Source organism: Meriones unguiculatus, chromosome 12 (assembly GCF_030254825.1).
Source record: "Meriones unguiculatus strain TT.TT164.6M chromosome 12, Bangor_MerUng_6.1, whole genome shotgun sequence".
NCBI lineage: Eukaryota > Metazoa > Chordata > Mammalia > Rodentia > Muridae > Meriones > Meriones unguiculatus.
In genome coordinates, this window is record NC_083360.1 from 12,452,936 (window position 1) to 12,524,198 (window position 71,263).

At 44.6% G+C, this 71,263-nt stretch overlaps 1 protein-coding gene across 3 annotated transcripts; it reads left to right on the forward strand.

Moving 5' to 3' along the window:
• Positions 1-3,835: 3,835 nt before the first annotated feature.
• Sepsecs (Sep (O-phosphoserine) tRNA:Sec (selenocysteine) tRNA synthase) lies at positions 3,836-34,735 on the forward strand. Of its 3 annotated transcripts, none has more exons than XM_060365317.1 (11): positions 3,836-4,005; positions 4,568-4,722; positions 7,253-7,371; positions 7,991-8,149; positions 8,825-8,978; positions 12,482-12,584; positions 17,962-18,091; positions 18,230-18,321; positions 25,921-26,014; positions 27,514-27,604; positions 27,825-29,681. In XM_060365317.1, the coding sequence occupies exons 1-11, from the start codon at positions 3,892-3,894 to the stop codon at positions 27,880-27,882; spliced, it is 1,269 nt and encodes a 422-aa protein (XP_060221300.1). In that variant the 5' UTR covers positions 3,836-3,891; the 3' UTR covers positions 27,883-29,681. The 3 variants fall into 3 exon arrangements, with proteins under 3 accessions (XP_060221300.1, XP_021513420.1, XP_021513421.1); XM_021657745.2 differs by lacking the exon at positions 27,825-29,681 and adding an exon at positions 30,435-34,735 and having other exon boundaries at positions 3,840-4,005; XM_021657746.2 differs by lacking the exons at positions 3,836-4,005; positions 27,825-29,681 and adding exons at positions 4,127-4,441; positions 30,435-34,735.
• Positions 34,736-71,263: the final 36,528 nt, after the last annotated feature.

Sequence of the window (71,263 nt, forward strand, 5' to 3'; positions counted from 1 at the left end):
TTTTCTTCCTCAGCTGACTGGAGAAAGCTGGGAAGAACTTTTGCCATTGTCCATTGTGTACTTTTAGTTTTAGTAAATGCCTCAAGGACCTAAAGACTCAAGGTGGTTCATTCTTAGTTCTTCTCCTGGTTCACCAGCTTATCCTTTCTAGCATGGTGAACTATCTTTCCTCCCAACTCTGGTTTTATTAGAAGCTTCCTTAATCTTTCTTCTAGTTTCCCTGGTACTATGGGATGTTGCTCTGTGGCAGGCAACCCTAATCTTAGGCTGCTTCACACAAGGACTGAAGTGATTCTCCAGTTGTCAGGGAACAGATACCCAAGTTTTCCTTGGGTCCTTTAGCGGTCTGCAGGCTCGGTTGAATTGAATCTCTACAACCGGCACTTCAAAGGGCTCAAAAAGAAAAGAGAGGGTTAGAAATAAGTATAAGAAACAAAACAGAAACAGTCCTATTTCCAGTACCAAAGACGCCCTAATAGAGACATGGCTTCCCAGTGGAGAGTGCTCATGGCTCTTGCAGAGAGACCTATTTTGGTTCCCAGCACCCAGCATACACCGCTAGCAACTCCTGTAAGTCCACGAATTTGATGACTTCTTATGACCTCTGGGGGCATATGCACGCGTGCCATACAACCCACACAGACATTCACATTCACGTAAAGGTAAATCTTAAAAAACCCAGAGAAATTCAGCCTGTTTTGTGACTGAGCCCATGTGTCAGAGAGATGAGGAGAAAATCTCAAGCCCCAGGAGGATGAGGAATTTGGGGTAGGGGCACACTATTGCTGGAAAAGTATCTAGCCAATGGGAAAGAGAGCAGCTATGTGTGGATAGGACTATAAAAAATACTGTTCAGGCCAATCAGAATACCAGCAATTTTTTTTTGGTCTTCATTTGGGCTGGTGCCCAATTTCTGTAGAAATGTAGTTAGGGGATGGGAAAATGTAATAGAAGAAATGTTTTAGGTGTGCCAGGATTGGGACTGATGATGGCCTTGGGAAGCTGAAGGCAGCTAATTAGGAATGGGGCTAATAGGATTGGTTTGGGAATAGGTGATTCTGAGTTGGAGCAGGGGCGAAATATGTATAGACATATCTTGGAATAACAAAACTAAAGTGCAAGAAGTATTAGCATGAAGCAAACAGGGTTTGTGTTCTCTTCAAGCTGAAGTTGGATTCAGTGGGGGACACAGGGAGATCTGTGGTGGGGTGTATGTGTGACTCATGACACAAAGTAGAAACCAAGGCTTTACATTACCTGGGATACATATTTGAACCTCAACTACTCATTTCCAGGTGACAAGGATTTGGCCCATTTCCCTTGAAATTCGGAAACACCGTTGGTCTGATCAATATTGTAATAATAATCTTTTTTTTTCCAGGGGGGATGGACATAAGTGAAGTGATTTCTACTGAATCATTTATGATCACTTATTCATATAACTGCAAGTGGGAGCACCAGTGGTTGAGATTTCCTCTAGTCTTGTTTAATGAGGTTGAAATTGCTTAGGTGTTTTAATGATGAGGCCTAGTGAGAGATGGTCCATGTAGCAGTCACTGTGACTGAGGGAAGTGGATGGCATTAGAATAAGCATGGCCTGGCATACCAACACAAGAATAAAAAGAAGAGAGGCTAACAGCCAGGGTCTATCTAAACTGAGAAGGATGTGAGCAGATTTTATACTTTAAAAAAGTAGATGGGACCTCGGTTTACTACCTAGAAAGGAAGCCATCTACTTTGAGGCCATTGGCTTGTTCTGAAGGTCCCATGTACCTATACCTTTAGAAGATGAGCTATTTCTGAAGGATCTCTTCAAAACCCTCAGTTTGAAGTATCTTGTTAGGTTAACTTTTCATTCTGAAGCTTTCTAATCTGCTTTTTTTTTTCTGTTAAAAAATTACTATACAAAGAAGTGAGTTTCTTTCTGGTATTTCCATACATGGTTCTTGACTCCTCTCTCCTTCTCCCTGCTTCCATGCCCTGCCTCCCTCTCAGTGTTCCTTTCCTTTTTCCAAAAGCCCCGTTTTCAAGCATGTTACATGCATTCTGTCACCCTCTTTCCCACTTCAGGGACAGGGAAAGACAGTGCAGAGGTTCTGCCATCTCCTATTCTTCCTGAAGCCATTTTAGGTTTGACTAGAATTTGACTTCCTTGATAGAAGTATGTGCCTTGGTCACTGTTAGAATTTTTTTTTTTTTAACCAAGTTTAAAATAAAGTCAGATAGCTTTCAGAGACTGTAAAGGCTATATCTTTTGGCAAGGAAATACTGTATATGACCCTGAAAATAGACATACAGTAACTAAAAGGTATTTTAAAAATCAATCTAAAAATGGTGAAAAATGATCATAGTTCAGTCCATTTTTGTAGATTTTTTTTCTAGACTACGTTGTAGGCAGGTTACAGTGTTCTTCAGTTAAGCTCAGTGATCTTTGTAAAGCTTCACAACTAATGTTGCCTTGGGAGAGTAGCCACCTTGTCTATGTTACAGTGAGTGGCTCCACAGAGACACGTGACATCCCTTTCAACACATCTGATAGCCCCAAGCAAATGTCCTGGGAGGCTCAGAGATTAGCTGAGTAAAAGCTCCAAGAACATTTCCCCTATTCTTTCTTTTCAAAGGTAGGGACTAAACCCTGATGTTGTACAGTGATGTCTTTGAATAGTGGAAGAGTTGTGGCCTTTATATGGCCAACGATTAATAATGGCCAACGATGCTGGTCTGGCAGTGATCCCTCAGAGCATTTTCGTTATTTTCCACATCCTCTTTCTTCCCTTGAGCCTTTATTTTTTGTTTTTTTTGAGACGGGGTTTCTCTGTGTAGTCTTGGCTGTCCCAGACTCACGTTGTAGATCAGGCTGTCTACAGATATCTGCCTGCCTCTGCCTCCCTGAATGCTGGGGTTACAGGCATGTGAGACCATGTCTGAGTGTGACTTTATTTTTATATGGCTACCAACCTAAGAAATAGGAGTGCATCGCAGAGTCCCTTAACTTCTTGTCCATTTTTGTTGTGACGTTCAACAGAGATGAGTTCTTCTCCCCTCAAACATTTCGAAGTCATATAGAATTTGCATACCATGCTTTTTCTCTTGCTGACACACAACTACGTAATTTCTGCCATCAGTGAATTCTTATATCAGGTCGACTACTGCATTCTAAAGATACAGTAATATCTGTGTTACCGTACGGACAAGTAATATCAGTACAAAGTGCTCTGAGGAATTCTGTATGGAGTACAGAAAACTCCAGATCTCAGCTAAGACACTCAGCTAAACTCCTCTTCCAATAGCAGGGTGATGGATTCAGTTATTGCATACTATTGCATAATTTGAAATGAAAAGAGTAACTCTCACGAGATAAATTCGCCATAGGAGTAGGGCTCTATCATTTCATAAGGTGGTCAGGCAGTAGGAAAACGTTGCAGTGTATGGAGGTATGGATGTAAGGTTCTGGAATCTGACACAGTCTGAGGAAGCCTGAAACAACGTAACTGGGGAAGATCAGAAACCTGCATTTCTTAAGCCCACACAATGGCACTTCTGCCTTCTCAACTCTCTCTTGAAGTACTACCGTTGCTCGCATAGGTCCTGACTATAAGAGGGTTTACCTAGCCCATGTCAACGGCCCTTTCCTCGCTCCTGAAACCCTCTCAACTTGCCAATTCCGTCATGAATGCTCAAGGCCTCCAACTTCTTCTGCGGTGGTGGTGCTGCTGGGTGGCGGTGGTGAAGGTATTCTGTGGGGCGCGAGCCAGGCGGGCACAAACCGGCTCTGCGCGTGCGCGGAAGCCGAAGGCGGTGGCCGGGAGTGTTTTGGGTCCGCGGCCGCCCCGTACCGTCCGGGCGGCGCGCTGCATCCTGGGCCTTGGCTTGTGTTTGGTGGCCGCCGTCATGAACCCCGAGAGCTTCACGGCTGGGGAGAGGCTGGTTTCTTCGTCTTATGTGAGGCAGGGCTGCGAGGCTCGGCGCGCGCACGAGCAACACATCCGGCAGCTTCTAGATCAGGTATTCTCCTGCCTCGGCGCCCGGGTTCTGCGTCTTCGGGGAGGGAGGGGCGGCGCGCTCCTCGGCAGTGCGGAACTGCCAAAGTCCAGGTGTTGGGCCAGCCTGGGCCTCCCGGGGAAGCCGTGCTGCCTGTACTGCTCCAGCAGGCAGCTTTTCGCCAGACCCCCAGGCCTCGCTCCTGACAGTGCCCCCAAAGCTCGACAGACCCTGGTTTGAAAACTTCCCCTTGAGGGCATTGTCTTTTCAGCTATACTCACTTACCAGAGATTTAAGAATCCTAGCCAACTTCAGGGTCTGTATTACATCCGTTCTCAATCTCTAGTTTGTAGTCGAATAGAGGAAATGGCCAATTGGCATTTTCTTCATAGTTGCCAAGTTTTTCTGATTGAGGAATGAAGAGACATTACATGTACAAAACACATTAAAAAGAATTCAGGTACATTGATGCGGCGTTTTAGGACCGTTAGTTTTCCTGAATATACTTGTCATTTTATTTATTTATCTATCTATCTATCTATCTATCTATCTATCTATCTATCTATCTATCTATTTATTTATTTAGGGCAAGTGTCCAGAGGATGGCTGGGATGAAAGTACACTGGAACTGTTTCTGAATGAGCTTGCGATCATGGATAGCAACAATTTCTTGGGTAATTGTGGTGTGGGAGAAAGGGAAGGGAGAGTGGCCTCTGCTTTGGTTGCTCGTCGTCATTACAGGTATGTTTCTTAAACTAGTTGTGACCCCCCCCCAGGGAGAGTAGTGGGAGGGGCTTAAAATAATAGTGATGGTATTCTTAGTGAATCATAAAGTTTCCACTCACGAATAATTTTCTTCACCTCATCAAATGGGCGTGCGAGTCAGGTGGAACTGAGAGACGGAAACACGTGGAGCAGATGCTTTTCTTGACAGTAGAGTTGAAGTTCTAATATATGGTGTTTTCCCTTTCAGATGCAACACGGTCAACACCACAAGCACTGTTTTCTGATGATATTTAAACTAGTAAATCAGTTCTAAAAGCTTAACACAAAAAACGGTTCACTTAAAAGGAATGAATTACATATAGGGAATAGAGATACGTTTAAGTGACAGATGACACCAAATATCGTGTTCTGCTGTGGTAACAGTTTCATGAAATTTTTATATTAAAAAGGTCACAGAACAAAAAAATTATAGACCAAGATGCTTTTAAAATACATTACTAGAAATATAGAGGTAGGCAGGGAACAAAGCAAGGAAGTCCTGTTGCAGGCCTCTGATGTTGTCTGATGACATTCTTAGCCTTTGAACAGGTGAAACTAGGGTCTCTGTCCTTTCCAGAAGGATTTACCGAATAGTCACAGAGGTGATGGGTCACACACAGGGAAGATATTTTGGTTCTGGACCTGCAACTTGTTAACTTGCCACAATCATAGAATTTCAGCCAGCCTTGTTGAATGTTTAATGTGGATGTGGGTTTTTTTTTTTTTTTTTCAGTTGACATACTCATAGTTATTTTTTTTTCCTTCCTTCCTTTTTCCTTTTTCTTAGTTTTTAAGACAGTCTCAGTGTGTAACTATGGCTCGACCACTATGTAGATTCTTCTTTGATCCTCTTGCCTCTCGAATAGCAGGATTAAAGGCATTCACCACTTAGCCACCACACCCAGCCATATTTCCTTTTTAACCTACAGGTTTTATTGAAGAGTAAAGAACTTGAAAGCATGGTTTTTCAATATCAGAATCCCATTTTATCAAGTGCCTCTTTTTGTAGCAGTAGACAGAGGAACAGGTATATGAGATGATTACATTATTTGTATTACTTTTGAAAATTTTTTATCCATTCTGACAAGTATTTTTTTTTTCTTCATTTCTTGAGTCAGAGACTCACCTGCCTCTGCCTCCTGAGTGCTGGTACTAAAGGGCATGTGCCACCACTGCCTGGCAAAAATGATTTAATCATTAATTGATCGTGCTTTTTATTATCACTGTTTGTTTTTGTCTTCCACCCTTTCTGTGAGAAATATGAACTCTTAAAAGCTCTATTTTTAAAATCAAGGTGAAGTTCTTGAGGCATCCTAAAATTTTATTTTAATAAAAACAGCTGCAGTCAGAACTGATGATAATGAATATGGATGCAGGTTTCCTTTCTAGCAATGCCCCGGTTGATAGGTAATGTGTATAGAATGTTTATACATTAGGTGTGCCTGTCAGGAAGTACAGTACTGGTGCTCTGTGATTCTGTCCTCATCACAGTTTCTGTTCTAATTGAATGTAAGTGATCCAGCTTACAGAAGGATTTTTTTAACGTTAGTATTCAGAGATTTCTCTAAGTATGTAGGATCATATAAGGCAAGTGGATTTGTACATTCATTTCAAAAAATAGTTTAAAAAATTGGGAAAGTTTTTGCTTGGGGTGGTGCTATTGCCTATAATCCCAGCTCTTAGCAGAAAAAGTGGGGAGAGTCCAAAGCTTAGGGTCAGCCGGGGCTACTTAGTGAGATCCCATCTCAGAAGACTGCTGTCAGCACCACCAATGAATTAGGACAGTTTCTGAAGCATCACCCCTTTCTGGTTGGACTCTGTCCCACTGCTCTGGTGGGGAAGGAAGGAGGGAATAGAATGTTACTTGTACCATGGGTTTAAGCTGATCACTCCAAAGGCTAATGGCTTAAAGTGATCATTAGTCCTCCTCATTTTGTGTGTGTTAACTGAGCTTAGTAGCTTAGTGTTTTGAATTGGTATAGTCTTGAAGGTTAGAGTGGGCAGTCTATTAAAAAATGACTTGGGTACATGGCTGAGGGCTCAGATTGCCTCTTCCTGTGATGTGAGCTCCTCTGAACATGGCAGCTGGATTTAGGAAGACAGTGTATATCAGCAAAGCCTTCAAGAAGCCAAGAAGACTTTAGTGCTTCTTAGGACCTTTTAGAACTCAGAGGTTCTTCCCAGTCAAGCAAGTCAATAGGACAACGCCTTCCCCCAATCTGGATTTAGATATGGAGGAGATTTAAACTGTATCTCTTGGTGTGGACCAACATGAGAAAAGAAATTGATAATGGTGGTCTTTGGAGATTATCTGCTACAGCATAGTGAAACTATTTCAACTTAAGGTATTTCCACATTAGTGGTTTATAAAGTGTAGCTACAACAGCAGAAAACTGCCTCTTCTAGTTTTTGATTATATATTTGGAAGCCTGCGTATAGATTACTTTAACACTGAATGTATTTGTACTTTTTTTTTTTTTTTTTTTTTTTGCCTGTTTTTGTTTAGGTTCATCCATGGAATTGGACGATCTGGTGATATTTCTGCTGTGCAACCAAAAGCTGCAGGCTCTAGCCTCTTGAACAAAATTACCAATTCTATGATGCTTAATATCATAAAGCTGGCTGGTATGTATCATGTCAATCATAATGTGATTGCTGAGTAGACAGCACACTAGTTTCTTGCACCTATATCTGTTCAAAAACAATATGAGTAGCTTTTAAAAGGACACATATATAAACCTGTTTCAGAATAAGGCAGAAAATGAGAAATGACCCCAGAAATGACAGTTTTTTTCCTTTGGTTTTCTGAGGCAGAGTGTCTCTGTGAATCCCTGGCTGTCCTGGAACTTACTCTGTAGACCAGGCTGGCTTCAAACTCAAAGATCCGCCTGCGTCTGCTTCCTGACTGCTGGGATTAAAGACTACCTTCACCCTGAAAATTACAATGTTTCTGTCCTTTTTTTTTTTTTCCTTTCCTAAAACAGAGTCTCTCTGTGTAACCTGGAACTCACTATGTAAACAACAAGGCTGACCTCAAACTCACAGAGATCTTCCTGCTTCTCTGCCTCCCAAGTGCTGGGATTAAAGCCTTCAACAATGAGTTAGTTTCATGAAAGTAAATAAGAAAAACCAGGGTTACAGTTAGTGTTATTTCATAAAGGAAATATATCTTTTTTTTTCCAGAAGGATGTTGGCCTCTTTTTAAATTAATGGGATAATAAATTGTTTTATTTTTTATTTGCAGGTGTTCATTCAGTGGCCAGTTGCTTTGTAGTTCCTATGGCAACTGGGATGAGTCTAACCTTGTGTTTCCTAACATTACGACACAAAAGACCAAAGGCCAAGTATATTATATGGCCACGGATAGACCAGAAGTCCTGCTTTAAGTCCATGGTCACTGCAGGTAAAGAAGATATGCAGCATATGTAATATTTTAAACCTCCAATGGGAAAAGTCCGATCTTTATATGGAGATAAGCAAATGAAAAATTAAATATACTTCATGCTTTAAAGAAATTGTAGTATTCATAAAACTTAGCGCATACTTTGTTTTATGCAACTTTAAAGCTTGTGGATACTTAACTTTACCATTAAAGTTTGTATCATTATTTATGGGGTGATTTTTAATAATATGCCAGTAAAGTGCAATATTTCAGTTAAAAGTCTGAAGAACTCTTGGTCCATGAGATGGGTCAGTAATCTCCAGGCTACTGAAACTAATTGTAGTTTTGTGTGTGTGTGTTTGTGTGTGTGTGTGTTGAAACATAAGTTTATGGGTGTGAATTATTTTAGTACTTAAGTTTTATCCACATCTATCTCTGAAATAAATGAAATTGAAATGTTCTTAGAGAATGAGCAGGTTTCTTTTTCTTTTTTTCTTCGTTTTTTTTTTGGCGGTGAAGATCCAATTCTAGTTGTGTAGTTGTTCTTCATACGTTTTGCCTGGTTTCAGACTAATGCAAGTTCTGAGCTAGAATCTTCATTCCCGGAGGAAAAGCTTGTCAGTTGCTTCTTAGACTTCTAGGATCCTCTCGTATTTAGTTGACACTAATGCGTAGATTTCTGGTTGACTTGGTTAGGTTTTGAACCTGTGGTGATAGAAAATGTGTTGGAAGGCGACGAGCTGCGCACAAACCTGGCTGCAGTGGAGGCTAAGATCCAGGAGCTCGGCCGTGACTCTGTTCTGTGCATTCATTCTACTACATCCTGCTTTGCTCCAAGGGTACCTGATAGGTAACTGACCAGTCTTTACCTGTTCATTCACGAGTTGTTTGAATAAAATGCTGTCCGCTAATTCTCAAGCATAACATTTGGTAGTAAATAGTAAATATACTGGCCTAAGATCCTAGGTCAATCCCAGGGAGAATTATTGTAGTGAGTTGGAGAAGTTGATGCTGAAGGAAAAACACCTGATAATGGAGGTGAACATTATTTATCTAAACCTTAGTCCTCTCATTTGTCTGCTGTCCTGTTCTTGCTGTTTCAGATCTTTCAATGTTGTTTTCCTCATCGCTTAAGTTTTTCCAGTGAAATACTGGCTTTAGTGGTTTTCCCCAGCTCTGTTCTTTGGCCTTGCAATTCATTTGCTAAGTAGTAACTATGGTCATTAACAGATTATAAATACTTTTGGATTATTTACATTTCTTTGCCTGGGAGATTAAAACTAAGTGTGTTCAGTGCTTGTCCATATTTTGAAGATAATGTAAATTAGGGAAATTAAAGCCCTGGAGGTGGCAGGGCTTTTTACTTTTCTAAAAGATAGCTACACACTTTTTATTATGAAAATGTCATTGGGGTTAAGTTTATTAACAGAAATGTCTGTTTTTGCTAGAATCTCTGGTTTGGTCTCATTTCAATACTTTTAACAGAAGTGTTAATAATTAATACAAATTGTGTTGACTTTGAACTCTGGTTGCTAAGCTCTGGTGTTTGTAGACTCACATTGTTTGGCAGTGATGACCACATGTTATCTTACAGGCAAATTTTAAAAGATCATTTTGAAGCCATGCTCTTGAAAATTTGTCTTGTGTCATTCACGAACCTATGAATTCTGTTTAAAAATTACGTTATTACTAAGTATGCTTTAGTAGTTTATTAATGACCATTTAAATTTTCCATCAAAATTTTAAAAAATGGTATTCTTTAATAATTTTGATATCAAGAAATCTTTAATGGAATAGAAATAAACCTCATTTCCCAGAACAGCTTGTGGGTGTTTGTATTAGTTGAATTATTTCTCTCTGAGGAGTTTGCTTCATTTTGAGCCATGTTTTCAGTGTGTATGATACCACATCACAGACCTGCTGGAAAAAGAGTCAGGACCATTTATCAGGCAGCAAATTGTCATTTGTTGCTTTTTAGTTGTATGATGTAATGTTTTTTATGAGTGAGGCTTATGAAAATGGAGATGTAACGTTAGTAGTATATTTGAATTTCTGATTTTATATTCTTTAATTTTAGTGGTGTAGTATTTATTTTGTTTTTAATTAGTCAATTATTGGGGAGTATTGATGAGGAAATATATAAAGGAAATGTTAAAAGAATGTCACTTCTGATGGCTATTAAAACTAGCTTCTGATTTAAAATATAGTGGGACTCATGAAAAATCTGTTTTCTGCTTTTTTTGCCTTTTATTTAGTATATTTTTATGTCCTATTAAAACATCTGATTCATTTAGATCATTTACAGCTACTTACAAGTCTTGTTTATTTAAATAAGTTTAATATTATGATATCTTATTTTCAAGAAAGTTATTAAAGCATTCTTTCACTAGAGCACACACGTGAAAACGGGTTTTATCTTCTGAAGAATGTATGTGTGTGTATTCCAAGTCTATTTTGTTAGTAGCAGAAGCAATTTTGGTATTGCTTGAGTCAGGCGTAGTGTGTGCTTGTGTACCTGTGCCCCAGTGGTTGATTTTGGATGTCTTCCTCTATAATTTTTCACTTTATTTTTTTGAGACAGGGTCTCTCACTGGAGCCCCTGTTTCAGGTAGACTGGCTGGTCCTCAAGCCCCAGAGATTGTCCTGTCTTTGCCTTCATAGTGATGGGATTACTGGCATGTGCTGCTGGGTTCTGAGACACTGAACTCAGGTCCTTATGCTTGCAAGGCAAGCACTTTACCAATCCATCTCTCCAGCCCTAAAAATTAGGTTTTATTTATGTTCTAGTCAGTGTTCTGTTGCTGTGAAGAAATAGCATGATCATGGCAACTCTTATAAAGGAAAGCAGTTAATTGGGGCTTGTTTATAGTTTCAGAGGTTTAGTCCATTATATTCGTGGAAGGAAGCATGAAAGCACGCAGCTAGACATGGTGCTGGAGCAGGAACTGTACATCTGTACAGGAGCTGGAGTTGTACATCCAGATCTGCAGGCAGCAGGAAGAGACACTCCGCCTGGCTCGAGCTTTTGAAACCTCAGAGGCTGCCTCTATGACACGCATCTAACAATGCCACACCTCCCGTTCCTTCTTAAGTAGTGCCACTCCCTGATGACTAAGCATTCAAGTATTTGAGCCTATGTGGACCATTATTATCTAAACCACCACAATTCATAACACTTGAAGGAAGCAAATTAAAAGTTTCTATCGATGAACTTGATCTAATTCCCATTTATTGTTTTAAAACATACCTGCTCATATCTAGAAAAAAAAAGTTAGGTCATGCATAGCTTAGTAATAAAACCATACCAATCATTACTTACTTGAGAACAAAGTGTTGCTGTGTGTCTCTGACTGACCTGGAATTTACTGTGTAGAACAGTTGGCCTTGAACTCACAGATATCCTCTTGCCTCTCCCTCCCCATGCCATGTATTTTAAATCCTTCTTTTGGAAAGAAATATTAAAATGCTTTGCTTTCAAAACAGAATATTTTTAAAAATCAGTCTAATTGAATCACAGGATTTAGTTATAGTTTTGCAGTGTGCTGACATTTTTCAATAGGTGGTTTTAGTCATTAGTATTGTGTTTTCAGAAGGAACCTCCACTGTATTGTGGTTCCTTACTGTACTTAACATAAGTGAGATCTCAAATTGCCTTCATATGAGAGGTGTAAGTGAAAAGAATGAAGAAGTATAGAGCTTAAACCCAGATATTTTTTAAAAAGGATGTTTCTAAGTTGTTAGGCACTGTCAGTGGTCAGTGACTTTTGGTACAGGACTGTTGTAATTTTCTTTTTTTAAGTTAAGGTCTATTTGAAAGTGTATTCTTTTTAATTTGTGAGACTTCTTAAGGTTTCCAGATATGCTTACTATTTTGTCAGTACTTGCTCTTATATGGTGATCAATCAAAGCAGTAAGAACAGAATCAATCATAGCACATTGTGAAGTCTCATGTAGACTTTCTCTTATATGTAAAAAGCTTGGAAATTATTTAAAAGTTACCATCATAAACTTTTCTGCTGTTTTTTTTTTTCTCCTTTGAGACAGGGTCTCACTATGAAGCCTGGCTGGCCTGGAACTCACAGAGATCCTCTTGCCTCTGCCTCCCAAGTCATTAGCTTTTATAAATATGTTTTTCTCATTTATATTAAAAGTATTGCTATGTTTTCCAAAAGTGCTTGCTATATATTTCCAGGCTGGTGAATTACATGTAAAAATGCTACAGAGGGAATTCAGTTTGTCATCCCTTCTCCCTTTCCCTGATATACCTTAAGATTGACTATTGATAAAGACTTTCCGTAATTATTTATAAAGCACAGTATGAGTATATCTTTCTGTAAATGTTTATGTTTGTAGATTAGAAGAACTGGCTGTGATTTGTGCTAATTATGACATTCCGCATGTAGTCAACAACGCTTATGGATTACAGTCTTCAAAGTGCATGCATCTCATTCAGCAGGTGAATTATTATATTAATATTATATACTATAGGATTATGACTTTTTTCCTGATACAGTATAGTGTACCCAAATACAGTGTTACCTATCACAGTACAATTTATTTAGCTCTCCCTACTGCAGGGAGCATTAGAAACTTTGTATCCAGTATCCTCTTAGTAAAGGTTGTTATTCCTAGGTAATATGATGGTAATTGGATAGTAGCTTTTAAAGGTCTACTTGCTTATGCATGCATTTTATGTAAGTGTATGCACACCTATACTCTGTACATGTGCTTGTGTGTGCAGTTGGGGGACAGAAGAGGGTGCTGAGTGTCCTTTCATTGTTCTCCTATTCTACTGAGGCAGCGTCTCTCCTGAACCCGTGAGTTGAATTTTCTCAGCTAGGCTGAAAGGCAGCAAGCCACGACAATCCTCATTTCTTCACCCTCCTTGGAGCTTGGGTTTTAGGTGTGTGTAAAACGTCTGAATTGTTGTGTGTGTTCTGGAATCGAAACTCTGGTTTCTTCATGGTTGCATAAGTATTCTTAATGGATGAACCATTTTTCCAGCACCTGTGAAGTAGCTTTGATGGTCCTGAGTCAACATAGATGATATTCTCAACTTCCTGAGAGTTCCTCCCTACTCCCAGGATGTTCATTCTTCTAATGTATTGAATTACAGCATTTAAAAACTACATTGACAATTATATTTTATATGGAGGTAAAAAAACAGGAAGAGTAAGAATGAACCATGTTAAATAAAAAAAAAAAGTTTCAAATCTTAAAAAAAAACATTTAAACGTTTTCTAGGATCTGAAAAATCTTTTAGTAGCTGCTGCTCTTGGATCTTTACTTATTCACTCTTATGTTTTCTTTGGTGCCTTTTCGTTATTCCTTAGCTTTTGAAGGCTCCCGTACAGGTCTAGATTGGATCATGTATGATGCGTATGGAGTAGAAAAAAGGCATACAGTGTTCTGTGATGTAGCTTCTGAAAACACTTTACACAGATGACTCACTTTTATGCCTCTCCATTTCTCATGTTTTCTTTAATTTTTAATACTTAAAAAATACTACATTTATTTGTGTGTGTGTGTTCATGTAAACACATGTGTGCTATAGCATATATATGGAAGTCAGAGGACAACTTGCAGCTATCAGCATTGGTGGCAAGTGCTTTTAACCATGGGGACATCTCTCTGTACCCTAATTCCCCACCCTGTATCTTTAATGCTTTTAAAATTCAAATGCATTAGCATCTCTAAAAGTTTATGAAAGGAAGCAGCAGATGGTCATAGCTATCTTATAAGCACCTTTAATTGGTTTATAATGCAGTTTCTGTTCCTGTGAATGTACTATTTTCACATAGTTGTAGTCATTGTGTACAATTAACAAAATACTTCAAGCCTTGTTCGTTATGTGCTTATACTTGCCACATGCCTATATTGTTTTCACCACGTCATTTTAAAGGTTTATTTTGACTTATTCATTTAATGTGTGTGTGAGAGAGCTAGTGGGAGACGGATGGCCTGTGAAGGCCACAGGAGGCATTGCCTGCCTACCTTGGAGCTGGACTTGCAGGTGTTTTGTGAGCTGCTCTAGGGTGCTGGGATTGGAATCTGGTCCTTGGGCTGGAGCAGCCCAGACTAGTCATTACTCAGAGCTTGTTCCCTGATGGAGACATGTTCAGTGCTATGGGGCTCGCGGCAAATTTTTGAATACTAGAAAATGGGATGGTATGCTTGCGGAGAGCAAGACTGAGGGAGCTGTGCAGCTGAGGTGAAAGATGTTCTTGGGATCCTTCTTCCTGGTGCCTTACTTTGTCGTCATCCATCTGTGTGTGTATGAGGTGTTTCTCAAATGTGGATGCTGTCTTGTAGGTATTATTTGCCTTCTAAAATCAACTCATCTTTAAATAGCAAATAAACATTTCTGCAAATTGGCCTATATAAGGAGAGGTCATGGCACTGTTGGTTTAAACTACATAATTACATGAATCTTGTTGAGTTCTGACTGCTATGTAATGGCATTCTAAATAAAGTTAACTTTCAGTCATAGCTGTAATAAGCAGTTTACCAAGGAACCACCGTGCATGTTAGGTATCCAATCAGGCTATGAATATTTTTAACCCAATCCTGACAGGTTAAGGTATACTTTTCATCATTCCTGTTCATGTATGAGGAAACAAGCTCAGTAGTTGAAGTGACTGGCCTGAGGTCTCATAGCTGCAGAACAACAGCAGCGTCTGTCACCAGGGCCCAGATTTCCCCTTAACTGCAGCACACTGAAACCACAGTGTTTAGAAACCAGTATTACAGTAACTGTGATCACTGAAGAAAACAGTCATATCTAAAATGGAGCATTTTCAAAAGATGCTCCAGAATGACTTCGTTCTGAGTAGATAGGATATTCTGTTATGTATAAGAAGACTGAAGAAGTACATTTCTTGTATTTACTGAAATGCTTAATTTGAGCTGTGAGGACAGATTAATAGAGAGCCATGTGGGAGAGCTATAAAGACATGTGTGTGGAATTGTCTGCTTAGAATGGGATGTGATGTTCCAAAGTGTGGAAAGCAGTGACTTCACTTGTTAAGAACTCGAGCAAAGAGTGTTACTGTTACTTTGGCCCTTGCCTGATTGTCATTTCATTCAGCAGATTCTCTGTGTTCCCATTAGTGTGTGAGCTACCAAAATCTGTGCTGAGAACACAGCAATGCAGCTTATTCCCCACAGCCTCTACCCTACTGCTTTTTTCTTTTTCTTTCTTTTTTTTTTTTTTTCTTAGTGGCAGCGTTTTGTTATTGTGGGGAGTATTAAACATTCCTGAGATCTAGCGTGGGCTACTTGTTTTTTTTTTTTTTTTCTTTCCCTCTCTCTCTTTTGTTTTTTCAAAACAGGGTTTCTCTGTGTAGACTTAGCTGTTCTGGACTTGCTTTGTGGACCAGGCTGGCCTTGAACTCACAGCGATGTACCTGCTTCTGCCTCTCTGAGTATTTGGCTTAAAGGCGAGTGCCACCATGTCTGGTGGCTACTTATTTTCTTGTAATGGAGTGTGCAGTCTTCATGGTGAGGGTGGTGTGGCCTGGAACACTGATTCTCCTCCTGTTAGGCTTCCTACTCCCAGTTCAGGTTCAGGTTTCTCTCAGAAAGCCTAGACAGTCTTCCCAGCCACTTTTCACCTGGTGCCCTCTGCTGTGCTTCCCCGATTTGTTTTGTTAGTTTTGTTGTGCTGCTCCCTCTTCCTGAGGAAGGTGGGTTTTTCTCTGTTCATAGTTTGTTAGAAAATAAGAGTCACCACAAAGTTTGGCCTTGAGTCTCAGAATCTGCTTTGATATCTTGCTTGGTAGAGTCTTTCAGAGGCCCTCTATAGTAGGCTCCTGACCTGTTCCCTGTTTTCTCCCTCTTCCCATATACATACCATTTGTCTTTCTGAGTGAGGATTGATCATCTTACCCGGGATCCTCCTTCTTGCTTAGCTTCTTTAGGTGTACAGATTTTAGTATGTTTATCCTATATTATATGTCTAATATCCACTTATAAGTGAGTATATACCATATGTGTCTTTCTGCTTCTGGGGCAAACTTTGGGCAGAGTGCAGGGAATCTTATGAAAGAAGGGGGAGATAGAAAGACCTGGAGGGGACAGGAGCTCCACAAGGAGAACAACAGAACCAAAAAATCTGGGCACAGGGGTCTTTTCTGAGACTGATACTTCATCCAAGGACCATGCATGGAGGTAACCTAGAACCCCTAGAACCCCTGCACAGATGTAGCCCAGGGCAGCTCAGTCTCCAATTGGGTTCCCTAGCAATGGGAACAGGGACTGTCTCTGACTTGAACTCAGTCGCTGGCTCTTTGATTACCTCCCCCTGAGGGGGGTGCAGCCCTACCAGGCCACAGAAGAAGACAATGCAGCCAGTCCTGATGCGACCTGATAGGCTAAGGTCAGATAGGGGAGGTCCTCCTCCCCTATCAGTGGATTTGGGAAGGAGATGAGGAAGGAAGGGTGAGGTTGGGAGGGAATGAGGGAGGGGGCTACAACTGGGATACAAAGTGAATAAACTGTAATTAATAAAAATAAACGAATAAAAGAAAAAATAAGAGTCACAGCAAGAATAAGGCTGAAACAGTCAGGTGATGTCTCTGAGAAGTCTGCTCCCCTTCCGGGCTTCTGCCACCTCCACCTGTTGTCCACGTCTGGTCTGTCAGATTAGACCAGCTATCTGTGATTTCCATTCTCCCTGAGATACAGAGGTGGGCAGGAAGTGTGAGAATGAAGGTCAAATGCGGTTATAATATTAATAGGAATGTAGATTGTGACTACAGATTGAAAATCTGTGGCTGCAGATAAAGAAAAAGCTATGTGAGTTGAAATTTAGATAGTATCTCCATTTTTAAGAGGAGAAAATTGCAGCACATTAGACAGAAGGTCATAGCTGTGTCGGATGGGAAGAACTTGGTTCCACATTTCCCATAGGTCCATGCTCAGCTCTGTGCCAGGGTATTAGACTTCTTTTGGAGTTTATTTGCACTGGAATGAGACCATCTAAGATCACGATGTTAAGGATCACAAGTTATGGAGAAGCATCACTTTTTAACTGCCAGGAATATACATATACAGATGAAATTGCCATTGGTGAATGAAAAGCGCAAAATTTGGCTTCTCTTCTGTCATCAGAGCCATTATGGAAGCAGACTTTATTGTTTAAAGGCTGGTCTTGCAGTTCACTGCTTGCCTGGCCCTGGGGTCATTGTCCAGCCCTGAGACACAAACAAACAAATCTCAAAAAGAAAAAAAAAATAGTAGATTGTCTCAAGTATCAGAGAGCTGCTTATTTTTTGAGCTGCTTAGCACTTTGATGGCTGTAGTTCATTAGGTTGTAATGCCAGTATTTAAATTAATCACTGTAGACCTTAGTGTCAAATAAAAGGACACAGGTGCAGGGCATGGAGAAATGCTTTGTCTCTCTCTCAGTTTTAAGGTAAAAATCTGCTACACAGAGATTCCCACTTCACTGGTAATGAAATCCCACCTGCTTCACAGAGCTTACAAGTTGGTGATTAATCTGTGAAAGCATCCTTACTGTTGAGTGCGGGTGTTCCACTTCTAATGAGCACCGCCCAGAGCTGTGCTTTACTTCTGGAAACCCTGGACTCACAGTGCTGCAGAGCCAACTACAGTCCTTCACAAATGTCTACACACTGTTTTAGGGGCACACTTTTTACTTTTTAATTAAGGTAAAATTAGTAGCAGCCTTTGCAAATGTGGGAATGAAAATGAGCTTGTATGTATCATTTCGTACACTGTGATTTGTTGTTGTTGCTGTGGCCTATGTTGGTAATAGCAGTTGTCTGTCCTCCTAGTGATTAACATGTGACTCACATGTTATTTGATTCTAGGGGGCTCGGGTTGGTAGAATCGACGTTTTCGTTCAGAGCTTGGACAAAAATTTTATGGTTCCAGTAGGTGGTGCTGTAATTGCTGGCTTTAATGATGTCTTCATTCAGGAAATCAGCAAGATGTATCCAGGTAAATAGATAACTTTTTAAAGTAACCACTGGACAAAAGTGATAAAAATGCATGTGCACATAGCCTTCTGTACTGACTCATGTTTTCCCGAGCCGCCCCTGCCAGCCTCCCTCACGCACCTTGTCCGTGTGTTTGCAGGGAGAGCTTCAGCTTCGCCATCCTTAGATGTCCTTATTACCTTGCTGTCACTTGGCTCCAGTGGCTACAAGAAGCTCTTAAAGGAAAGAAAGGTGAGGTCTGCTTGTGTGCTGAGTGCTGCTGGTCTAGCCTTTGTGTCACTCAGATCAGAGCCACTGTCGTCCGTGATTGGTCCAGTTGAAGATAATCATCCTGTCTGTCCAGTGCTGAGGAGTGGTTCAGAAGTACTACTTTTACTTTTGGTATTTGTTATTTACAAACATCTGTATTGGAATTATGTGTTCAATTGTCACCTAAAGGTAAAGGGGCTTTCCTTTTTATGTTACTTTTTAATTTTTATTAAACAATTTTTTAAATATTTATTTCTGTGCTCATGTGCATGTGCCATGGCATGTGTGGTGGTCAGAGGACTATTTGTGGGGGCAGGGATTGAATGAGATCACCAGGCTTAAGAGGAGGTACTTTTTACCTGCTTTGTAGTCTCACTAGCTCCAATTTATTTATTCATTCATTTATTTAGCACAGAGTCTTGCTGTGTGGCCCTAGCTGGCCTGATGCTTGCTTATGTAGACAAGGCAGGCATCAAACTAGGACAGTCCTTCTGCTTCTGCTTCCTGAGTGCAGGGGCTGCAGGCATCTCTCACAGCTTCGGGCATAGCAGCCCTTGAAAGACAAATGGGGAAGTTTTCTTTGGAGGGACTCAAAAGGCTAACGGCTTGTTGAGGTGTGCCAGGCTAGTGCTAGGAGGAGCCAGTAGGAGTTGCTGCCTTTTATATTGAAATTTCAAATCCTTTTTACCATTGCTGAAACACGGGACTTACATTGGCTGTAAGTGATAAAAAGTGACAAATTTGGTGGTGTGGACCTGTAGTAGTCCCAGCTACTTGGGAGGCTGACACAGGAGGATCTCTTGAGTCCAAGAATTTGTGACCAACATAGTGAGATCCAATCTTTTTTAAAACAAGCCACTGCAGAAAAGCTTGATTTGAGACAGTTCCATAATTGTTGCTGGGTCAGGTCGGATTAAGGTGTTTATCTGCCGAGGAGTGCTGGAGACCCTGGCATGGCATTTGTGTCTGTCTAGCCTTATGGTGCCAACTAGCAATTGTAATCCTTTGGATGTACTTCATATAGGTTAAAGTGTGGACATAGCTTTATGTGTTTAAGTTTTTTGTGGCATTTTACTTCAGTCTTCCTTTCCCTATTAATCCATGGGCAAGTAGTTATTTACTTTTTAAATTGTGAGAATATTTCTTAAGATTTACACGGCCATCCATTAGAGAAATACAAATTAAAACCACAGTGAGCAACCTTTCCTTACATACTTACATGCTTATTAAAAATGGCTAGGGTAAAGCAAAACACAGCTAACGCAACAATACAACCTCGATGTTACCGAATCCTGAAGCAGGCTGACACTGCTGATGTAAAATGTAATGCATCTTTAGAACATACTATGGTTCCTTCCTAAAAGTTAGGAACGTAACTCACACAGAGCAGCTGTTCTACTTCTAGCTGTTTGCTCAAGAGAACGAAAGCTTGAGTTTGTATAAAAATGTGTTGTAGGGTGCTTTTTGTAATGATGCAGTTTATAATTGCCCAACGCTTGAAGCATGTATATCCATTTTCTGATGAACAGAGGAATACACTAGCACATGTGCCCTTAGCAATGGAAAGGACCAAACTGCAGGTATACAACAAAGTGGCTCCAGTACATCACAATAAATGCATGAAGCAGACTCACAAGGCTCTCATGTGCTTTCATCCATATGGCACCTTGGGAAAGGTAGAAGAGACAGGGGCAGGAAAAATAGATTGGTACTGGAGGCTAGGGTTGGGGAAGCACCTTTTGGAAGTGGTGAGATGTCTTACAGTTATGTCTTTAGTGGAAGTGGTTTTAAAGCTATGTATGTGTTTCAAAATTCAGAGATGTGAACATTTGTAAAGTGGACACTTGAAGTTTCACCATGTATAAATTGTACTTGGCCAAACCAGACAACAAGCTTTTACACCGTAGGAATAAAACTATAGTTTTATGCTCTCACGAAAGCTGTCTCTGTTATAGACTGTTATGGCTAAGAGAAGACAATCTTTTAGAGAAACCTTATTCATACAACCAAAATCCTCAGGTGATTAGTTTGTGCTTGTGGGGTTAGAGGACACTTTCAGGAGTTGTTCTCACCTTCCATGTGAGTTCCAGAGATTGAACTCGAGTGGTCAGGTTTGCACATCCTGCTAAGCCATGCCACTGGTCCTCTGCTAGGTTCATTATATCTATTCTTTGATGCAGTTTTCATCAACTTCATGTGGTAGGAATTGTCTCCATTTTGCATGTAAAATTGTGATCTGGGAAAACATACTAGCCCAAGGACTGGCTAGCCTTTTGCAAGTCTCAGAATGCTGGTGAAGTCCTAGTCTGGGTGCTGCTCAGGCCCCTGTGTATTCTGTCTTACCATTGTCCTCTAATACTTCAGTTACCCAGACAGCACTGAGGGAGTGATTGATCCCATCATGTGAGCCATAAAGATGATGATTGATCCCTGATTGTCCCATTCTATCTAGTAGAGGTACTTAAAAAACCCTAGAAGCTCTCAAATGCACTGATTGTATTTACAATTCTTTGTATAGAATTTATTTAGGACAATAGAATGGAGTAATTTTCAGACTACTAGAAGGCTGGTCTGAGAACTCTGACATTGCATGTAAATAAAATTGTTCTTTAATGTTTTCACCCAGTAGGTCTTCCTGCAGAAAATGTTGATGCCCTCCATAACCACAATTGTGTATATGTAGCATAAACATTGTTTCGTTTTGTTGATTTGGTGTAGAAATGTAGTCTTTTTTTTTTTTTTTTTTTTTTTTTGTCAAAGTGGACTTCTCTCTGCTGTGAACATTTCATCATGGTAGTTTATTGGTTCAGCTGTGGAGAAGCTGAGGCAAAGCTATTTTGTGCCAGCCAGAGCTATTTATAAACCATCACTGAGAGTGCCTTTTTATGTTATTGCTGTTATACGTGCTAAAAAAAGGAGTGTTAAAGGAAAACTTCGGATTTCTTTTTATTCTGTGCCCTTATTCCCCACAATGGTATTTTTAGAGGTTATTTCTTCCAGCTATACCTCTTCAAAAAAGGCTTTACCTTTGTCATAGTAGAGGCAGACAAGAACTCAGCTTGAAGCCATGCCTTTTCTCAAGCCGTGCTTTTTGAAGGGTGAAAGGATCAGAGAGAATGGAACTTTGTGTGTGAATTGAGCTTCTTTGCCCTTAGCCCCTTCCTGATCAGTGCATCTGCCTTATAGTGGGGAGGAATGACCAGGAGTTGACCGGAAGAGGCCTTGAAGAAAAGAGGTTAGAATACAAGACACTGTTTCTCCGAGTTTCCTTATGCAAAAAGAAAGATCAGCCTTAGAAGTTTGTCCTTGCCTTTTGCCTTGTTTCCAGAGAAGCCCATTATTCTGCCCAGCTCTCCTTAGAGAAGAATGCTTTGCTGAACAGCGTGGCAGACTGCCATTTATTGTTGCAAGTATCTGGACAAGCACGGAAGTAGTAGAGTATGGTAGAGTAGCTGTTGTGAGCTGAAACTTTGAGGACAAAACATGTTCCAGGAGAGCACCAGATTTGTAACATCAGTGTCTTGTAGCAGAGCCAAATTCTGAAGCAGTGGTACATTTGTGCCCTAAAAGTGGAATTCTTGAATCTCTTGCAGATGTCTGATTTGGGGCTTGGAAATGGGACTTCTGCAGCTGTAAGGCAGTGTTTTTGCCACTGAGGCAAGCCTTACTGAGTCTGTGGAGATTCTTGGTGCCAGCCACGGTAGAGCCCCCAATGTTTAGTGCCGTTTTCCTCAGCTGTAGACATCTGTGTGTGTGGGTATGTAGCCATGCCATTGCCCGTTTGCCCATTCCTTGGCTCCTTATGGAGACAGCTGTGGATTCCCATTTTCTGCGCATGCCATCACAGGAAGCAGCGTGTTTCACAGACAGAGCCCAAGACCTCCTCTGGGCAGCTTGGTGATGGACACATATCAGGATTCTGTCGAGGGATAGTATACATGTTGGACCATTTTGCAATCCAGAGGCCTTACAAAAGATAGTGCTTAATATAATTCGGCTCCTTTTTTATTAACATCATGAACTATTGTGTAAGGTTTTGTGATTTTATTCTAGAAATGTAGCTGACATTAGCATTCAGGTATATGGTTCAGTTTATCTGTAATGAAAGTCTTCTAAAATGAAGTTAAATACAGCACAAAGGACATAGAAAATCAATATTATTTCATTTCTTGTAAGTAAGATCTTTTTACACACATTTGCTTGGGCTGCTTATAAATTTCTCCCGTTACAGAGTATTTTATAATAAATGTCAGTTATAGATTTAACTGTAGCGGAAAACAGTACAAGTTCTATAGCACCATCATGCATCAGGTGGAAACTGCTTAGCTAAGTGTTAGTATAGGATAGCCATACACTTTCCTGAAAGACGCTCTTAAAGTGTGGTGATAGTAATAGGACGTTTTGTCCTGTACTGCATGGACCACTGTACAGTTCAATATTGTACTTGGAGGTAGTAGTTTACCTATTACAGCCTCTGCACTCAGGAAAGATACTGTAGCTATTTTCTATTGAATGAACTTCATTTGAAAATAAGTTTTAAAAATTGAGTTATGTTAACACTAATGATACATGGGATTTAGTTTCCTTGCGATTATCTTTATAATATAAAGACTTCTTTCCTGATGTTGTTCACAGTTAAAGCTGAGTTCTGGCTAGGGATGGGGACTTGTACCTGTAACCCCAGCATTCAGAAGAGCAGGACAGTCTAGGCTATGTGGTGCGACCAGGTCTCAATAAGTCTCAGCCTCTGGATTTTGCTGGCGTTAGCCAGTGATTGATCGATCACTGCTTAAAGTGACTTACTAATGGAGTAGGCTTGAACACGCACAAATTCACTTTTTTAATAACTGTGTATGCATGGTCACATTTACAGGTGCCCTTTAGGGCTGTTACTGAGGAAACATTTCTTCTCCAGAAAACAAAACAAACAAGAACAAAACAAAACAAAACCCCAGCTCAGGTACAAATTAACTACTCATTAGTTCCATTCTACAGACATGACAGCCACACTAGAGAGAAGGTTGTTTAAAATTGGGCTTCAGCACTGAAGTACATAACTGAAGAACTTTGTTTCTTTAATATATGCTTAATGATAAGTGAAAGGCAAAGGTGATCTCCTTGTTGCTATGGGGACATAGGGATCTATAAAGGGTATTTCCTGCTTATCAGATTTATTCCTGCTAATGAGAGTTGGAAGTGTTAGACCTACTGATGAAAGTTAGGGTTTTAGTAAATGGTACAGATAATGAAATATTAGCATCTCATACCTGTATGGAAATAGGGGCTGTGTTTTCTAAAAATGCAGAGCATTTAAAATTAGCAACCTGTGTACTTTGTAGTAGATGAAAATACACACACAAAACCCAGGAATTCCACTTTTAGAAACTTAAGCAAAATGAGATTTTTGAATTGCTCTAATTGCCATAACATTCTTGGTATACTTACTTCTATTTGGTTTTTACATGTTCTACTTTTTGAAGGAGTATACAATATTGGTTTGGGATGATCCAGGAAAATCTTTAGATAAAATGTCCAAGAAAAGATCCTTTTTCACATAACTTTTTCCATTCTATTTCTGAAAATGACCATAGTTGTCTTAAATATTTCTCAAAAAAATGTATTCAAATTATGTTTTAGTTTAATGAAATTATGAATTTTATAGGAAATGATGTAAGTAGAAACTTAAGTAGAATACTGATCCTTCAATACTGGGCAGAATATTTTTGGTTGTATATACAATTGTTGCTGTTATCAAACAAACGTTGCTTGCAGATAGGGATATATTTTGAGATACAGGCAAGTACTGAATGATAAGAAATATACTTGGAAAAGTAGTCAATTGAAAATATTAGTTGCTAGATGAGTTACTGCTCTACGTGGCTCTGAAAATGTAGGCGCTGTTGAATGTAAGCCCAAAGGATAGAAAGACTTGAAAATAGGGTCTGAAGAGATGTTCTTCCAGGGGATGTGGGTTTGATTCCCAGTATCCATGTGGGGTCTCCCAGTTTTACTTTTAGGGAATCCTACACTCTCTTCTGGCCTCCACAGGTACCAAGCACACAGACATACATACAGGCAAACACCCATATGTAACATTTAAAAAATATTTGACAATAATTTATGTTTTCAGTAGCTCATGATCATGATTTTATGTGTTTTATGTATATATTACACACACATATATATTTATGACAAGAGGAAGTCTTACTACAACTAATAGATGTCAGTTGTGATTTTTTTTTTACTCTTTGGTTATAAAAAGAACTAATTTAGTGAATATTTCATGATTCTGGCATGCTAAGAATTGTTCTTATAAAATATCTCAAAATTTAAAAATGATTTTTAGTTTAATGTTTTAAGTGAGAATATAAAATACATATTGTTGTCATGGGTTGAAGCCTTTGTAGCTGTAAGAAAACTGGTAATTTCATAAAACTGTACAGCATTCTCTCTCCTCCCTTAGTCTTTATCTTTAACCAGATAGAGTTGCTCGTCTGTGGACCTGAAAAGATGCTCTGAGAGAGCGACCATAGGGAGGAAGCAGAAGCGGCTTTTGTGGCCTTTGAACTTGGAAGTGTCATTTCCTCTTTAGATATTATGCGTGACCATGGGTGGAGGTCAGTGAAGGTAGACTAAGCTAACTGCAGGTCCACTTGGGCAGGTTTATTTTATACCTTTTCAGAAGAAAATAACTTAACTCAAATAGCTACTAACTCAGTTATGCTACCATGTCTCTTATGTGTGACATTGTAGCCTTAGAAACATTTTTTACATTTTCTGCTATTGGAAAAATAGAACACGTTTTGGTTTTAGTTATAGTAGTCTTTGGATTGAGTTAAGAGAATTGTTAATTTTAGCTGTTTAGCCTTAAACAGAGTAGATTTGGGCCAGGAGATTAATGTTGAGAAATGGAGCACTTACCTTGCACACACACATGCTGACTGGTTTGACCTGGGGATACACACATGCACACACATGGCCGTGCACATTTTCAACTACCTCTTACTGTATAACTTGCATACTAAATGGATCCATTGTAGCTTTGAAGAGATTTTTTTTTAGAAGTTACAGGAGGAAGTCGCCTGAGAAGGACAGGAACTAATTATTGTGTAAAGAACCATTCTGTCCTCTGCAGAAGAGTGCAGAGGACAGAGGAGTTGGAGGTGAAGTGTGTTATGCTGGTCTTGTGTCCAGAAGTGGATGGCTAGTTGGGTAGAATGCTTGCTCTTGCCAGGTGTGTCAGTACATACTTATAATCCCAGCTCCTTGGGAAGCCGCGACTGGAGGATCAAAAGCTTATCTCTAGCCTGGGCAACTTAACAACATGCTGCCCTTCTAATCAAAATAATTCTGAAGTGTGAACTTGGGAATTTCTGCAGAGATGAGGTATATGATAGCCCAAGAGCAGTCGCAAGTGGGCTGGCTTTCCTCCAACTTCTGCTCTCTGCAGTGGTTCTGAATCGCACTGTATTATGACCTGGATGACATGGTAAATAGCATACACTTTATCCCAGTCAGATTTTGCATTAAGGTTGAATTTTTATTTATTTGACTTTTAAATGTGATATTTTGTTATTTCAGGAAATGTTTGTCTATTTATCTATCCAACTAAAGAAGTTGGCAGAGACCCATAAAGAAAGACTACTGGAGACACCTCATAACCCCATATCCTTAGGTAATTTTTTTCCTTAATAGAAAAATATTTCTGAGATATTCTTAGGAGGAAGTTGTCATTTACAGAAACAGTGAACTTGTTTTAATTGTGCTGTTATTTCTAAATCTATCTCAGTATAAACTGGTAACTAGAAGTTTACTTAATCATTAGAAATGTGTTAATGTTTCTCCAGGTAAAACCTATCCACTGAGGGAATGAGAACGATAGTAAATATAATGAATATGTTGATAGTAATTGAGGGCTTGCTTCTTATAATGACAATTTTCTTAGTTAAGAGGGCACCAGCATCGCGTTTTTAGTGTCTTTGCTTATTTCCCTCAGCTTCTGCATGTTAGGAAGAGCTGTATTGTGAATTGATTTGCTAATACAAGGACCAGGATTTTGTCATATAGTTAGGGTACTGCTCAGTGGTTAAGAATGCTTGCTGCTCTTCCGGAGGATGTGAGTTTAGTTTCCAGCTCTGACAAGGTCAGCTTACAACTGCTTTCAACTGCTTTTAACTCAAGCTCTGAGGAATCTAACCCCCTCTTCTGGCTCCTGAGGCACCTAAACATACATGCACATGCCCACAAACAAGTACATAAATAAAAAGCTTTTTTAAAAAGTGAATAATTGAGCCAGGTGGTGGTGGCACATGTCTTTAATACCAGATGCAGGCCTTGAGTTCCAGGACACCTAGGGATACACAGAGAAGCTGTGAGTCAAAAACCAAAACTGTGAATAATTGACTTTTACATACCTAAGTAACTTAAAAAACTTCATAATTAATTTGTGAATATGTAGAATATGTTTTATATTTCTCATTCAGTTGAGGAAAATGAATCATAACTGAAGCCTTTTAAAGGAGGCAATCATGGAGAACCACGTGGGTACCAACACCTAATACAAAGCCTCTAAATCTTTGCCCACATAGCAGGTCATGTTTTGTAGTTGGGATAGCAGTTCTTCCGTGTTTTAGTTGCCAGTCCCTTTTCCCTCTCTCTTAGATTCTTATGCAAAATTGCTTAAGACTAGTTGAGATAATGTTTGTTACGTGTGTAGTATGCCAAGCCAATCTTCAGGAAATGATGGCTATGGCGGTGGTGGAGTGCCAAGGGTGCTGTTTGCCACATGGTCTCAGAATGGGCTTACGTCTGAGTGTGCAGAGGTTAAGCTTGATTTTACTGCACTGAGAGAAAAGACTCCATAACCTCATTGCTTACGTTCTTCCAACTCGGTTAAATTCAGTTAGCCCCTCCATTGAAAACATCATTATTTCATGTATTTAGCTGGAAAATTAACTTTCTAAAAGGGAGGTAGGGGATTGTGTCCATGGTTGTAAACATGTTTGCTCAAAATTATGTTTGTCGATATGGAAATAACACTTGCTATAATTTATCAAGTACAGTAAAGTGCTTTTGTGCCATGGAGCAGTGAAGGAAAGTAGTTTCCTTATGATTATTTGTCTTGAGTGGTTTTTGTAATCCAAAAGCTGATTGAATTTCTTTTTTTTATCCTAGCTATGACACTTGAGACACTAGATGGACACCAAGACAAAACTGTCACTCAGCTTGGCTCGATGCTTTTTATCAGACAGGTTTCTGGAGCCAGGTGAGTAGATTGAAGAAATGAGTTTGCTTTCAGTGTCACTGTATGTGTCCGCCCCTTAGCCAGCAGGGACAGGGTAGCTTTTGTGACCTGTTTTATTTTCATTCTATGGTTTTTCTCATGGCTTTTTCAGGACTTCTCTAATTTTATGACTTCCAAGCGCTACTTCTACTTCCTAAACTCTTTTTTTTTTTAACATTTTTTTTTTTTCTTCTCAATGCAGTTTATTCAGGAACCTTGAACAATCTTCTGACCCTGGGGAAAGCCAGCCCACAACTTAAATAGCCTCTGGGTAGCCAACCCCAGTGTGCTTCCTAAACTCTTAAGATGTTGAAAGTTCAAATGGCAGGTGCTACTTATGACCATGCCACCAAGTGAAAGCCCAGCTTGCAAAAGAGTGTTCTCTAAGACAACGAGGCTGTCGTTTGTCCTCAGTACCCACTGGGATTTGGTGCTTAGCTTTGCCTTCTTTAGTCCTTCTTGCCCTTTGCTGTCCTGTATAATGATTTGGTGAGATAAATTATTCTTTTGTCTGTCTCTTTTACCCAGCCCATTGCCACATAATGACTTTCAAGTTTTATTCCAATAAGATTGCCTGTGTTGGCTTTTCTTAAAAATAAAAAGTTTAATCAAGGACTTCCTATCAGTAGTCTTTCAGTATATACTGAGATGTGCCTGAGAATTCTCTGTAGTCAAAGAACAATAAGGTAACAAACCTGTAAGGCTGTTAATGCCCCATCTCTGGACTCCGGGATCAAAATGCAGGAAGACAGGAGGCTGGTTTTAGGACCTCTCTGGATGGATTGTTGCTGCTGCTGCTGCAGTTTCAGGGATGGAACCTAGGGCCCGAGGCAAGGTGGTTAAGCACCTGACCATGGCTGCGTTCCCAATTCTTTATTTTCAGACAAGGCCTCACCAGCTATCCAGGCTGGACTTTTAACTCACTGTATGGTCCAGTCAGGCCTAGAACTTGCAGCCTCCTGTCTCATCCTCCCCCATAGGCCCAGCTTCTGTGTAGGTTTCTTAGATGATCTTCGGTATGTCACATTCCGATAGTAAAATATGTCATATTTACTACCAATTTCAAGTTGAAATGTTGCTAAGGAAATACTGTTTTCTAATTGTTCTAGTTCAGTTTCTTTTTTGTGTGTGATTAAAGCACTCTGACCAAAAGCAAATTAGGAAGGGAAGTATTTCTTTGCCTTATACTCCAGGTCATAGTCCATCATTGAGGGAAGTCAGGGTGGCAATTCAGGCAGGAACTGAAGTAGAAACCACTGAGGAAAAAACTTACTGGCTAGTTCATTCACTTATGTTCAGCTAGCTTTCTTAAACAGTCTAGGACCACCTGCCAAGAAATAGTAATACTGTCCACAGTGGTCTAGGTCCACCTGTATCAATTAACAATCATGATAATGTTCTGAAGATAAGCCCAGAGGCCAATCTGATCTGAGGTTCCATCTTCCAGTTGACTTTAGGTTGTGTTAGATTGACAATAAAAACTAGCCAAAACACTAAACTCAGAGATTTATGCCATTCTTGACCAAGTATTATCGTACTTTCTGCTCATATGTACATGGCATCAAAATCAGCTATTTTACATTAGAGAAAAACAATATATCTTATTCTAAATGCTTTTCATTATATACATCTCTCTGAAAACATTTACTCTGAGTAGCTGTCTTAGTCAGTATTCTATTGCTGTGAAGAGACATCATGACCATGGCAGTTCTTACAAGGGAAAGCATTTAATTTGGGCTTGCTTGTAGTTTCAGAGATTTAGTCCATTTTCATCATAGAGGAGAGCATGGCAAGAAGCAGGCAGACATGATGTTGAGAAGTAGCTGAGAATTCAGCATTGTAAACTTCAGGCAGCAGAAAGGGAGAGAGAGCCATTGGTCCTGGTTTGTGCTTCTGAAATCTGCAGATTTCATGATTTCCTTGTTTTTAATTGCTGAGTAGTATTCCATTGTGTAAATGTACCGCAATTTCTATATCCATTCCTCCGTTGAGGGGCATCTGGGTTGTTTCCAGGTTCTGGCTATTATAAATAAAGCTTCTACGAACATGGTTGAGCAAATGTCCTTGTGTACTTGAGCATCTTTTGGATATATGCCTAGGAGTGGTATACTGGATCTTGAGGAAGCGCTATTCCTAATTATCTGAGAAAGCCCCAGGTTGATTTCCAGAGTGGTTGTATAAGTTTACATTCCCATCAGCAATGGGATCTTCTGGCACCTGCATTCTTAGTGCTAGGATTAAAGTTGTGCACCACCATGACCAGCCTATAGTTGGTTTCTTAAAAAGTGAAAAATTAGAAATCTCCTTGTGTCTAAGGATGCCATGGAAGTCGGCCTAGTGCATATGCTGTTGGTGGCTATTGCTATCAGCTGGTCACCACCCACTGAAGCAGTTACATAGTTCCTAAAATCCGCTGTGAGTCCTTTCATTGAGCTGTGCTGGTTGTATGACTGAAGTTTTCATTTGGTGAGGTGACAGTAAACCAAAGCGTTTTGGCTGACTCAGTTGAAGTCAGATTCTAGATTTGGCACAAAACTAAATTTCTTATTACTTCTTTGAAGAAGATGTAAAGATGAGCTTCTTGCTCTCTATTACAGAAGCTGAGTAATTGCTCATCACTAGGCAGGATTTTGCAATTGTATTTTACAGTTTCATTTTAAGCTGACAGTTTGTTTGCACAGGCCACGATTTATGCCTGTTTCTTAGCTTCTTAATCGGTGACTGTATGGCTTAGTGAGACAGGTGTCTTGTTTCTGGGTGGCTCCTATTAACCTCACCAGACACGTCAGGTTGATAAATCTTTTTCTTTCAGGGCTGTGCCTCTTGGGAGTGTGCAAACTGTGAGTGGCTACACTTTCCGAGGCTTCATGACCCACACAGATAATTACCCCTGTCCTTACCTCAATGCAGCAGCAGCCATAGGGATGAAGACACAGGATGTGGACTTGTTCATAAAGAGACTTGACAAGTGCTTAACCACAGTAAGAAAAGAAAAAAATAAAGCAAGGGGTATGTGTGAAGTAGAGGCTGACAAGAAAGCTGAAGATGGCGTTGAAGAGGTGACTAGAAAACGAGGTAACGTGGAGGACAACATGGACCAGCACTCTTCTTCATGACACAGTTTAAATGATGCAAAGCTTTTGAATTGAGAGTTTTATAAGAAATATTCTGACTGGTCTGAGGGTAGCCATTGGTGATTGTTTTTGTTATCCTTAGAATGCCTTGGTCTTTATGATTTTTACAGATTATAACATACAGTTGCAGTGATCATTTTCTGATTGTTATATTAGTTAAGCAACACAATCCAGATGATTATTACTAATATAAACTGTAAAGATACATGTAATTCTTACTGAAATACAGAGTGCTTCTTCTTAGCTATTCTCCAGCATTCAAAGATTTCTTTGGTTTCTGATCACAGAGAATTGAGAAAGATCTGTTTCTAATGCTGCTAAATACTAGATGTTTGTTTAGCTGTCGCTGTGCCCATAGAAGGGACATTTCCCAAAGAAGCAGAGCCAAGACACAAGCTTAAGAGCAGGTCTTTTCAACTGGAGTGGCTTGGTTGTATATAAGCGACATGTAAAGACTCAAAGAGGGTGCTAGTGACAGTAAATTGCAGAAACTGGCAGTTCTGCTCAATATCTTACCTGCTGCCTAACACAAGGTTTCCACAAAAGAATTCTCCAATCCAGAATGTCAGTAGTTTAAAGAAGGGAGCTCCTCAGTAAAGAAGAGTTTCCGAATTGCCTTATATAGCAGCTTGGCCATAGTGATGCCTGACATTGCTATTCATGATGGGCTTCATGGAGGTCAGTGGTCCCATGAAATGCTGCACCTAGTGATGTGATGGATAGCTTGGTTTGTTTAAGTGCGTCATGCTGTTCACATATCTATAAAATCAGATAATTATACATTTTTAGACCATATTTTAGTGACATGACTGCAAAAATAAAAAAGATAGCTCCGAATGTTATCAAGTCTACTTCAAAGAGACTTGAATGACTATTATAAATTGTTTTATGTGGTACCTTCTTATTTTTCTATTTGGGCAACTGAAAACTTTATTCTACATACTATCTTCCCTCTAAGCAGCTTTTGTGAACTGACTGGTTCACTCAGGTACTGTGCATAGCCACCCTCAGGACTAGTTAATATGCCTGGTTTTGAACATGTTCTTGCTAAGGAAGTCAAAATGATGCAGTGCTGCAAACCATTGTGTTTACTTTCTGTGTGTGTGTGTGTGTGTGTGTGTGTGTGTGTGTGAATGACTCTGAAATTCTGGGCCCAGGTGTGTGTGTGTGTGTGTGTGTGTGTGTGTGTGTGTGTGTGTGTGTGTGTGAATGACTCTGAAATTCTGGGCCCAGGAGCTCTAACAGTGATTTTTGTTGTAATGTGTGTGTGTGTGTGTATATATATATAGTTTATTTGTGTATATATTGTTTGTTTACTTGTAATATACACATATGATAACAAATAAACAAACAAACTAGATGAGGGGATTAGTGAGGCCTCTTGGAGACAACACCATGCCAAAGCTATGTTTCTCAGACCTGCTTTGTGGCCTGTCATTCCAGCCAAGACATACTCACAGGGAAAAGGGTTCATAGAGAAATCATTTGAGGAAATGCCTTTATAAATTTGCTCGTGGTATATTAAATGCTGCAGGAGGATCCTTTTTAGTAAAGATTGGCCTGCTTTTCCAAAGAGGAGGCCATTCTCTGAAGTGAAACTCTCACTGACTTCTCCTCGAACGTATTCTCCCCACGGAATGGGCTGGATGTGCTGACCTCTTTTCAGTGAAGTAGGTGGCTAACAAATGAAAACAGCAGCAGTGAGAAACAGTGATGGTTTCTATCTCTTGTGTTGGTTTGAGCTGTGTGGAAAGGAAGGGGTGTTCTTCCTTGTGTGTGACCTTGGAGGGTTGGTAAAGGTGAGATCAAGCAGATGCTGTTGGAGTGTGTAAGCTGGGCAGTGTGAGCTACTGGTGCACATGCCTGTCAAGGCTGAGTATAGCTAGGTGATTCCTAACTGCACTCGCTCTGCCTTTGGGAGCCGGACACTACAGTGGCTCTTAGGTAGCTACAGTGACTCGTCACATGGGAGTAAATTTTGAATTGAAAGTCTGTGCTCTTTTCTGTGTGGATTTGGGACTGCTCTGTAGACCAGAAGAAGCCCCAGAAGCCCCGTCTCCGAGGAGCCCACAAGCGTCAGATGATGCCGCCAATGGAAGTGCTGGCAGTGCAGCTTCCTACGCATCAGGCCAAAATGATTTTCTAGAACAAGTGATCTATATTGTGCGATCATCATTTGCTTAAGAAAGGCCAGAGTCCAGGAACTGAAGATGCTTCCTCATCTGCCGAGTATCAGCAGTTCTTGGGCTTCAGCTGCTGAATAGATAATAATTGTAATTGAAGGTAAATCACATGAACCCACATGTGAATGATAGATTTGGTATGACATTTTATTCCTGGTGCATACAAGCCACTGCAATTTGGGTTATTAACCCTTTCCTTTTTAATTCCAATTCTGTTCCTCCTGGCTTCAAGGTTGACCTAAGGTCATAAAACTCAGTTTTTTAAAAGGATAAAATAGTTCTTTGTCATCAGGCTTGCCTTCTCCCCAACCCTGTAAAATTTACTTAATTCCCTCTCATGCTGACATACACGTGCTAAAAGAACTGTACCTCTTTGCTGAAGCACTTTGGTCTGTTTCATTATTTGCCTCTGTTACTCTCAGGCTGTGTTGTGGAAGACACATTCCAGGCATTGCCTAAGACACTGCTATTGTGTTTGTGGCACAACTCCTCTTATTAATAAGGCCATAAGGTAGAAATTTGGAGATTGGTTTTTTAAAAGTCACTGGGCTGGAGTAGTCTGCCTAGAGAAGAAAACTGAGTCATGGAATGTGTGTTCACTAATGCATCTTACTCACACGGCAGGGAAAATGTTAAGTTGACCCAGGTCTCTGCTGATGTGTCCTCACTGTCAGGGAAATATGTGACAGCAGCCTTGTGATCCAGCGTGAACTGTGAATCTTCCTATTGGCTTATGGTGATAGTTGAATAAGTTATACAAGAGGAGTTATGTAATGCAGTTCTGTTCCGCCTATAGGCCCTTGGTGTACAAACGGTAAATTGAAATACGATTTAAATGAATTTTTTTCTACTGTCTTGATCCAGCAAATAATTATTCACTGATTCTCTTTCTTTAACCTCAGGACAGAAGAACGGTCACTGAGGCCCTAGCTATAGAATATGTTTATGCCAATAGCGTCTGTAGGTGTTAGTGGAGTTTATGCAAATGCATTTGTGTTTTAAACTGGTAATAATATTGAATATGTGACCTCATCCTGACAAATTCAGTTTTGAGTCTTTTCACTGAAGTAGGCAACCAACAATTGAAACCACAGCAGTGAAAAACAATGATCGATCTCATTCATACTGTTCTCAGAGGAAAATTTAAAATAACATACACATTTGGTACATATAAAAATTAAATTTGCTTTGCCTCATAATCTTAAGATGCACTGATTTCTGCCAAGTATTTATATACACCAAAGTTGGTTAATTTCAGAAATTTCATAGCTTCTGAATAATTTGATAAGAACCAATTGGCCACGCTAGTAACAGAAGTGTGTGTATGTGTGCATATGCGTGTGTGTGTGCTTTTGTGTGGGTGGAGGTGGGGATCTTCAGACAGACTTGCTTGTCTCTGTTGCTTCTGCTCTCTGGCCAGCCTTAGTCTGCAGGTCTGACTTACTGCCTCCTTTATGCCTTACATTTTACTTTTATTTTAGCCTCATGGTCTGTGTGCCAAAAGGTGATGGTTTTACAGATAATGAATATTAACTTATTACCAGATAATATTAACAGTTCAAGCTAAGGCCTTAGACACAGCCAGGTTGTGTTAAATCCAGTGGTGCAAATAAGAGCTTTTGGGAAAAGGTAAAAGAAGACTAAGTTTAACTGTAACTGAGGGGGATTTGATCAACTTGCTCACCTGTATATTACTAAAAGGGATAAAGACTTCCAGAAATACTTTTGGTATAGAATGTTTAAAGATAAAAACAAATTGTATAATTTATTACATGAAATAAATTTTTAATAAATCATTGACAGTACCTTATATTATTCTATTGAATCACTACTACAGATAAAATCAAAGTAACCTATAACCTACCCTAAATTCTTACACTCTTTATTTTCAGCATTAGTATCAGCTTGCCCAGAAGTCAACAAGAAAAGTCCAACTTGGGATGGGATCATGTCTCAAGGTCATTGACTGTAGAAGGTACTTAAGACTATTTAATCATTTTTAAAAGAAACACTCAAGGGTCAATAAGATGGCCCAGTGGGAAAAGGCACTAGCTAGCCAGCCTTACACACCCAGTGACACACATGACGGAAAGACTCTTGCAACTTGTCCTCTGTACACACACATGCACACACACTACACAATATTGTGCATAAAAACTAATAGATTTTAAAAACTGTCATTTGAAAGTGAGAGATTCCTGTCAACTTCCCATTTTATTGTTGACCTGTGCTTTTTAAAATTAGGCACTTGCCATTAATTGGGGGTTCAAGCCTTCTTGTTACTTCCCTGTGAACTCATGATACATCTCCGAATTGTGGTCTCATCAGATATAGAATGGAGACTACCCTAAGCACTGAGTGGATAATAAATGCAAATAATATTCATAAATGTTTTAGGGCCTGAAACAGTGTGAACTGTAAGTAGCAACAATAAGCGTACAATAAGCGTGAAGCTATATTGTATTACATTGTGCTAGATTTAAATGAAAATGTATTCTGAGATGACTATTGGTGAATTCTTCCCATTTTGTAGTGAAAATTCCAAAAACAAATTTGATGTGCTTTTTCTTTTGTGTGTGTGTGTGTGTGTGTGTGTGTGTGTGTGTGTGTGTCTTTATATTTTGGCTTTTTAGTGAGTTTCCTTTGTTTTTGCAGTAACATTTGAGAACTAAATATATGAAGGTGTATTGACTAATTTTGCATCTGAGGTTATAGATTATAGCTTAAGAGAGATGTCCAGAGCAAGTTCATGTCGCAGTGGCTTCTGCAGGGATAGGTTATCCCACCGTTGGTTTTGGTATGAGCAGCAGGTTTAAAAGCATGACTTGTGTAACGCAGGCAGCCTGTTTCTGTATGACTCCACTGTGAAAGGCCATGCTCCTACATGTACATCTGTAACAGGCCTTCCTGAACCTGACTCTAGTGCACACCTTTTGGTTGTATAGCAGTCCTTTTAAGACAATTCTTGGATCTTTCTCCTCAAAATGTGCTCACCCTCAGCCTTTCCTCAGTTATTCACACTTCTCCCACTGTGAGGCCAAGAGTCTTGGAGCCTTGACTATTTCACATTCTATATTTACATCAAGAAGTCATATAAAGCTGGGCATGGTCATGTACTCCTGCAGTCCTGGAAATCAGGAGACAGAGACAGGAGGATTGTGAGTTCAAGACCGCCCTGGGCTACAAAGTGATGAAACTCTGCCAGTCAGTCAAATAAAGAAATAATAGTCATGTTGTACCTACTTTTAAAAATGTTCCCAGAATCAAGTCTTGAGTCCTTTTCTGTAACAGGTTTGAACTGCCCATGGTTTTGCTACTGTTATTATAGGGCCTACTTTCTGCTCCCACCTAAAAAAGCTTCCTCCACTCTGCTCTGCAGTCTTCATGGTGCAACAGCCCATGTGGCCCTTCAGAAGCATTACTGTGTCACTCTTGACTCAGAGAGTAAGCCAGAGTTGCCGTTGTCTTCAGAGGCCCTGCCACATCTGAGCATCTTGTCTCCATCCTTCCCATCCTCCTGACTTTCTCCCCTTTCTTCTTATCACTGTCCAGCCAAAATGGTCAGCTTGTTGCTACTCAGTTTCGCTGAACACTTTGCCTCAGAGCTTTGCCTCTGGCCTGGGAATGTCAGCCCAGGCACTTCGTTCACTCACTTTCCTCCTGGTTTTATTAAATACCCTTCTCAGAGAGGTCTACTCCCATAACCTTTTAAGAGCTCTAGCTGTCTTCTTTCCCTTGTCTTCAAGGGACTCTGTTAGTGTCCTGCGAGCTACCTGGAGTTCTGTGTATGACAGATTGATTCAGTGTGTTGGGTCTTGTGCTGTGTAGAGCATGTTCCTCCAAGATAGCTGTCCTGGTGGTCCTGTTGGCCATGCCTCATGTTGAGGAGCGGAGGGCTAACGCAGTGTGGAATTTACAGGTTTGTGAAAGCATGTTTTTCTCTATGCCCCTGGCTAGGCCATCAGTACCACCAGAATAGTGTTCTTCTGTTCACTCATATTCCAAGCACCTGAGCAGCAGCTGCCACACGACACTCGGCTATTTATTGTATGAAAGATTGAAGAGGGTTTAAATATTTATGCAGCTGTGAATCCCATCATGCCTGATTGAAACTCTCCAATAGTTCATCTAACACATTCCAGAATCTTTCCTTGATTTTGCTGCAGATCTTTCCTGCAGATGCAGAGGTCCTGTTTAGCTCGCTTTGTGTGAGGGGAGCCTCATTCCCCCTACTCCCCACCCTCTTGCTAGCTTCAAGGAACCCTCACCTGATGGCCTCCTTGTTCTTACTTCCAAGGTCACCTTTAGCCTGTCAAGCCAGAGTCACAGTCATTGGCCAGTGTCTGAACGTGGCTGGGCTTCAAGGCCACCTACAGCTGTGTCCTCCAGACAGTCCACAAACTTTGCTTGGGGACTCCTGCCTGGCTGGCAAGCTGTCAGTCTGATGATTCCTCTGTCCTGACCTGCTTTTCCTGTTTTGCTTGTCTGTCCTTCCTTCCTTCCTTCCTTCCTTCCTTCCTTCCTTCCTTCCTTCCTTCCTCCCTCCCTCCCTCCCTCCCTCCCTCCCTCCCTCCCTCCTTCCTTCCTTCTTCTCTGGTAAACCTTTTCGTCTCCAACATGGCCCCCTCTTCTGCTCATAGGGTCTGCCCTGTACTTGTAGGTTTCACTCCCCAGCCTACCTTCCCTCTTTTGCCCTTCTTTGCTCCAAACCAACCCTAAGATATACCAGAGTATTCAGATAATGCTAATCTTATATAGTTCTTTAGTTGAATGAATCTCTTTTGGTAGCCATTGCGAATTATGACATTGTTTTAATCTCGTGTGTGTGTGTGTGTGTGTGTGTGTGTGTGTGTGTGTGTGTGTGTTTGTGCGCGCACTTGTGTGCATGTGTGGAAGCCAGAGATCAACTTTGGATATATTTCTCTTATCACTCTCCAGCTTGTTTTGAGACAGGGCCTCTCCCTGAATCTGTAACTTGCTATTTTGATTGGACTGTTTGGCCAGCTAGCCCTTGGTACCCTGTGCTGCCCTCCTCTCTCAGGGCTGCCTTGCCAAGCTTTTATCTGGATTCTGGAGGTCTGAACTCAGGTCCACATGCTTGCACAGCGAGCGTATTACCCGCCAAACTACTTCCCAGCCCTTAGTCTGGCATTGTTTTGTAATTAATGATTTTAAAATCCCAACTGCTATTTTAAACATGTGTGAAAGACTTCATTCAGGTTTAGCACATTTTTGTTAAATGACCCATAGATCCTGAATGAAAGGTAAATCATCCAATGAACAATCTGTAGAAAGACTTTCTGTCACAGTCAAATAATGAATACAAAGTGAGAGACCGCCTTCAGCCTTCCCCGACCTGGTTAGATTTTAGTGTCAGTTTGACACAACCTGGCATCACCTGGGAAGAGGGAGCTTTAATTGTAGAATTGCCTCCATCATATTGGCATGTGGCCATGCCTGAGAGGAACTGTCTTGATAGATGATTGGTATTGGAGGGCCCAGGCTACTATGGCATCAGCCCTAGAGCAGATAGGCCTGGGCTTTATTAGAAAGTTAGCAGAGAGTGAGCTAGTAAATCACCATTTCTCTATGATTTCTGCTTCAGTTCCTGCCCTGTCTGCCCTCCATGATAGACTGTGGCCTGGAAGCGTAAGATGAAATAAACTCTTCCCGTACATTGCTTTAGGTCAGGGTTTTATCACTACAGCAGAAAAGGAAACTAGAACACCAAGCGAGCAGACCTTCTGAAAGCTAACTTTTGACTCATCTGAAAGGATAACAAGACCTCCTGAGACTGAGATAAATATCCAGTGAAGTTTTATGTGTGTGAAGTGGCTAGGGGAGGATGGCTATGTGGCCCCTGGTCTGACAGTCACTATCACAGCACACCAACATGGAAAAGATCTTTAATGAAATAGCCTCGGAAATGGGCTTTATGCAGTGCAGCTGTGTTGGCTTGGTATTTATCACGTCCTATCTAGCTCAATAAAAGCCAAGACTGCAGCTATGGGAGATGAGCCTTGGTCTCAGAGCTGGCCTTCCTCTGGCTCCTTGCCTCCTACTGCTGGATTCTCTTCTCTGTCTTAAGGCTTTTGTGTTTGTGTGTGTGTGCTGTTAAAAACACAGATGCCTCTGGAAATAGATAACTGCTTATTTTTATCAGTTAAGGACTTCTTAGTTGGGGAGCGTTTATCAGATGTTCCTGAAGAAAAGGCTTTTAAAAAGAAAAAGGGGGAAAAAAAGCCAAACTTTAGCATAGAAACTTTCAAACTCTCCCAGAAAGGTGTCTAATGCCTACTGCTCACAGTGCCAGCCAGCACTTCCTGGCCATGTAATTGACACTTAACAAATTCCAATTTGTTTCACCAGCCCCACTAGCCACACCTCACTGGTTGCAAAGTACATCTGAGACACTTGAAGTGAGGCTTATTCTCCACCCAGACACAGCCCCAAGTTCAGGGACTTCCCCTTCCTCCCCATAGTGGCGATTAAATTTAAGGCCTTGTGTGTGCTTAATAAGTGTTACAATACTGAGATATCTCCAGCTCTCTTATTATTTTGAGGCAGGGTTTTGTTAAGTTGCCCAGGCTGGACTTGAAATCATTCTGTATCCAATTCTGTTCTGGACCTTGAACTTGGATCCCTTCTCTTGGATAATAGTAGAATTTCAATACCAACTCTCCTAATAGAACCCCTGTAGGATTGGGCTTTTAAGGTGGGGTGGCAGCAGTTGTCCAAACTACAGAGATCACCCTTTATTCTGAAATGGATGGAAGGTGAATGGAGCTATGTCAGGCCTCATGAGCAGTGTGACCGTGTACATCCTAACAGTTCAGAGGGAAAGAGTCAGAAAGGTACGCCTGGGAAACATGGGAGGAGGAAGGAGTGGGCTGGCCCCGGGCATGAACCCTTCTTGATGTGTCTCCTGGTCAAACTAGAGAGACAAGAGTGTTGAAGAGGAACTTGGAGCATCCATTCAAACCAAAGCTGATATTCTGTATTCCCTTCAAAAAAAAAAAAAAAAAAAAAAAAACTCGGTCAAAGCAGTTCATGGGTCACAAGCCTGAAAACTGGAGTTCAGTTTCCAGGATCCACATAGAAAGCTGGGTGTGGTGAACATGCTTATAATCCCAGCCCTGGGAAGCCAGAGACACGAGGATCCCTGGGGCTTGCTGGCCAGCCAGTGTACTTTACTTGCTGAGTCCCTGGTGCAGTGAGATACCTCATATCGAAAGACATGGACTGTTATGAAGAATGATGCTGAATGCTGTCTTCTGATTTCCACATGTACCTGCCTACACACACACACAGACACACACAGAAAGAGAGAACACAGAAGAAACCGAAATCAGACTTTTCTTTAGAAGAGTTTACTTGGAGCTCTGAGTTCAAGATCCTTGGGTATCTGTGAGCCTCCCGGAACTCCCAGGTAAGAAACGAGATGTGGAGAAGTACTCAAAGCTGTCTGTGTGGGAGTGAGGGACAGAGGCTGGTTCTGCAGGCTGGAACTACTCATGGGTCATGTTGGGCTTAAGAAGGTGCAGAAACCCATCAAGAAAAAAGTTGGCCCAGAACATCTTCTGGGGTGTGGAGCCTTTTCTTTCCTGTGAAATGCACCCTTTCTTTGTGTTCCTTCAGTTTCTGCTGCCTGTACTTGCCCTGCCCACTTGATTTTATCACTGCCCAGTGCCTGGAGACTCACATCTTCCTGGGGATTGGATGCAGTGGGGAAAGTCAGGGCAGAAGCCTTTTGAACAATGACTTCAACTATTGTTCAAGGCCAGAGAAAATATGCCTCTATTTTTATTTACGAACTCAGAGCAAATGGACCTTTTAACACTGGGAAATTCAGCATTTTTTGGTGTGCGTTTATGATCATTGTCTATTTTCTGTTTATTTCCGTTTATTTGCAGCCACTGTGTTTTGGGGCCAAGTTGGTTTCTGCCAGTCCCTATGGGGGAGAAAAGGGAAAATAAAGTAGAACTCATAACCAAGCACACTGCTTATAGAGCCGTCCCTATGGAGCCCAGAGCTTCCTAGGCATGAAATTGACTGACTCAGGAAGGCAGCAGGTGCGGGGCCGCATGCCACTGGCTGCCTTTTTTTCCACTGTTTATAATCAGTAAATGCCTGTGGATGTTTACATGGGTCCCTAATACTGATGGAGAACGGATGCCATTACAACCTGAACTTGTATTGCCACACAGATGGTGGGAATATGAAACATCCAGTTGGGCACACGGTTTTGTTTGTCTCACTTTTAAAAGATCAGCTGAGTGTCAGACATCCACGGAGCCAGCAGGGGGCGGGAGGAGGGGAGCAGAGCACCTCTGTCGCTGTCCTTCTGGATTAGCTACGTATTAAGGGAAGGAGGGAAGGTAGCGCTGCAGCCTCCCCTGTGAGAAGGAGGGGGCTCACTGCAGCATCTGAGATCCCCCTTTACAGGATCAAAACCTCTCTCCGTGACACGTGGCTTCCGGGTTCTGCAGCCCCCATCCCCATTGCAAAGTGATCCCACCCCAACTAGCCCTGGGAACTTGGTGTGTGCCTCTTTCACGGCCTTGAACACCTTGTCGTGCCCACCCCACCAGATTCCACTTCCAGATTCCGCCTCCCACCTGTTCCTCAGATTGCTGCCTTCCTGGGGTCCGTTGTTTCACTAACTGTGTCCTTCACACTGTGCTAGAAGTTATGGCATCAAAGCTTACTCCAGAAGTAACTTTTACCAGGTTTAAAACAATAGAATGGCATTTTGTGAATCTGACTGGAAAGAGCACGGTGACTGAAGAATCAGAGGCCCTTCCTCTGGGGCCCTTCCCATCTCAAAATTACGTGTCCCTTGAGAAACCCACACCATACTTAAATGTGTCTTATATTCCCCTTCTCCAACCTCAGTACCTCTCTCTGTATTAATCTGGTACTTGAATCTATATTAAAATATCTTAATAAATTCCAGCTCTGCTTAAAAACAGAAAACAAAACAAAAGAAGATAAAACAAACAAAAAACATGGCTGGAGAAATGGCTCAGTGGTTAAGAGGACTTGCTGTGCTTCCGGAGGACTCGGCTTCAATTCGCAGCAATGACATGATGGTTCACTGCTGTGTGTAACTCTAGTTCCAGGTGATCCGACAGTCTCGTACAAACACATGCAGGCAAAACACCAATGCTAAGAATAAATAAACCATTAAAAAGGTTAAAAAAAAATCACCCTCTGGTAGAAGGCTGAGGCTGGGAACACCTGGCTCACATCTGGCTTGGAGACAGGGCCACTGGTCCCATGAGTTAGTGCTGAAGAAGCAGCCCATCATGGTGGAGAAATGGAGGTGAGTGCTGGTGCTCAGCTACCTTGGCTTGAATGAGATCTTCTCTGAAGTCTGGAGCATTTGGGTACTGTCCCCAGTTGGGGACTGTTCAGATACGTCTGGCAGTGTGACCTTGCTAGGGGAAGTATGTCACTGGGGATGGGTTTTGTTATGTCTGGTTTGCTTTTTGTTTCATGCTTGCAGTGCACGCTGTGAGCCATCAGCTTCACTCTTTCACTCTGCTGACGTGGGCTCTAACCCTACGGAACAGTGAGCCCAAATAAACCCTTCAGTAGTTGCCTTGGTCATGCTGTTTTATAACAACGGAAAAGTGACTAATGTAACCAGCTAGCATTTTTCTTTTCATTCAGTTGGGGACCCACTGCCCATGGAATGTATCGGGAAGGTCTTCCCACCTGAACCTAATCTAAAAACTTCCTTATAGTCATGCTTAGAAGTTTGTATCCCAGGTGGCTCTATATCCTGTCTAGCTGACAGTAGTAGCCACTGCAGTCTGTTTTACTGACATCATACAAAAGCAAGGCAGCCCTAACCTCACCACCTCCAACTGGCTAGGTTCTGGATTATAAAAGTGCCTCTCACAGTACCTCATTTGCACCTCCTGACATCTTGTGACTGTGGTGGGATAGGCTGGGAGGAGAATCATCTTAATTTCTCAGCCAAGTACCAGAGATGTTGGGTGACTGAGATGGCTTGTTCAGAATCATGCCAGGGGCAGAAACTGTGCTGTCTTCTTTTCTGTTGCTGTAACAGTAACCAAGACCAGGCAATTCATTAGAAAAGTATGCCCCAGTCCAAAAGTGGGGATATCTAAGAGTGGGCATTGCGCTAGCATCTATTTCTATCCATGGTAGAAAGCATTTACTAGAGAGGCAACATGCAGCTTGCTTTAGAGCAGCCAGCTCTGTGCTCACTAACTCAGGCCTAGGGATCAAGCGCACACTCCCCGGTAACAGCTCGTCTTGAAGGCACCCACTTCCACCTTGTCTCCCAGCATTGCTAGAGGCTAACAAATTCAACTGTGATTCCCAAAGGGCACAACCTCTGTTCATACCATGGTGAGCAGTGAGCCCTGGACTCGGGCTGATTCTGGTCTTGGAGTGTCCTTAGACATATTAGAACACAGGATTAGGGCAGTATTCTCTGAAGGGCCAGGTGGCAGATTTGAGGCCATTCTGCTGCAACCACCAACAGAGCCACAATCTAGAGATGAAGGTGCCTAGGGCAGCCCAATGAAACTTTAGATGTGGATGCTGAAACAAGACTCCTGTTGTGTAGCAACTTCCTCTAAAATTAAAACCTTCAGGGGAACAGGGATGGTCTCTGACATGAACTCTGTGGCTAGCTCTTTGATCACCTCCCCCTGAGCGGGGAGCAGCCTTACCAGGCCACAGAGGAAGATGATGTTGCCAGTCCTGATGAGACCTGAAAGGCTAGGATCAATTGGAAGGGGAGGAGGACCTCCCCTCTTAGTGGACTGGGGGAGGAACATGGAGAAGAGGGAGGGAGGGTGAGATGGGGATGGGGCCGAGGGTGGGGGCTACAGCTGGGCTACAGAGTGAATTGTAATAAATTTAAAAAAATAAAAAAAAATAACCCTTCCATCATGGAGGGAAAATTCTTAAAACAGAAAGTAAAGGGAAAGTTCCGTGACTGGCTTGTTTGAGACAGGATGCTCTAGGAGGGGAAGGTGAAGCACTGCATCTTGCAGGAAAGCTCTGGTAAACTAGGAAGCAGACAACACAAAATAGCTTCAGGAAGTCCCTGAAACTAACCAGAGTCACTAGGTTCCCCCAAAGTAGATGAGCACTGAAGACCTCTGTGTGTCACCCCCTGTGGTGGCTTAAATGAGAATAGCCTTCATCTATGCGAATGTTCGAATGCTTGGTCCCTAGTTGCTGGACTATTTAGGAAGATTAGGAGCTATGGCCTTTTTAGAGAAGGTGTGTCGCTGGGGGTGGGCTTGGAGGTTGGCTTGAAGGTTTCAAAAGCCCTTTCTAGGCTCAATATTTCTCTCTGTCTCTAACTTGTGGATCAGTTGTGAGCTCTCAGCTACTACTCCAGAACCATGCCTGCCTGCCTCCTACCATGCTCCCACCATGATGGCCATGGATTTACCCTCTGAAACTGTAAGCAAACCTTCAATTAAATGCTTTTCCTTTGAAAAAAGCAGCGTTGGCCATGGTGTCTCTTCAAAGCATAGAACAGTATCTAAGGCACAAGCTGATGTGCCAAGCTGCAAAGACTGGCCAAGCCACCTGGAAGAAGTAGGGGCCCAGTTGAGCTGACTGGAAGGGGCTCTGACCAATGGAGCCACCTGAAAGGACCCTCTCCAACCTACTGAGCTACCTGCATCTATGCAGTGTGGTCCAGATATCCAGCTTTTGTGAGTGGTCACCCATGCTAGGGTGGCTTTGGTGATGCGGCAATCTTTGAGTCATTTCTGCTCCTATAAATAACCCCTCACCCATATTCTGTAACCCTAATAAAATTCATTTGTTCACTGAGATAGACTACAGTGGTGACAGGGCTTTCGATTGCCATGGTCTTTCTATCTGGGCTGATATGTGTGTTGCAACTCTGCAGGAAAAGTTAGTCCCACAACATAATCTCTCTCTGGTTCTCACAGATCACATAATGCTTCTTTTGATTTTCTTTTTTTCCAGCCATTTAAAAGCATTTTAAAGCATCAAGTCATGGGCCATCTTAAAATAGGTATCTTGTCAGATCTTGCCAGTGGGCTAAGCTGGTTTGGTTATCCATCCAGCATGTCATCTTGAGCAGTTCTCATGGCTTAGCCTTGAGGTCCTCAGCTACAAGACTGAACACAGCATTGATTGCTGCAGCCTTCTGGACCAGGAAAACCAATGACAGTGACTCAGATGTAGCCCTGGGGAGATGGGGTGGTACCGATTAGATCACACTTAGTTCCTCCAAATTGTTTGTCCTCTCTAAATCCATAGATTGGACATCCTGGTCCTTCACACCACCTTAGCCTTTCCCACTTCTGGTGCTGATGGAAAGGCATGGGGACATCCCGGCATGCCCTCTGCCTAGAAATGATTGCTTTTTCTTAAACCAAAGACAAGCTTTTAAAATACCTTAAGAGAGACAAGAGGCCCCATTGAGGCACACTGCACTCCTGACTTGGAAGGAGCTTCTACACTCTGGCCTCACAGTTCCTATCCGTGAAAGCAAGATTTAGGCATCGGATCTCTCCAAGATTAACCCACCCCGAGTGCCAAGGAAGTCACTGAGAGACCTAGAACTGAGTTCACATCTCTACTGCCTTGTCAGGCCAGCCAGTGTCTCCTGCCCTCTGCAAGTATCAGCTTCTCCTCAGGTGTCATTCTCAGGAGGAAGTCATTTTGTTGTATTTATTTGTTTTTTTATAACAGGGTTTCTTCTCTGTGTAGCCTTGGTTGTCCTGGATTCACTTTGTGGACAGGCAGTCCTTGAACTCACAGTGATCTGCCTGCCTCTGCCTCCCTGAGTGCTGGGTTAAAGGCATGCACCACCTCAGCATGCCCAGCTGAGGGGGTCATTTTATATCTTGACTTCCTCATCTGTAATATGGGAGCACTAACAGCTTCTTGACAAAGCTGGGGATGGGAGAAGTTTACTCGGACACACACACACATGCATACACCTCTCTCATTTCTGAAGACCAAAGAGTCTGGGAACTGTAGAAATCCCTTCTCCCAGCTGCCAGGGAACTCAGTCCCAGGCCAAGAGGCCATGGCTGCTGGTAGAGAGGGCCCAGACTGTATGCACAGGAAGCTCCCGGGGCAGGGGCCCAGGGGAATTCCTCATCTGTCCACTCAGCAAGTGGGGACCCAGCTGTCTCCGGAGATTCTTCATGCTCAGACCTCAGGGGCTATGGACCTGGAGGCCAGGAGAGGACTCATGGGACCCAAGCAGCCTTGTGCACACTACCTCAGCCTGAAGTTCTTCCAGTCAGCAGGATTCTGCCTCTGCACGGAGGACTGCTGACATTCTCACTACCCATAGCTGCAAAGTGACAGTCTGTGTCCCAGGGGCTGGATGGTGACAAGCATCAAAGGCCAAGCATGGGAATTCCAGTGGTCATGACAGCCCTGTGCCAGCTGTCCCCCTCCCTGGACAACACCCTCATCTGCCATTCATCCTTGTGGGTCTCAGGCTGCTCCCTCTGGCACTGGCTTGGGGGTAGCTTTTTCTGCCTAGCCCCTTTCCTTCCTTTCCTTGGGCAACTTTTGAACTCACTCAATCATATTGCTCTTTGCATGATAACACCAAGTGGGGACCTTTCACAGTTAACTGTAGTTTGACCTGCTGTGCTTTGGGACCCTGGGGCAGGCTGGGAGGTGGGGGCTGCTGGGCCGCTTGTCTTCCTGACTGAGATTCACTGATCCTGGCCAGAGGCTGGCTTCTCAGCGTTCCCTTTTGAGGACCAGGACTGTGAGTTGAGAATGGTGGGCAGGGGAGGTTTGAAACAGATAAGCTCATGGGATGTCTCCTGCCTCAGAGTTTCCTCATACATCTACCTCTCTCCACCAGGCCCTCTGCACAGAATCTTGGTCAGAGGCTGGGGGCAGCTTTCCCGAAAGTGAGGAGGAAGTTGACAAATGTCATTCACTGACTTTCTCTCTTTGTTTTATTACCTGACGATGTATTCCTGTAAGGCCCCAGACTGGGAGGAGGGAAGGAGTAGTATCAGTAAGTTCTAGGAGTAAGTATAAAATGCTGCAGGCTGGCCCCTCCAGGGCCCTCTCTGATTTTCATAGATTACTGGCCTTCTTCGGGGCTCCTGGGCCTGTAGCCGAGTCTCCCCACACCTGCCTTCAGTTTTCTGTGAATTGTCTACATGTGTTCCTGAGTCCAAAGGTCCCTTTTTGTAAGGACGCTGGTCATGTTGAATGGGGCCCACCACCCTTTCGTGGGATGAGCTTAGCTAATGCACCTCAGTCTGTCAAGAGCAAGGTCACATTCTGAGGTACTAAGGCTCGGGGCTGTGTGTCCGTTGCAGAAGCATCAGTCCCCACACAGACCTTTTGTTGTGGGAAGGGATATAACCTCTGTTGTCTGCTAGCTTGCAGGGCCTGTGGCATCCATAGGGACCACGGGTGTGTTGAGGGGGTGTGAGGCTCATCGGGCCTACTTGGGTGCCTGGTTTAAGGAGCTTCAAGAAGGACTCTTTACCAGGACGAGCCCACAGAGGCTAAGAGATGGGGACTTGAGTGTCAGCACCATCTTCGGAGGCTTTAAAGACAACTTAATCATCTGACACAGGAAACCAGCGGATAAGAGACCATCCTTCCCCTTCTGCCCCCCCCCCACAGAGGCTTGAGCCCAGAAGGCCAGACATAGAATGGACAGTGCTGTGTGGGTGCCATGGTCTAGGGTGTGGGTGGGAATATGTTCTGCCCTTATTAGCTGCATGGCCTTGGAGAAGCTACCTGCCTCTCCTGTGCTTCCATGCTCCTCTGCACAGGACGGTTCATCACTAAAGCTGCTTCACTGAGCCCCGGCTTAAGTGTGCTCTTCAGAAAGTGCATCTGTCATTGAGCAGAATGTGAGGCATCGAAGCCTGGAGTAGCCCCGTCCACATTAGCTTTGCTTCTGGTTTCTTCAAGGATGGAGCTCACTGACCCTTGAGACGGAGTTCAAACTAGTACCTTTCCCAAGGCTTGGCTTACTTAGTTCATCTCCAGAAGGCTGAAAAGCTTGCTGACTCAGCAAGAAGCACCGCCTACTTTCTTGAGAGAGCATGAGATGCTGGGTGGTAGGAAAGCGCCAAGGGTGCTAAGGTTTTCCCTAGTTCTTTTTGGAGGACAGAATGGGGCTGTGGAAACTGCAGTCTAGTGTGATAACAACCCCTTATCAAGTCGCCCTGGAAGCGGATAGGGTTACTCATTGTGAGCAGGCCAGGCCAAATCCATCCACCACATCTCATTTGAGAATGGGTGTGGGAAATGCTCACTGCTTGAGGGATTTTGTCAGAAACGCTCACAACAGGAAGGAGAAATGGGGTCACACACAGTGGACCGGTTTCTCTTTGGAAGGAGCAAGAGTGTTGGATCATCCACCCCCCCTTCCCAGCCCCCCCCCATGGAGAAGGTATTTGGCGCTGTCTCAGTAGCCCCAGCCTGCTTCCCCAGACTCCAAACACACTCCAGGATTCTCTTTCAAGCCTCCTCTTCCTCAGGGAAGCTTCCTGGCTTGATTGGACTCATAGCTCCAAATACTGACAACAACAAATGGAGGGTAGTTTTGTGTTTGCTTTTCTGTTTCCTTTCAAGTCTTTCCCCTAATGGGGAAAGTTCATCAAAATTTAGTTTGGTAATTGCTTCACGTTTTACACCATATTGATGGTTTTATGGAGTCTACTGATGAAGAAAGCTAGTTGGCCGATAGACAATCTTTCTGCCCGTTTCGTGTATGTGTGTCTGTATCTGTGTGTGACAGGTACGTGTGTGTGTGTGTGTGTGAATACACACAAATATGCATATGTATTTACTTGAGCATGTATGTGCCCATATATTTTGAATACAAGTATGCATATCTACATATGCATTTACTTGAGCACATATGTGCATCCATGTATTTTGATATATGTGCCTTTGCGCAATGCCAGCCCCAGGTTAGGCCCTGTGCAAGCCATGAGAAGCTTGGAGTCCTGAGATGGGAAGGAGCTTGTGTTTTGAGCAGAATCACAGAGGCCTTTCCCCATGATACAGAGGTGAGATGGCCTGGAACAGTAGCCCTCTGGACGCAGCCTCCTCCTCCTCAAAAGGACTTCAAGCCTCTTTCCTTTGTGCTGGAGTTTCACTTTTGAAATAAAAGCCGATCTCCGGGGAGAGGCTATAAAGGCCAAATTACAGTACAGGCAGGTATTGTTTTTGTTTTTCTAGAGAAGAATGATCGGGAAGGAATTCTGAAGGAGGAGTAAATTTGATCAACCTCCGCCAGGGGTCAGGAGTATGGGGGGTGGTGCTCTTTCCCTCCCCCAGTCACTGGAACCCAGCCAGGTCCAGTTCACTACCTTTGCCAGGGCTGCCCCTGTCATTTGCTGGGAAGTGTGCACGGTGTGTGTGTGTGTGTGTGTTTAAGCGGATGGGGGAGCAGGAGTAGGGGGAGCAGCTGTGTGCACTGTCCCCTCCCATTGCAGGGGAATTTGTTCTGGGAGTCTGTGGACAGAACCCTGCCCTGACAGTGCAGAAGCCGACGGCACAGTCTCCCAGGGCAGCGGGGTGCTGTGTGTGTCTGTGTTAACAGCACCTGTTCTAGGAAACAGAAGAAGGCGAGCTCTCTGCCTCCAGCGCAGCCTGCAGCTGCCTCCACATCTGCACAGCAGCTGCAGCTGCCTCCACATCTGCACAGCAGCTCTTTGTTCAGATCAGTCACCTGGTGGCACCGTTACTGAAACACAGGCTACCCGGAAGTTTGGAGTTGGGGAGGCCACTGTCACATGGTTTTTAGACAAGTGGCTGGAAGAACTTCACAAAGGATTTTGTTTTGATTTTGGCCTTTCTGAGACAGGGTCTTGATAGGTAGCCCAGGCTAGCCTTGAACTCACAAACCTCCTGCCCCCTTTTGTCTTCTGAATGCTGGGGTTACAGGTGTGTGCCACCATGCTCAACAGCTTCTAAGAAGACAGAGCTTCGTCCCACAGCTCTTGACCCTGGCCTCCCATTACGAGTGTCTAATGGGTGCTAGAAGGATACCGATGTGGGCCAGGTCTAAGCAAGTGGCCTGAGCCTCCAGGTTGGTGTGAGAAGTGCTTTTCTGCATGTCCTCAACTACGGAGGCTGCAAGCGCCGATGGTGCCACTCGTACTGCAGACTCCATGTGCAGGTGCGTGTGTCTGTGGCGGGGGCGAGCACATGGACACAGGAGGCCGTCAGTGCCCTGTTGTATCGCTTCCCCCCTCACTCCTGACACAGGGTCTCTCACCAAACACTTACCACTTCCGCTAGCAGGTCAGTGAGCCCCCAGAGTCTGTCTCTGACCCTCAATGATGGGGCTATAGGCATGTGCCACCAGTCTAGCCATTTTGTTACATGGGGTATGGGGATTTGAACTCAGATCCTCATGCTTGAGCATCAAGCACTCTTACCACAAAGCTATCCTCCTGGTCCGTGGCTGACTCCTGAGGGGCCACTAAGGATGAGACCTGCTCCAGTGAGGCAGTCATCACCACCGTTTCTTGTGACTGGTACCCTTGCCACAGTCTTGAAGGAGAGGATTTGAGGAAAGAGGAAAGATCCCACGTAGGGCCCTCATTTCTCAAACTAAGTTGAGAGACCCAACATGAAAACTGAACTGTGGTTCCCACATCCAGTGTCTCTGGGGATGGGACAGGCCCTGGCAACTACACCAGGAAATTCCTTCCCTCTCCAAAGCCAGGCAGCCTGGCTTGGGGCCACATCCACCAGAAGGTGCTGGAGTGAAATGGAGCTAGGATTAGGGTGCTTTACTGCCACACCTGGCCATTAGCCCTATTGTTCTGGTGACAGGCTGACAGCAAGGACGTCTGTCCCCTCCAGCACTTTGAGGAACCTTGCCAAGAGTGAACATTATTTGTCTGAGGGAGGTGGAGAACTGGCCCAGTGTGGGCAGATCTGTTCTTCCACAGTTAACCACTTTCCCCACAATTCTCCAGAGAGCCTGATTGTGGCTCAGTTGTCTACACCTGGGATATTCTTTAGGGTTTCTTTAGCCACCCAGAAGAGAGCCTCAGGGCCTTTTCAGCATCTCAGAGGTGGGCACACTCCCATACCTGTCTTCAAAGAGCTTTCCTTTGCCTGTAAGGGACAAAGGTAGGGACAGTGACAGGTTCTGGAACCTTCCTGATCTTCGGGCATGAGCCCCAGAGCCCTAAGGGAAGCTCAGTCCTGGACAGTGGCAGGGCACAGGCTGAGCTGGAAAAACTGGGAACTTCCCCAAACAATTGGCGTCATCAGAACATGCCATCAACACAGGGGCCCGCCATCCTGGGTTTGCCCCCCTGACGGTCTTGGCTAGGCCACCACTCCTGGTAGAGGCTGCCTGGGCCCTGTGCAGGGCAGGGTCTCCTTCAAGCTGCTGTTTGAAATTCAGGTGAGGAACAGAATTAAGCAGAGAGCACATCCTACTGTAGTCCTCCCCGGCAATCTCTACCTGTGCCCACTGAGATCACACTCTTTCTCTCCTTCAGCCCAGAAGCCTCTCCACCTCTGAGAATCTTCCTAGACTCGTCAAACTCCAACAGTCAGCCACCCTTCTCTTAGAATGGCTTCTAACCAGAGTGTGAGATTTGTCTTCACTGTCTGGGTAGCCTTGGGGACGCCGCTGCTGCTGGGAAGATGGGCAGAGTTAATAGGCAAAGCATGTAGAATGTGCCAGGCAGAGGAAAGAACATTTTTACAACTGTTAGGTATGACATGTCCCACACATGGGGTATGTCTACACATAACATGAAACATATAGTTACATGATCCATTGTCACGCAGACATGGTACATATACATCTACAACACAGTAACAGTCATTATCAGCTCCACATGTATGCATTAAGTACCTCTGTGTCCATCATGGTGCTGGCTGCTGGCCAATCAAGAGGAATGGGGAATGAGTGTAAAACAAAGTACGACACTACCTCCTCCATCTCATCCCATCCATCTGTGTGAAGAAGTGGCATACACACTCATGCCAACATAAAGATGAACAAAGCACTTCCTAAGCAGAGAATGGGCATGGCGCTCAGGGAAAGGTCTGAGTAAGACATGAGAGGGTTCAGTGACAACCCAAGTGTCTGACCTAGAGTGTGTGTGTGTGTGTGTGTGTGTGTGTGTGTGTGATCATGGGCAGGGAATCCCAGGCCAAGGAACAGAGGCCTTTGTTACCCTACAGAGCATTAGTGAGCCAGGCCCTGGCCAGGATGTAGGGACTGAGGGAGATTACTGTGGCTTAGGGGGAACAAGAGGGATGTGAGGCATTGGCCTGAAATTCTAGCTACTCAGAATGCTGAGGCAGAAGGATTCCAGGTTCAAGGCCTGCATGAACTGAGGAGAGAGTTCAAGACTGACCTGAGCAACTTTCTGAGGTCATGTCTGAAAATAAAAACAAGAAAGAAGGGTGGGGATGTGGTTCAGACACAAAAGCGCTTGCCTAGCATGGATAAGGCCCTGGGTTTAGTTCCCAGTACTGTCAAACAGCAGCAGCAACAACAAAAAAGGCATTGACAAAATGAAGTAAAGGAGGTGGGTTGCCATTGGTTCTGAAGCTCTGCAGGAGGAAAAGGTGCTGGAGGTGGGTTGAGAGAGGCACACGAAGGCCTTTGTCAGTTCCCTGCAAGCTACAGGTGGACAGGAAATCTCAGTGCATTGGAACGCAGGGGCCTTTGCTGCTGGGGCTCGGGGGAGGCTGCAGGCCCCAGAGCCTGCTTTCCAAACGCCTGTCTCTGCCAAGGTAGTGGGGGAGGTTGGGAAAACAGCATTGAGTGGTGCTTCCTAGCCTTCTAGCTTGGAACTTTCTGGCCTTTTTGATCAGGTGGAATAATCAAGGCACTAGAGAGAGGAATATCTCTACATCACTGTTTAACATAAGTAACAGTCAGGAGCCGGAAGCTAGGAAAGGCAGGTCCCTGATTGGACTGCATTTTCTGAAGGCCTGCCTGCTCTTCCTTTCCACCCAGATCCTGAGTTTTGAGGCCCAGAACTTGGTGGAGACGTGTCCTCTGAGCAGAGCCCTCAGGCAGGAGTGCGGGAGCCAGGGGGGCTGAGAACTGCTGAAGATCAGCAGCGTGGAGGCTGGCCGTGCCCTCAGGGGAATGGAGAACATGCTGAGGAGGCTAGAGAAGCCGGCTGTGAGGCTGGCCTCACCACCCACATGCAGAGCAGGCAGGGCTGGGATCACTGCTGAGTCAGGTCCTTCGCCTGGGGAGGCCCAGAGGACCAGACGGCCCTGCATTAGGAGATCAGGAGGATGCTAAGCCGAAGCCTTTCTACTGAGGCAGGCAAGGGAGGCATTCAAGGCCTGGGCAAAGGACTGTGTTTGAGTAGCAGCCCTCAACACTGACTCCCTCCCTCTGTCAGTTCCTCAAGTAGTAAGTGGAGAAGGGAGGGTGGTGATTGACACCCACCTGACCTGAAAGCCCATCTTTGCAATGTTTTATCTATGGGGTTCTCTTGCAGCCAGGGGTTATCGGTCACATATTTTGGTACAATGAGATTTAGGGAAAAGTCAGTGGGGGACACACACACCACACACACACAGTTGGAGTGTGGGTTCTGAAAACCAATAAAGAAGAGACAGTGTTAATCAGCTCTTTGTTACTGCAACAAAATGTCTGAGTCAACTCATGAAGAGGAAACGTTTTTTCTGGCTTATGGTTCTGGAGGTTCCAGTACCTGGTCCACTGTTCCTTTTCCTTCGGGTCTGTGATGAAGTAGCAAACAATGGAGGCAGTGAACATCCTGTTTACCCCGTTCTCTTGCGAGGGAGTAAGCGAAGAGGGGGAGCTACGGTCTCACAATTCCTCTCGAGGCTGTGGCCCCAGGAGTTTAAGGACAGTTTCCACCATCTCTCAAGAGTACCACCCTGAGGACCAAGTTCAAAGCCCATGGGCAGAATCTACACTCTAGCACTATTGGGGCTAAGGGAAGGATACACTTTAGTGGTAGAAAATTTGTCTGGCCCACGTGAGCCAAATTGTGTTTAAGTTCCATCTCCAGCACCAAAAAGCAGAGAGACTACATCAACAAAAAGATCCCCTCATCCCCCCTGCCGCCTCTAGCTCTCTGTGATTTCAGGTCTGTTTGCTTGTTTTGCTTCTTGCCTTTGACTGATGATGCCATGACCTCTGGAGCAGGGCAGCCATCTTGTTATCGTGCAATGACAAGCATGAGAATTAAAAAGCCGTCCTATTTCAGCTAACATACCAAGTAGTAGGGTTTGGTGTGTCCTGGGTCCTGGCTCCTCAAGCAGCCGCTGTCCCCAGCTCCTGTGACAGTCCTGAGCACCCTCCACCTCACCCCACCCGACCCCAGTGTTTTTTCCACGTGGCTGCCGTGATTCTCTGGAGAACACCCATCCACACTGGAGTTACACGTTGATTTCTTTGTTTCAGAGACTGTGCCTGGAGACTTCCTATAAAGTGTCACAGGACCTCCATCCCTCCTCTTCCCTGGCTGGGATGGTGCCCTTTGCTTGATATCTTTGGTCCTCATCTGGCAATTTCTTAGAAGGCAGATTTATGGAAAGAGGATTTAGTGGATTGATGGATTGGTGGGCGGGGGGCTGTCTCGGGTGTAATGATATTCGGCACCTCAGTTTGAGAATGAGGAGTCTAGACATGGGGGAGAAGCAGGCAAGAGGCAAACGGGGGATAGTAAAATGGGCCCTTGAAAGCGGGAGGCCTGCTTCCCTCCTGTTTAGTGACCAGTCAGCTGTTGATAGGAAAGCCATGCAAGCATGCAGATTGGCTTTGAGTGCACAATTCATGCCCAGCTTCCCAGGAAGGACCAGGAGGTGACCTCTAAGACATGTGGGCCCATGCTGGATCCAGATGTTCTGGAATGGCATTACCTAGCCACCCCCTGACCCAGCAGCCATGTCTACAGGTCCAGCTTCAACCAAGACTGCTTCACTGGTGGTGTCTTGCAGCCATCATCTAGACCCTGCCAAGGCCTCAGATCTTCTTCCCACTGTGGTTCACAGAAGAGGATCATGGGGGACACAATGAAACATGGGAAAACACGATGGTGTGGCATGCATCTGAAGACTGCCCCAGAGGTGACATCCATGCCACCCACCTTACTCTTTCATTCTCAGAGCTCATACCGTTGGGCAGCAGCTGGCCTGCAGGGCACTTTCCTGCCTTCTGTGACTTCACCCCAGTGCTGCAAGAAGGACAGGACTGTGTGCTGAGGAAGCCAGACTTCAGCAGACTGAGGCCCCTGTTCCAGACTCCCAAAGCTGGGGATGGCAGGATAGGAACTCACCCCAAGTCAGTGTGTCTTAGGGGTCTGCACTGACAGAGGTCAGCAATTGTGCAGCTGCCAGGCTCATCAAAATTTGGAAATATGACATATACTTTTCTTGATGAATCAGTAAAGTGATCATGTGGGAAGAAAAATTTCGTTGCCAGCACGAGGAAGAGGGCGCTAGGCAAGACTCTGCCATGTTTGCAATCTCAGTATTTCTCTCCTTCTCTCTTCCTCTCTCTCTATATCTCCATTTTCCTCATCTCTCTCTCCATTCTTGCCCCTCTCTTCATCTCTCTCCATCTTTCCCTATCTCTCTCCACCTATTTCTTTTTAAAATTTATTTTCTGTGCCTAGTGTTTTGTCTGTGTGCCAGATGTGTGCAGTGCCTGTGGATGTTAGAAGAGGGCATCAGATACTCTGCATCTTCAATTAAGGATGGCTGTGAGCCACCCCATGGGTGCTGGGAACCCAGGTCCTCTGGGAGAGCAGCAGTGTGTTAACTGCGGTGCCACCTCTCCAGCCTTCTTTTCATTTCTTTACCCTTCCCCCATCCCCCTTTTTGTCTTTCCGTTTTTTCTCTCTCTCCCGTTTCTTCATGGCTTCCTATATCTCTTTCTTCCTTCTTCTCTTCTCTTTCCACCCCCTCTCCTTCTTCTCGCCCTCTTATTTCCCTTCCTCTTCTCCCACTGCACGTCTGTCTCGAGGCCCCCTTCTACAGCCCCTTACTTCAAGCACTCCGGTTTCCAACAGGGGCAGGGAGGGGGAAGGGTAAGATAAGCAATATTGGGGCTACATATCCTTCTGAGTTTATTTACTGAAACAACATTTTGTATTACTAGGACTTGTTCACCGTGAAACTGCCTGTTTACGTTTGTATGCGGCCAGTGATCTTTAATCTTCGTCCGCCTGGAGGTTTCCTATAACATCAGGACTCCCAGGTCCCAGATGTGCTGGCACACCGGAGTGAGTGGCGGCCCGGGCTGCTCTTTTTTTCATCAGAGCAGCTGAAATGGTTGCGTGGTGGGTGGAAAGTGCTGAGGTGTGGGTTCTATAAATAGCTGGGCTCAGTGGCGCGGTCTCCTCGGGGTGCCGGGCGGCGCGGATCTGGGGATGGGGTGCGGGCTGCAGCCGCGGGGGAGGCTGCTATCTATAGCGCGCTATTTTTAGCTGCCTCAGCCGAGGAACCTGACAGCCGGTTAATGACTGCCACCCGCCGCGCGTCTGCGCGCCCGGGCTCCAGCACGCCAGGAGCAGCCAGGAGCAGCTGCGCCATGCTCAAAGTTGTAGCCTCTCCCTGGGAAGCAGGACTGTTGGAGGGCAGCAGGGGGCCTTGCCACCTTGATCCTCAGGGAGATGTCGGGGCCCTAATCATGGCCCCTCTTGCCCCTCTTTGCATGTTATTGCAAACTGAAAGGAAGCAGGAGCCTTAGGGCCCCGGGAGTGGGGCGGAGCGGATCACACAACAAGAGGCAGGCCTTAGAGCACAGAGCACTCTCCTGGAGTCCTGGGGAGGTCAGACACCTTGACTCAGAAAGTCGTGATTTCCATAAGGAAACGCCCTGAAGTTTGGAAATGAGATGCTCCTCAGAGGCATGCTGTCATGGTGCTGTGCACACGGAGACGGAGTGATCTGCTCAGGGCCACAGAGCCTGCCACCTGCCTTTGTATCCTCTGCAGCTGCGGCACTGGGTCAAGGGTCTGGTGGCAGTGACGACCTGTGAACAGACCAGGAGATGTGGCCCTTCATTGGGGCCTGCAGCCTTCAAGCGAGAGGCTAGTGGGCTGTCTTGGCCATCAGCCAGGCATTCAGGTGGAGTGGCCTGAAAAGGGCAGGGCCCCTGGTGGGAGACCTATGGCCATTTCACACAGGGAAGAGGGTTAACATGAAGTCTGTGTCCAGGGAACCCCTCTGCTAATCGTCTTCCACTCACTGAGGGCTGGTGGGCGTGCCAAGCAGCAGGGCCTGGTCATAATTCTGAGCCCTAGATTATACAGATTGGCTAAGAGTCCTCCTGGCCACCCAGAGACACAGAGAGGGTGAGTAAGTTGTTCAGGGTCACCCGCTTAGGAAAGAGGGATTGAACCCGAGGTCATCTGGCCATCTGTAGCCTTGGAACCCCTCTTGCCTCCACACAAGGCCCATCTAAATCAACTTATTTGGTGTGGGCAGGTTTAAAAGGTCTGGGACTCAGTACAGGCCCCCCTTCCCCCAGGCCCCGCTAGAACTCTACAGCCAGGAGAACAGACCGTTACATGCTGACACGCATGGTGGTGATGGGCCTTGCTATCCACGCCTTGAAGATCAGCAGTGCCGTGGTGCAGCCATGTGGGTTTGATGACAGCCCCAGCCACTCAGGTCACACTCTGGCAGATGATGGGGTAACTTGTTTTGAAATTTCTTATGCTTTTTACCTTCTACTCCAAAGACCCGAACACTAAGTACTTGGCTTCTCTCAAGACTTGAGGCTGGAAGTGGCTCAAGAACCGTAAACATAATTCTGTGCGGTAGGAGCATCCGATTATCTTCCGTTTTCTTCCTGGGAGGAAACTAGTTAGCCAGAGCAACAGCAGATGTCTTATACCACCAGGGGAGACCAGAAAGCTGGCTGGCAACTTTCTTGATACCATCATGCTATGGAGTCTAGAAGTGACCTGTGTTTGGACTTCCTGTCTGGGGAAATGCTCATCCTATTTGCTTACATCATCCATGCTCTGTCTCTTATACTCAAAAGCATCTAACACAAGGCAACCATTCAAGTTTGAGGTCTATGCATGTGAAACCAGTTTGCAAACTGTAAAGTGAAGGGACAGTGTCCCAGTTTGGCTGGGCTATATTGCCATTCTCCACTTTAGATGAGGGAACCAAACTGAACTATTGAAGGAAAAACGGCTAAGTTCTCAGTAGAGTTTGGGTGACGAGACAGACAGAAGCTCAGGGAGAGGATGGCCAGTTTGTCATTCCTGGTGTAGCACAGACAGTCCTGGGAAACTCCCCACGTCTGGCCATACCAGGGTCGTTGGGCATCCTTCTGCACCCCTGGGACACAAAGACCCCCCCTTCAGCTCCAGTGCCTGCTCATGGATCAGGTTGCAGTTGCTAGCTATCCCCACAAAGCCCATCTCCTTCCTGCTGGAAAATCCATGTGCTGACACAGTGAGCTAGCATTTCAGCTGCTGAAATGGACCAGTGCCTATGAGAAACCTGCAGCTGCCATACTTCTTTCTCCAAGAACGAGCAAGGGAATATGCCTGTGTATGTAGCGTGGCCTGGCATGTAGGTGTCAAGCCCAGACCCAGCCTCCGAGCAACTGAGGGAAACACCCATGAGGCTGGCCTTCTGCTCAGTCCTTCTTTTACACCAGCTGCTAACCCCATATGTGGCTCCCATCTTCTTCCTCTCCCCCATTCCACTTCAGCTCAACACTCGTTGCTAGTAACTGACAGTGTCTACCCTTTCTCTGTGCTTTCATTACCTAAGGCTTCTGTTATCTGTGGGCAGCTGAGGTCTGGGAGCATTAAGTGGAAACATACAGGAATAAAAAGTTCTTGCACCTGGAGTGATGGCTGGGTTTGTTAAGTGCTTGAGGCATAGGCTCTAGGACCGAGGTGGCTCCCCAGCATCCACGTGAAAAGCTGGGCATGGTGGCATCCATTTGCAATCCTTGTGTTTGGGGGCTAGAGATGGGTGATCCCTGGGGTCCATGGCCAGACAGTCTAGCTTCATGGGTGAGTTCCAGATCAATGAGAGACCCTGCCTCAAAGGAGAGCAGAGGATGCTCCTCTAGGCAATCCTCTCTCCTCTGCATGTATGCACTCACACAAATGTGCAATCAGGCATACCCATACAAAATGTTAAAGTACTTGCTCTTCTGAACAGTGTGATAAAAATGTCACACTGCCTTTCGGCATCTTGCCTGGGGTGGGAGTCTTTGTTGTTGTTTCTGATTTTTTGGTTTTGGTCTGCTGTATCCACATCGCGTATGCCACCCTCTCGTTCGTTGCAGGCAGCCACAGAATGACATGGCTCTGTTCAAGGAAGCCTTACTCCGTTTAACGAGACCCCCAATCGCAGGAGCAGTACTACTGGCAGTTCCTATAGGCCAGACAGAAGCCAAATAGTGCTTTTGTTAAGGGAGGAGATGAAAGCTGTCTACCTAATAAGGAAAGGAAAATGCATGCAGAGGCCACTGAGCTCTCTGCTAAGAATTTCCCTTTGATCTGAAAAATTGTGAAGGACAAAGAGGTATGTGCCTCTTTTGCAGTCACACCTTAAACTGTGACGGTTTAAGGCACACCTCATGGTGAGTGCTAAGATGGGAATGACTCTGTTCACTGGGGTAGAGGGAAACACATGGTCTCCATAGGGTTCAGCACTGTCTGGTCAGGCATCCTTGGGGCTTGGAAAGGCCCCTGCGGCCACAGCACTTCTACACACTCACCTCCTTCATGTCAACGGCACAGGCTGTTCCACGGAGGGCTTTCACGCGTGTCATTTCCAGATTCTCCCAACTGCTCCTAGCAGGAGGTTCTTAATTGCTCTCTTTTCCAGATGAGAAAACTGAAGGGCAGAAAATCAACTGACTGTGAGGGTCAGTCCAGCTTCTTCCTGCCCTCCCTTAGGCCCGAGGGGCACTTCTGGCTGGGCAATCAAATTCGGCAGAGCTGGGATTCAGTACTGACTCTTCTTTCACAGGTGCTGCTTTAGGTAATTGGTCCTCTCAGCCTGATCATTAGTAGCAGGCTAAGAGGCTCAGAGTTCCCAAGACGGAGCCTGGCACCCAGCAGGGACTCAGCAAGTGGCTCCTGCCTTGTCTTTCTCATGCTTAAATTTTAATCGGCTCCCCAGGAACTGGACGTCCTTTCATGATGGCATCGAAGACCACATGCCCAGTGCTGTCCCGAATGAGTCATCCCCCAGTCCACGAGGTTCAAAATACTTACACCCCATCCACAGATAAGGGAACAAAGGCAGAGAGAGGCCAAGTAGCTTGCTCAGCTTTCAGGGCTCCAGGTTTACAGATGCAAGGGGCCAGCTCTGGAAGGCATGGTCCTGCCCACCCAGGCTCTGGGGCCTTATGGGGCTGCAGAGCTCCTAAGCTAGACAGCCTTCCCAGCCCCATCTGCCTCCACAAGGCTTCTAGAGGGGTAATGTGCTTCTTGAAATCACCATAGTGTGCCAGGGCCCTTTAGGGATGTGTATTACTTTCCCATGGCCACTGGAGCAAAGGACTAAACTCCCAATGGCTTAACCTTGCACAGACACATGACCTGCTGCTTTCTGAGGTCAGAAAGCCTCACTGGATCCAAGCTGGCTGACACCAAGGTGTTCGTAGGGATGGAGACTTTTCTTTGCCTGTGTTAGCTTCTAGCAGCTTCCTGTATCCTTGGCTTGTGGCCCTTCCTCTCATATCTGCCGCACCTACGGATCTTTGCCCCCACCTTCATGTGGATCCAGTGATTGGGCCGGCCACCCATCATCCAGGATTCTTCTGTCTCAGTACCCTCAGGAAGGCCACATCGCCTAGCCCCTGTTACTATACAAGGCAGCATGTTCACAGATTCTAAGGAGTCTGACACAAACACCTTTGGGTGCCTGTCTTCCAAATTCCACCTCTACTCTTCGTAACCTCTGGGCTTTCTTCTTCTGGATACCTCACTTTCCTCTTCTGGAAAGTGAGTGGATCAGGAAGATGGTGGAAGCACCCACCTTCCAGAACTGTAGAGGGAGATGATGTATGTTCAGGTGCTTTGAAAAGTTCCAGGGATGTGGACCTTCTACTCAGTACACTAATATAGAAGGACATTGCCTCGGCCAGGCCTACCCAGCCAATATTCGAGGTTCTTGGTGGCTGCAGCTTAGAAAACCCAAGTGTGTGATTGCCTGATATGCCTCCTATCTAAACTGTGTGTGTGTGTGGGCGGGGGGAGGTGCTGCCCCAGCCATTTGCCTGATTGAAGATCTTGACTTCCACCTGGGGGATGTGTCTGACTGAGGGAAGGATCTGTGATGGGAGATGCAGGAGAAATATCACCCAGGCTGCTTCCCCAGGACAGCACTGGTATGAGAGGAGACTTTGAGAAGTTTCCTGAGACGCATCAGCATAGTTTCTCAAGGTGCCAAAAGCACTCCCCATACGTTTGCCCAGAACAGGAGGTGGGTGTGGCCATCTCTCCTGAATTAGTACTTTCCTGTTGCTGACAAGAAGCAACTTAAAGGAGGGTTTATTTGGGCTTACTGATGGGTTCACAGTCCATCATGGCAGGGAAAGTATGAAGGCACAGGCACAGCTGCAGGAAGGGAGGCGTCTGTCATGTTAACGCCTCATCAGGAAACAGTGAACTTAGATAGCTTTCTGCTTTCTCACACAGTCAAGAACCACAGCTGATGGAATGGTACCTCCCACCCCACATTTAGGGGTGGGTCTTTCCTCTTCAATTAATCTAGAAATTCCCTCAAAGACGTGTCCAGTGGCTTGCCTCCTAGGTGATTTTTGATCTTGTCAAGTTGTCAATCATTGTTAACCATACCAATTTCCACTTTGTTAGATGGAAAAACTGAGGTCCAGAGAGATTCTACTTGCTGTGGGTCACACAACTCTGTAAGTGTAACTTTTATTTGCCTGATGAAACTGTTGTCTCAGAGACTTACTACCTTCATCTGCTAACTTGGGCCTAGTCCTGGAAGCTTCTGGCCTCTATACAATTTAATCTAGGTCTAGAATATTTCTAGCCTCTGAGAATTACTGCTGAATGAGCTTACCCTTTCTAGCTTTTTCCTGAACTTTGGCTGGCTTGTTCAACTCAGCTAGTTGTTCTGGCCCAAACTCCTCTCTAAGCTGATTGCAAACTGGCTTCTCTCAGCTTCTGACTGAATTGCTCTGCTCAGCTTCAAACTAACTCTAGCAATCTGTTCTAATATTATGGCTCCTTCTCATTCTCTGGTTCATCCTGTCTTCATCTGAGTCTAGCTTGTTCTCTCTTCCACCTGTCTCTGTAAAACTCTCCTGCCCCCCTCCCCACACTGCTCTCCTAAGCTCTTTTTTTCTGCCTCTACCTGGTGGCAAGTAAGCAGACATGGTGCTAGAAAAGGCGTGGAGAGTTCTACATCTTGATCTATAGGCAGTAGGAAGGAGACTGTGTGTTGCACTGGGCATAGCTTGAGCATGGGAGACCTCAAAGCCCACTTCCACAATGACACACTTCCTCCAAGACCACACCTCCTAATAGTGCCACTGCCCATGGGCCAAGCTTTCAAACACATGGGTCTATGGGAACCTTACCCACTCATACCACCATACCCTGCCTCCAAACACTGGGATTGGGTGAGGTGTCTGTTCTCCTAATCCCTCACCAGGCTCTTGAAGGGATGAATCATGCTCAAATTGTTGGTACACTTTGAAGATTTGGTGGTGAAAAAAACCCACATATCTACTGATTGGGTGTTTGGAGGACTTTGTGTAGTGACTGTAGGGTATGTGGCCGGGCTGTTCAATGTTGTCTGGCATCAGAAGGGAAGAGGGAGAAGGCACATGCCACGGTGTCTGTGATTTAAGCAACCCACTAGCAGTTAACAGGCAGGCGTGTGGGGCTAGCTTCTATCCATCTTCTAGAGGTTTGGCATCTCTTGTCCTCTGGCCAGATATGGGCAGAGTTTTTGCCAGCACCCAACAACAGGAGTCTGATGTCCAACTTTGAAAGGACTGGCACAAGTTCTTAGGATTTATTTCTGAGACATGATCTCCTCATATGGCTCAGGCTAGCCTCTAACTCACTCTATCTCTCAGACTGGCCTGGAACTAGTAGAGACTCAGCCTTCCAGAAACCGGAAGCTACCACACCCCTCCTTGAATTTTTTTATTTCTTGTGAACACCGGAAACTGTGATTCTCCCAGCAGTTGCTAGGAATTATTGTTCATTGGTGAAGCAAGGAGTGTGTAGACAAATGTGGACTGTCTCACTGGATACTTGCCCTTGCAGGACCAAAGTTTAAGAACCTAGGGAGCCCCATAGTCTGGATGCTCACAAGCTTGGCTGTCAGTTAAAATCACTGCTGGGAAGCTTTTTAAAAAGGGTGAACCCCTTCCTGGCTCTCTTTCCAGAGATAGGCTTTGTTGGGGTGCTTACTGGAGGGCACCGCATTGGTGTGCTGCTGAGTGCAGCCTGGGTGTTGGGGTTTTAGAAGCTCTGGGTTCTCATGTTGGAATTTGAAGAACACCGCCATGGTTCCTGCTCAAGTTTGGTACTTTGAGCCGTGTGACATCAAGTGAGTTACTTAAGCTCTCTGAGCCTGTTTCCCCCTCTGTAAGATGAGTGGAATCATACATCTGATCGAGTGGTCTTGGGCATTTAATGAATTAATCATGATTCTCTTAGAAAAGTGCCTGCCAGAAGGAAGTTCTCAAGTAGTTGTTAGACTGATTGCATCTTTTTTCAGTATTGTTCTTCAAACGATGTTTTAGTTTGGTCGTGCAGACATTCTCCCAGTATGATCAAGGTGCTTTGCTGTCGTGTTGGAGGTTTCATGTCATTCTCCTGTCACTGATGGGCTGAAATGTGCCACTGAGACAGTTGCCTTGAATGAACCTTTCCTGCCAGATGGTGTTACAACTCCTGAGAAGACAGAGGGGGCAGACCTTGATCTTGCTTCCAGAACAAGTTGTAGGTTGTAGGAATGGTTGTGGGGCTGTCTTACTGACAAGCGTCTCTGTGGGTGGCAGCAGCCAGCCTGAAGCTTGTTAGCAGAACCTGGGGTCATTCGCACAGCAGAAACCTGAGGTCACGAATGGCTCCTGCCTCGTGACCTTCACCCTTCTCATTGGCCATGGACTGTTCTGTAGGATGTGGAAACCGACAGAGGCCCATGGATCCTTCAAGAAACAAGCTTTAAGTTTATAAAATTCTCACAATGATAGAGGAAAACAATCAGACTAAAGTTTGGTCATAAACATATTGGGAACAAATAATATGCTAGCACCTTAAACAAGGCCAACATTCACAGGATGAAAAGCATCCTTGATTTCTGCTAGTGACAAAATGATGAGTCCTGTGATACTGCTCTGTCTTAGGGTTTCTATTCTGTGAAGAGACACCACAAACACTGCAACTCTCATACAAAAAGTCACTTAACTGGGGTTGGCTTACAGTTCAGAGGTTTAGTCTGTTATCATCAGGGCTTTGTGTGGCATGAAGGCAGACACGGTGCTAGAGAAGCAGCTGAGAGTTCTACATCTGGATTGGCAGGCAGCAGGAAGAGATGCTGGGCCTGGCTTGAGCATCTGAGACTTCAAGGCCCACCCCCAGTGTCACAGGTCCTCCAACAACACCACACCTTCTCCAACAAAGCCACACCTCCTAATACTGCCAGTCTCTATGGGCCTGTGTGTGTCATTCTCATTCAAACCACATGCTCTGACTGTGCTTGAAATCCAATGCTGGGTGCAGACATGAGGATTCAGTTTAATGTTTCAGTTCCTGGGTGCAGACACGAGGATGCTAAGGTTTCCCACCACCTAGCTTAACAGTTTCCTAAGCTCCAAGGCCCTCTAGTTAAGTGCGCCAGTGTGGAAGCTGCCAAGAGCTGCACAGCCCGTCACTGGTGAGACCAAGCTGGTTTAGTTTAGATTATGGGAATAAAAGCCAGCCACAAGGAGGGCTCATTGCTGTTGTTAGTATTGCTGTATTTAAAAAGACTCCTAACTGTAGTGACATGAAGTTGGATCTGTCCGGGCAGGGCTCATCAGGATGGCTTTTTGTTGTTCTTGTGTGTGCTTCTGCACAGAGAAAGTAACACTTGCCAGTCTTTCTGAGGCCTGGGCTTAGACATCTGGCAATGTTGCTTCTGTAACTTTCTGTTGGCTAAAGCAATCTTGTCTGGTCCTGTGTGCCTTCATCATTTTTATGTCTCTGTGACAAGTTGGCTTATAAAGAGGAAAGATTTGTTCTAGTTAATGCTTATGTGGGTGTGGGGGTTGGGATGAAAATGATCTCATAGGCTCAGATGTTTGAAGCTTGGTCCCTAGTTGCTGGCAGTGTTTGGGGTAGGTTCAGGAGATGTGGCCTTGCTGGATGAAGTTTGTCACTGGAGGTGGGCTATGAGGTTTCAAGGTCTCATGACATTTCCAGTGAGCTCTCAGGTTCCTGTTCTTGCCACCACGTCAGCCTCTAGCCGCCGTGTCTCCCGCTCCTGACAGACTCTTATCTCTCTGAAACTAAAAGCCCAGACTTTTATCTCAGCAATAGAAAAAGTAACCAACACCCACGGGTTCAGCCTGTGGCCACTTGGGGCCTGCTTTGGGCCAGGGGTGACATGGCATATCATGGAAGGAGCATGTACTGTAGAGGACTGGTCACATCACGGGCTGGGAAGTATTAAGGTTTGAGTCAGAAATTCAGGTTTTTTTCCCCTAGGTGTGTCTGGGCACTTGTTTTCCCAGCAGCTGGCACTATTTTGAGAAGCTGTGGAGCCTTTGGGAGGAAAGCCTCGCGGCAGAAGCAGGCCACTGGTGGGAGGAAGGAAGGCTCCCTTTGAAGGTCATTTGTAGCTCCTCTCCTGGCTGTTCTCTCCTTCCTGGCCCCCTACAGTGGAACAGCTGCCACCTGGTGTCCCACTGCTCTGGATGGAGGAGCTCTGCCCTGCCTTCCCTGCCTCCCTGCCTTCCCTGCCTTCCCTGCCTTCCCTGCCTTCCCTGCCTTCCCTGCCTTCCCTGCCTTCCCTGCCTTCCCTGCCTTCCCTGCCTTCCCTGCTGGGAGGGACTGCAACCCTCCGAAACCATGAGGCCAAATGGGCCTCTCTCCCTTGAGGTGCTTCTGTCACTATTTTGCCAAAGTGTGAAAAGTAACAAATGCAGAAAGCAGTCCTGACATTTCCTTCAAGAGAGGTTCCCACTGACTTCATTTCCTCCCACTAGGCCCTACCTCTCAACAGTCCCATGGGCAATTGGTCCCGTGGACCAATTCAGCATGTGTGAACACTTAAAATCCAACTCTAGTGCCCGGAGAAAGGAAACAACCTCCTCCTTGGGAAGAGGGATAGCACACCAGGGAGGAGAGGGGAGAAGAGGCCTTAACGGACTGACCACATGTGGGATTACAAGCCCTCATAAGATGAGATGCCACTCAGGCCCAGGCGTGATCTGAGCTGCCTCAGAGCCGACCTGGTATGAGATTGTCTCTGGGGACTAACACATCAGTTTTGCTGTCCCAGGGCTTCCGATAGACTTTCACGGAACCACAATCCCAGAGGCTTGAGAAGTGTTGATCTAAATGGAAAAATGTGCCAATGTTATTAATACTCATTAACAGACTTAATTAGGCACTGTGTCATATACTGTCAATAACACGGGTACCTGCTGCTTTAAGAACAAGTGTTGAACTCGTTATCCCCTTGGGTGTGGGGTGACTGTGGGGTCTCAGCACTCAGCTGTAACGGAGCCCTGTCCAGACCCCCCTTCTCAGCCACACAGCCCCTCCCGGGTCTCTGCAGTGCATTGTCCTGCCAGTGGGTGTTGAGAGCCAGGAATGCAAACCTCCCTTGCTCCAGCGGGACAGGCCGCTAGCCTGCCCATCCTCTAGATCACTGGTTCTCACTGTGACCACACTCATCTGATGCCTCTGGAGAGCTTCTAAGTAGGCTGCCAGCCGGGTCCCACCTGCCAAGATTCTGATTTCATGAGTTTGGATGTAGGAGCACCCTGACAAAGGTTGAGGAAGGCATGTGGCCTTGGGCTCCTTGGGGATAGAGGGTGCCTTAGTGCACAGTAGGTGCTTAACACAAGATGAACAAAGGGAGGACTTTCACCTCCCAAGGCTCCTGGCTGCTGGGGAAGGCACTGGAGTGCTGCCTTGTGTTTGCTCCGGCAATGGTATGAACCAGCAAGTAGCATGTTTCCTTTATTTATTTTTGTTGTTGGTTTTCCCCTTCCTCTTCTAGAGGAATGCAGAACCTTTTGCCTTGGAGCCTTTAAAGGAAAAACTCTTATGGCCCTCAGGAAGGAAGAGGGCTTAGCTGAGGAGACAGGGCTGGAAGTGGGGGGGGAAGGAGAGGGGGCTTCTGGTGCTGGGGCAGGAGGCAGGCTGGTATCACCACAAAGACGAGCACTCACTCAGCACATTTTAATAACGAGCACCGTGTCAAGGGCTTCAGACTGTTTCCTGGTTTGTCCCTTCTTAGGGCTCTGTGAGGAAGACCACTTATTTTTCAAAGATGAGAAAACAGAGGTGGGGGACCTCAAAGTGTCAAGCATTGGGAGGGAGGGTCTGTTAATCCTGAGATTCAGCAGAGAAAAACCAGTTCCTCGATTCTAAGCCAAAATTAAAGCAAGCTTTAAATACTGCCCAGGATGGGCTTCGGTCAGGACCTCTCCTTGGAATTCCCAGCTGAGAGGCCCTGAGACATGTTTTACAGGGGGTAATAAGGACAAACCCAGATGGTCACTGTAGTCTCCCATAGGGCCTTGTTATTTTCCAAGAACCATAATCCCCAACATTCCAGAGAGTTACCTGGTCCTTGGGCAGGTGGGGCTTAGAGGTTAAGTTTAACTGTGGGTCTTAACAGATTCTCAGTGTTTGGAGAAAGCAGGAAGTGGTGGGACCTGAACCTTATTTCTGAGTCCCTGCTGGCAGGAGGACTGCATGGAAGGGACACTATCATCTTGGTTCCCTGTGTTAAACGCCTGGAACCTGGGTTCTGCCTTGCTGTGAGCTCTGCAGTGACCCAGGAGAACTGGGGACAATGCCCTCCTCTCCTATAAACTCTAGCTGCCTCTACCTGGAACCCTCCCAGCATCTGAGGGTTCATGCCAGAAGACTCAGTTGGTGGGTGGCCTGACCCATTCTTCACTGCATATAACAAGCAGGGCGGCATTGTGTGTGAGGAAGGGTGAGGGGCATGGGATTCTGGCAGTCCTGCTCCTGGGCCCTTCTTTCTACTCTAAGTTCAGGGCCTCTCTGTTTCTGTGTGATGCTTCTCTGCCCAGCATCCACACACTCACCCTTGCAGCCGAGGCTTTCCCACCAGCTCCCCTGGCCTTCTCCCAGCATACCTCTTGCCTCAGCCTGTCTGCATTAGGTTTGTTTGGGGAGATTAAGAACTGAATGTGGCTTAACCCAGACAGGCACCAGCTTGCCAGGTCCTACCTCTACCCTGAATTTAGGCCTGCCTGAAGGCATTCTAGAAAGCCTGGTGCAGGGCTATTCCCATCCCACTAAAACCCCCTCAAACTTCTTGGCAGGGGTGTACCAGGAAGACATCTGCTCTTGATTATTTATATTGGTGTTTGGGGTTGCTTAACGGTGTTTAAGATGTGCTGAGAGAAAGGAGTGCATTAAGAGAGCAGCCGGTGGCCAGGGAGCGGGAGTGCTTTGGTGGGAGGGAGAGGGAGGAGGGGAGAAGAATAGAGCCCCTTCCTTCTCATTGCCTTGTTTCAGTACTTGAGGGAATCCCAAGTTTTACGGACCCTACTATATATCCCCAACTCCTTTTCCTTATTACTTATTGAGACAGGGACTTACTAAGTGGCCCAAGCTGGCCTTGAACTCACTCTATAGTCAAGCAGGACTTGAACTTGCGATCTTCTTGTTTCATTCTTCCCAATAGTTAGAGGAACAGATTATAGGCTTGTGTCACTGGCTCTGCTGGACCTTCCTCAGCTGTGTGCATGTGTGCCTGACTGTATGTTTGTGCATGTGTGTGAATGTGCAGGCTAGAAGAAAAGCTTGGGTGTTGTTCCTCAGGTATTGTCACATCATCATTTCCCTTCCTTCCTTCCTTCCTTCCTTCCTTCCTTCCTTCCTTTCTTTCTTTCTTTCACCACTGAACCCCAGGCGCCTGCTCATCTCTCCTTCCTTAGCACCAAGATGATAAGAGTGTACCACCACGATTGGCTTTATTTACATGGGCTCTGGGGGATTGAACTCAGGTCCTCATGCTTGCAAAAACAAGCACTTTAGAAACTGAACCATCTGTCCAACCCCCACCCCCCACACTTTCTCAGTTTTGACAGTCAGGATCTCCATGGAGCAGGCTACAAAGAGCAAACCCAATAATGTTGGCAAGCCTGTCCTGCCCATAGGAAGTCATGGAGAAGGAATGTGCATATCCAGAGCATGTGCTTGGTATCAAGAATGGCACCTTTTCCTATGCCCTTCCTCATCTACTCTCACTGCCATATTGCATGGGTAGAAGGAAGGATCAGAGAGGTGACACAGTGTGTTCGAGCAGGGAGCCACCATGGTGGGCTTTAAGCCTGCACCTGTTGGACACATCCCCTCTTAAGGTTCTGCAAAGAGACAGCTGAGCAGCCAGGACAGACTGCTTTTGGCTGTCCTCTCCTGCACCGGGGACTCATCCTCGAGCCCTGAGGATGGCACAGGGGCCTGGAGCCACCCTGGAGGGGCTGGTTAATTGAATTGTCCTGCAGCCCAGGCATGAGCTGTTCCTTCTGCTCCCCCGGTAAATCTCACGTGCAGCTGGGCATGGCTTCTTGGCAGCGGAGTGGAAGTCCCTGGGTGACCCTGGCTGAGGTAAGTCCAGGAGCCAGAGGAAGCCAGGGCTTATGTGCGGAGTTTCGACGGCCAGAAACAGCCTTTTGTCTTGAAGCTTTCATCACAAGTAACTCTGTGTTAGATACAAGGACTTTGAATACCATGTGTTCCTAAGGGAGAGGGTCATCTGTAACTGAGCTAAAGGAGCGAGTCTTCCTGCACCCGGAGCCAGGTTTATCCAGACCTGGGAGCTAACCCAGTCATGACTTTAAAACATGTTTAGCTCTAAATCTGTAAGAACTACAGATAACACAAATAGTACACTTCGGCCGTATTGAGGCAAACAGCTCAGTGGCATCATGTGTCTGTAACCCCTACCATCACCATCATCGTGACACTCTCACTTCCACCCATCCTCAGCACATTCTTATCTTGTAAAACTGAAACTCCATGTCACTGACCGCCACTGTTCACTAGGTCCTGCCACATCTCATCATACTGACCTTCAGACACCGTGGCAGAGACCATTCTCCATGCCACACTGGAAGACTCGCTTCTTTAGCCTTTAGTTAAGCTTCTGTGAGGTTCCAGACCTGGGCCTAGCCAATGTAGAAAACTGGCACACATTTATTCCATGTCTGGCCATCCCCATCCTTTTCCCATTATCTAGCTTGTTCTCCCCTCCTTCCACAGCAGCCTCAAAGGCGATGTCTTCAAGGTGGCTATGTTGGCAGATGAGAGCAGCTTCCAATTTTGAGTTGGGAAGAGCCAGAAAGAAGTTATATCCCATATGCATCATGCTAGAACATGAAGAAACAGAGAGAATGGGTTTATTTGTTATAGTAGTTGAGCCTGTACTACCCTGACTAATACAGAGAGGCTAATTAATATACCTGCCACACAGCTAATTGGCATTGGAACCAGAGTTCAATCTCAGTCCTTGAGGATAGCAAACTTGGTGGCCTTCAGCATTATAGGCTATTGCTATTGCTGTAGAGGAATTTTAATTCAGAACATGGCTGTTCTGGCAAGAGATCACATATAAAGATCTTCTAGCTGTGTGTGATCTGGCTGGAATACAAACATGCCTTTACTCCAGGAGACAGAAGCAGGCAGATCTAAATTCACAGCCAGCCTGGTATAGAGCAAGTTTCAGGTAAAGAAAAGCTTAGATCCAGGTGTGGTGGTACACACCTTTAATCCCAAACAACGAAGGTAAAGTTAATTTGTAGAAGGAAGCACCCGTGTTTGAAAGTGATGTCTAATTGAATAGAGAAAAGATGACAAATCAGAGAGAGACTTGATAGAATAGGATACACCCAACTCTCTCGAGAAGAAAGGGAAGCTACTTAAGGGGCAATTCAGGGAGGAAAAAGTTTTACTGGGACAGTAATAGAGAGACAAGTAATACATAGCGAGAACTCAGTTGAAGGCAGAACAAGCCAGAGAATGAGAAGGAGCCAGAAGATTGGAAAAGATCACTTGAATTAGTTTGAGGCCAAGTAGAGCAATTCAGAGGCCTAGAGAAGCCAGATTGTATGAGTCAGCTGGGAGAGGAGTTTGAGCTAG

Bases quoted from the DNA above. Each gene is read 5' to 3' on its own strand.
- Sepsecs (XM_021657745.2), top strand. From the start codon at position 3,892: ATGAACCCCGAGAGCTTCACGGCTGGGGAGAGGCTGGTTTCTTCGTCT. The intron at 7,372-7,990 runs GTATGTATCATG...TTTTATTTGCAG, and splicing joins TAATATCATAAAGCTGGCTG to GTGTTCATTCAGTGGCCAGT. The intron at 8,979-12,481 runs GTAACTGACCAG...TTATGTTTGTAG, and splicing joins GCTCCAAGGGTACCTGATAG to ATTAGAAGAACTGGCTGTGA.